The following is a 72089-nucleotide window of genomic DNA, read 5'->3' on the forward strand; positions in this document are numbered from 1 at the left end:
CAGTACCTGTACTAATAAACCTGGTAGTGCTTTAGTTTTATCCCCAAGTCCTGCTCCTGCAGTTCGGGCCTTTTCTTCTACTTCTAATACTGACCATTCTATCTTTTGGTCTCCTACCTCCCACTCTTTTTCCCTGAGTTTCTCATAAATGCCAGCAGGCATCAATACCTTTAATATTGTCATAATGTCGGGGTAGGTATACTCTCCCATGAGTAACATGTCTTTAATTTCTCGGTGAAAACCCGCTGGATCTTTGTCATGACTGGGTACCACTTTCTTCATTTCTAACAATTCTATTTTTGATATGGGCGTATATACAAATACGCGCTTAAACTCGTTGTCCTCGCCCTTTATTGGGTGCACTTCTCGTAAGGGATTCTGTCTATCCATGTAATACGTGGTTCTTTCCTTGATGGGCAATGAGACACGGTCTGAACATACAAAAAGAATATACTGCTTTCTTGATTCTAGAATTTCTTTAATTAATTTAGTACCTGAACCTCTCCATCTATTCATAAGCAATTCAGTCAATATATCAGGTAAGGGACCAGGGTCCGAATGCTGACTCTGATATAGTATAATGAGTTGCTGAATCATATAAATCCCAGCTAACCGCTGTTCATCTGGGGTGAGATTCAAAAATGCGCGTGCTACTGTATCATCACTATATTTTCCGGGACTGTCAACCCAATGGACAGCTGACCTGGCTAATTCTTGTTCATCCATAGAATCGAGAAAATGATAACCCCTTCGTTCTCGGAGTAGTTTGTCGGCGGCTTGGAACGAATGCTCGTTAGACCTGATGTTAATTATAGGTATTTGGAAATTCCTGTTATTATCTGGACATATCGGACGTATCGGGTCAATAGGACATCTATTATTATTACAAGATCTTCTTTTACCTACATAGGCTATGGTGTCTGACTGTCCTGCGGGCAGTCCTGACCCTTCTTCCTCGTTTTGTTCGAACTCGTCTACCGCTAATCTTTCTTCGTGTAGGCGTTCTATTTCTTTACGGATCTTTCGGCACATGGCTATTATACAATTTTGTTTATCATGTCTACCTTCTGATATATTCTGGCTCCATCTGGTAAGAATTTGCATTGCTTCCGGGTCTACCCCCGGTCGGTCTTCATTTCTGATCACACAATTTATGAGGAAACGTAACAGTTCCCCCTGTATCTCTACTTTCTGGTATTCCATAGCTCTGTTAATACATTCTGGATCTCGCCCTGTTTGGACAAAATGGTATATTTTATCTAGATGCGCAGTCATTCCTGGTAATTTCCCTAAATACACTGCGGCTCGTCTGATACGTAATGATGCTAGGGTCATTTCGTCCTCTTTGCCGGGCACAGGGTCATATCTACAATCTATAAGAAGTTCCTTAAGCGTACGGGCATTTATGAGTTTGGGTGTACGTGAATGTGCTGACTCTTGAAAAGTAAGTTTATTTATTCTGGGTGGCGTAGAAAAAATGTTGCTAGCACCTCCCGCAGCCCCATCTGGGGTGTCGGGCGTGAAAGGATTCGTTGAACGTGACACAGCAACTATAGGTGTGGACACAGCTATAGAAGCAGCTGTAGGAACAGATGTAGAAACAGATGTGCTTGCCGGAACTTGTGACACGATCTGTTGCTGTAGGGATACTGGTACTGGATCTTGGCGTTGAACCTCCCTGATAGGCGGTCTATGTGGGGCGGAATTAGCATACTCGGGAGCTGCGTCATCTAAATATGAGGAAAGAAAAACATCTTCTGCGGTTCTAGGATGCCCCTTAGGATGTACCTTTATTGGAAATAATGGGGGCGGCAAGTCTTTCGGTGTTTCTGGAGTAGCTTTAGGTAATCCTTCGGCTAGGAGGGGATACATACCATTCATAAGGGCATTTCTTTGTCTGTCTACTTGTTCTGATTTCACTTGGATACCTTCCTCAATTAATAGATTTTCTCGAACTTTATTGGAATTCTCTTTACTCTTCTCCTCCTGTCTACGTGCTTTTTCTGTTCGTCTATGTGATTCTTTACGCCATAACTCAATGGCGTCTTTCTGTGACTGTCTGACTTTCCTTTTCCATAACTCTTCTTCTACTTTCATGATGCACTCTGCATCCCAGGTTCCCGCTGTGGGCCACCTCTGACTTTCTGGTAATTCCTTGGTGTAGTCTACCCATAAATCAAGAAATAATATAGCGTCTAAGCCATGTTTATGATACATGAAGTACCCTGGAGTGTCCCTAGGAGGAATAGGAACGGCTTCTTCGAGTACCCCTTTTCTTGTAGTGATCTGTCTTAGTTTCGAAAAGAGCGGCATATTGAGAACTGATCTGATACTTGATTTTGAACACACTTAGTACAAAAGCACAATAATGAACAACCATTCATACCACAATATGCAGGACGTTTAACACATTAAACATTAAACATTAAACATTTTTTAACCTTTAAAATAACCAACAATGATGATCGTCTGCATAACTAATCACCAAGCATAATTCTTTGACAATAACTAGATACTTCGGAATACTTGATATACTGCTAAACAGTACATATACACTGCTAAAACAGTGCAGACCGGATTTGTGTACCCAAACCCGTCTTGACCGGCACAACCTATGTGCACGTCAGAAATGCCTCCCCAGTAATGGTACTCACCGGGTAGCTTCGGAAACGGAAGGCCTCGGAGACTGAACTTGGACCGGACTGGACTCGACTCGAACACTACGGAGACTGGACTCGACTTGTGACTTCGGAAACTGGTGGGCCTCTGTATACCTCGGATCTTGCTCTCTCAGCTAGGCTCTGGTCGGGATACTTCGCACTTCTCACCGCCTCGTCTGGGTGTTGATCGCAGCCTCAGTCGCCCCCGCTTGACCGGAGGGAGATACAGGAAATCCTGCTGGTACGCGTTATTGTCCGTCCAGCTGTGGCAGGAGACCGGGCCTGCAACTCACCGCCGGCGCGTGAGATGAGAAAGTGTCCCTGTTCGGGCGCCATTCATGTGGTAAATAAAATTCCTTACCGGGACTTAATTTGATACGGAAACATAATAAAATAGCTCAGTAAAATGAGAGGCAGAATCCGTGGTATCAAAGGTTCGGAATGGGCTTTATTCCAATGAACGATTATAATCGGTTGCTCCAAGTTCCATCACCACGGAGGTTCAGGAAGTGAAGTACATACTTTATTGACAGGAAATGACTTTTATAGTACATACATTACAATGAAGCGAATGCAGTAGGCGTAACAATTGATAAGGAAAATGACGATTCATATGCGTAACCGAAAATGGGTGTAATAAGGAGTAAAAAGGAACATAATTGGTTATGATGTCATATATAGGTGGATCTATAAGATAATACTTGGCATAGATGCGCGCGCAGCAGCATGACGTATGATTGACGTGCAACTAGGGGGTGAAGGGGACTTGACTTTTAGCTCTACATGTGGAGACGAAAAGTCTGGGGGGTCAAGTCAACCTAATCCCAAATCATATCTAACATCCTATGTTTAAAGAACTATGTTATCCACAAAAGAAGGACTCTCGGACAGAATCTATTCTATACTGACTGTGCGTGCGTGTACAAGCGTCTAAGTGTCTACACTAAATGCGAGGGGGTAGGAATATTCCATGGTAACAGGGCTATGAATTACTTGCATAAAGACAGAGAAGCCGGGCCTTTTGCTCGGTAGCTGGAAGAATGTTTACTTAAACTACTAGACAGGAATGCATTGGCTGAGGGGGAAGCAGATAACTCGAAGGTGAAATACAGTTCTTGGCAGAGAATAGGCTGATGTCAGGCTTCGTGAGCCGCGCAGAGAATGAGACAAAGTTCATGGTCACAGATGCAGGCTCAGACTGGTGTTTTCAGAGGCAGAAGGCAAGAAGAGTTTGATGACAGAATCAGGGCCTACTTGCCTGGACTGTAAAATGGCATAGGTAAACCATATAAAGCCGGTGGCTTTTCATACTTAGGAATGGAATATCCGGCCTATTCATGGCGGATCTGACAGAGGACATGTTGACGGTGGACGCACATGTGTTTGCGTCTTCATAACTGGAACTGGAGGAAACATACATGTACTTGTAACAAGCACATGAAACCGTTGGGGTCCAAGATAGGGGACATAACTGACCAGAAAAATCCATATTTCCACAGTACGCTCCATACATATGCGGCTGGGGGTACGGTCCGTACATCCACTGTTGGGGTGGGGGTACGCTCCATACATACACGGGTGGGGGTACGGGCCGTACGTACACGGGTGTATATACACGGGTGGGTGTACGGTCCGTACGTACGGGGGTGTACATGCACGGGTGGGGGTTCGGTGCGTACATACGAGGGCTGGGGGGGTGGTTCGGCGCGTACATACGGGGGCTGGGGGGTGTGTTCGGCACGTATGTGGGCACATGTCTCCATGGTTGCTATGGGAGTTCGGTGCGGACGGTGTTTTTTCCATACGGTTGTAACATCGGACGCACGGGATGGATCGTACTTGCGCGGTCGGACTTCACTTTCACATTTGTACGGTAAATCGTCCGGGGACGTGTCGGACACATTTTCCGACCCGAGGACGTGTGGGGGATTATTCCCAATGCGATTCGTATGGACTTTTTCCCCATGCGAATCGTACTTGGCAGTTTGTACGGCACTTGTACGATTCGTACGGTAAAAAGACCGGATACGAGTCGTACGGGGAAATTTTTTCCAGGATCCGAATCGGCACCTCTGTGTACTGGTGGGCAGTGTATCATAAAATCTGCGTTCAATTAGGAGTAGGAGGAAGTTGGTACACAACTTATTTTTGTCCATATCTTTGTTGAGCAAATACTTCGTCATTGAGTCGAAAATACAGGTGATATTACATTTCCACTAGTGCAAGTATTTGAATACTATTCATCTATTTAATATTTCCACAGATGGTAATCTTTACAGAAGTGACATCCTCTATAAACAAACAATTCCTGAACACAAACCACTCTTTTGGGAACATGTACATGCATTCAGTAATCTGCATGGAGAGAGAGAGACACATGTACAATCCATAGCAGAGTAATCAGTCTGCTTGTAAATGCAGTGCACAGCTGTCCTGTTCTGTTGCTCAGACACTGTCATAGTAACAGAGGTATGCCTGGCTGCTGGCTCTTTGCAGGACAGCTTACAGTGCTACTGGCTGCTGTGCAATTTTTCTGGCAGAGGAGAGACTGGTCCATGTGTGAGGAAAGCTTACAATGCTGCAGCTTGTTCTGTGTCTGAAGTAAAGTCAGTACTACTAACTGACTGACTGACTGGGTAGTGCTTATTTGCACCGCTGCCTGCCTGTTGCCCAGGGTCACAGCCACGACGTTGGGGTGACTGGCAGGGCCGGGCACTCCTTTAGAATGCGTGACCCCACCACAAGTGCAACTAGCAGCAGGCAGGGCGCACAGGCTGAGGACATTAAGATAGTTTTAAAAACAAAAGTTTCGCTTTAGATTGACACTTCCTTGGCTTCTGAATATGTTCGGCATACATTGTGAAATGATTGGAGCAGTGCACCACCAGATAGTCAATTATAGTCACACCAAGTGGTCAATTATGTTTGTAGAAAAAGTCTTTATTGCGGTTTTCCAACCATATAAATGAAGAGCGTCTCAGCCAACGCGTTTCGTTCAAAGAATTGAACTTCGTCAGGGCATACTCAAGAGTGTTTCTCAAGAGTGTTTCTCAATCCCACAGTAGGTCCACTACTTGTATAGTGGGTGGCCCGTCTCAAAATAAGGAGCCTATATCCTGAACATGAGGTTTCCAGTTGTACTCATAATATCTGGTGTGTCTCGTATGCAGGCGGATGCCTCCTTGATAAGGGCACCACAAAAGAATCGTGAGCCTGCGACCGTCCACGCTTCTTCCTCTACAATCCAACAGGTGTGTGATCACGCCCTGACAAAGTTTAATTCTTTGAACGAAACGCGTTGGCTGAGACGCTCTTCATTTATATGGTTGGAAAACCGCAATAAAGACTTTTTCTACGAACATAATTGACCACTTGGTGTGACTATAATTGACTATCTGGTGGTGCACTGCTCCAATCATTTCACAATTTTTCTATCTGCTTGGCAGTCTGTATCCATTAACGGCGGATGCAGGAGCATTTTTTTGATGCACACCTATCAGAAATACATTGTGACTTATAACATATGGGAACACAATAAAGAAGTGCGACACTTGGAGTCCGCCGTTAGCTCTTGTCATTTTTAGAAATGTTCGGCATACATGCTAAATTTAATAACCTGCACTTCATTGTGAAGCTAACCTCAATATCTTTCATTTATGTTAAGATGATAAATATAACGGCTCCTGTGAGGTAAAAAATATTAATACAAAAATGTGTACATTATGGGAGACAGTCATAATTCGACATGAATCGCTGTCATGTGCGCATTAGTGAAATGCTTGTTTTACTTGTCAACTCTTCCTGTTTAAGTGGGGTTCTCTCTCTCTTAAAGAAAAACATTATATTTCATACCTTTTCTCCGGTTATCCTTCTAAAAATACCCATCAACCGTGGTCCATTTTTTAGATCAGCAGATGGCTCCTATCCTCAGACCCTAGCGCTAATCCGCCCCTCTAAAGCTTCGAAGGGGGTTAAGTGTGGAATAAGTACTATATTAACAAGCAACGACACTGTGTGGGACCCTACAGCTGGTATACTGACAGGGAGAGAGCAGGCACACTGTTAATTGAATTATTTGAATGGAAGAAAACTCAGATTACAACACCCAAAACACATTAGGTGGTAACACAAAAAACCTGGACTGGAAACAGAATGCTGAAGTGGGATGTGGACTCTACATGTGAATGGCCTGTGCCTGTTTTTCTGTCTACCATGGTGTCTCTACAACAGTGCTTTTCAACCTTTTGGACTAACTACCCAATATTTAGGAAGACAAACGTTCGAGACCCACCTGGCTTTAATAGACATGAGGCAGGTGATTTTTAATGTAACTAAAGCAGTAAGTGGTAGCCCACTGTCATTTATAGACAGCACATATTTGACTGAAATGGCCACTGAATTTGCATGGAGATACTCTTTTACTGATAAAACTACATTTCACACAAATGTGTGGAAACCTGGTTTCAGTGAATATTTATCATTTGTTCATCAACAAGAAAAGTATCTTGATTTGTTTTGATCCTTTTAAACTCTTTTAGCTCCCATCACACTTCAGAATTACAAAAAATGTGCTTCATGTTTCCTTTTCTAACTGCTGAATGAGTACAGTTGAATTATAGGTATTACTATTTTGTTGTGTGTTACAAAAAAATGACATCCTATCAATCAATCAATCAATCAATCAATGTACTTGTAAAGCGCACTACTTACCCGTGAGGGTCTCAAGGCGCTGAGGGGTGGGGGGGAGAGGGGGGGCGCTACTGCCCGAAAAGCCAGGTCTTGAGGAGTCTTCTGAAGGCGAGTAGGTGTTGGGTCTGTCGTAGGTGGGTTGGGAGGGTGTTCCAGGTTTTGGCGGCGAGGTAAGAGAAGGATCTGCCGCCGCCGGTCGTACGTTGGATGCGGGGGACATCTGCGTGGGCGAGGCTCGCGGAGCGGAGCTGGCGGGTGGGGGTGTAGAAGCTGAGTCTGCTGTTCAGGTAGGCTGGTCCGACGTTGTGGAGTGCTTTGTGTGCATGGGTGAGGAGCTTGAAGGTGATCCTCTTGTTGATGGGGAACCAGTGCAGGTCTCTCAGGAGGGGGGTGATGTGACTGCGGCAGGGGGCATTGACGATCAGTCGGGCGGAGGCGTTTTGGATAAGTTGTAGCCGCCGTTGGTGTTTGGCTGGGAATCCTGCGTAGAGTGCATTGCCATAGTCCAGTCTGCTGCTGACGAGGGCCTGTGTCACTGTTCTTCTTGTTTCGGTCGGGATCCATTTGTAGATCCGGCGGAGCAAGCGTAGGGTGTTGTAGCAGGAGGAGGAGAAGACGGCGTTGACTTGCTTGGACATGGAGAGGGAGGAGTCGAGGATGAATCCTAGGTTGCGTGCGTGGTCGGTTGGTGTCGGTGCTGTCCCTAGAGCGGTCGGCCACCAGGAGTCGTCCCAGGCTGAGGGGGTGGGTCCGAGGATGAGGACCTCCGTCTTGTCAGAGTTCAGTTTCAGACGGCTGCTCCTCATCCAGTCGGCGATGGCCTTCATGCCCTCGTGAATGTTGGTTTTGGCGGTGTGGGGTCTTTGGTGAGGGAGAGGATGAGCTGGGTGTCGTCGGCGTAGGAGATGATGTTGAGGTTGTGGTGGCGGGCCACTTGTGCAAGGGGGGCCATGAAGATGTTGAACAGCGTCGGGTTGAGGGATGAGCCCTGGGGGACGCCGCAGATGATGTCGGTGGCTTCTGACCGGAAAGGTGGGAGGCGGACGCTCTGGGTTCTGCCAGAGAGGAAGGACGTGGTCCAGTCAAGGGCCTTCTCTTGGATTCCGGCTTCTTGGAGGCGTGTCTTTAGGGTGCGGTGGCAGACCGTGTCGAATGCGGCTGACAGGTCCAGGAGGATGAGGGCTGATGTTTCACCGTTGTCCAGTTGGCGTCTGATGTCGTCTGTGGCGGCGATGAGGGCTGTCTTGGTGCTGTGGTTTCGTCTGAATCCGGATTGGGACGGGTCCAGGATGTTGTTGTCTTCGAGGTGGCGGGTCAGTTGAATGTTGACAATTTTATCGATCCTACAGCCTTTCCTTTCGCACTCTCTGTATCATAGCAAGATTGTCACATAATTCACTTTAATTTTCTTTCTCCTACTGCTAAGTGAGAGGAGTTACTAAACACCAATGCCCTGTTAAAAAAATGCAAGCAGCAGTTTGTCAGAAGGCGATTCTGAACTTTGCCCTCTCTCCTTTAAGCAGCAAATTTGAAAGAGAAATACAGAATTTAAAGGCATTTTTAATTATTGATTGGACTTTCACAAACTATCAAAAGGGGCCCACAGTTTGGGAATCAGTGCTCTACTACAAAATGCATAAGAAACATTGATGGCATCCAAGTTTGTCAATGGTTGTATACTTAACCGTGTCAATAGTATTATATATTTGACCTGGTCTGTCACTGGCGCCAAATGGGGAGATCATGTAGCCATATGGCTAGAGCTGCTAGACCTTGGAGCTGCAGAACCATCAAGCCTCGGCATTGGCTCAAATCCTGTGATTCGGGGTTAATCACTTAATCTCCCGTCTACCAAAAATGAATGTGTCACTTTTCTGTTTTAAGGAGGAGAGTACCGGCACTTCTCAAGGGAAATGCAATACCATTAATTGAAGAGTACCGGCACTTCTCAGAAACAAGCAGGTACTCTGCTACAGAGTACCGGCACTTTTATTTTTCCATTTCAAGCACTGGTCCCTGTGTAACATAACTGGTGCACATGTAAAGCGCTCCAATACCTTCGAGTCGAGTTCGCGCTATATAAATCTGCAACAACAAAAAATGGGGCCCGTACCCCACCTAACTTTGTCATGGGTCCCACTAACAAAGCTGTTGAATGTCACCCCTGCCATGAGGCGACACAGAAACCAGACTCTGCAACTTGCCACACATTATAACGCACGCTACCTTTCACTGGAAAGCGATAATTGTTTGAGACAATAAGCGAGCAAGATCTTTATTTAAATCGTTAAATATAGCGTTGTACGTATGTAGCTTGATCTACATTTATATTTATACATAAAAACACAGTGTTATGGAAACATTTTAAACAGAATATATACACACACTTTCAGACAAGCATTCGCGTGCACACACTCCACGACTGATCTCGCCAGGTTGACACACCCGTTTTACCTATGTTTCACCCCTCCCCCCACTAACAATCCGTTCCAGATACCTCGCTGCCAGTGGTGCTCCTGTCACTACTGTGGGCACGGCTGGCCTGTCACCTCATGTGGCGGGCTTCCGAGGGCTCCTCTGCCAGTGGGCGTGTCCGGTCAGCGGTTGGGCGTGGTCGTTTCACCGATGGGCGTGGTCTGTCCCTGGATGAGGCCGGCCTTCCACGCCTTTGTGCTATATGTGGGCATTAATGGCGGGGCGGCCTGGCCGTGAGTGGGCGTGGCCTGTGTGGCTCCGCTCTCCCCGTCCACCCCTCACTCAGTCCCCACTCGGGAGCCCAGTGGACGGTGGTATTCGTACGGGCTCTTGGAATCAATGCGAACCAGGGGAGGGAGTAACGCCGGACCCTCAGCTTTAAATCTGGGTCTGCACTGATTATTTCTGAACCCGCAACGAAACCTGAACCTGCCGAGCTGTGTCACTTCACCTCCTTAGTTTGCCCTACTCCTCTAACCTGCGGTAGTAGCCGTTCACTAGGGCTCCCTGGGGCCACCCTCCAGCGGAGTCCGCCCCAGCCCTGACGGTGGCCGTCGCCCCAGCCATGGTGGGGCGTCTGAACCTGCAGGATGTCCCAGACCTGCTGGATATTAAGAAGCGGGGGGAGCGGGTGCTCGACAGCCCGGACTCCGGCCTGCCTCCGAGCCCCAGCCCGAGTAACTGGCACTTGTCCGGGGGCAACGGAGACAAGGGACCCGCCAGTGGGCACCAGGAGGCAGAGAGCCCTCCGAGACTGGAGAATGGGAGCCCAGGCCTGGGTGTACAAGGGGTGAGTAGAGCACCGAGCACGTACTGGGCAAGTGCAATGCCAATCATGAGGGGGCAAGTACGGGGATGAGCATAGATGGGTGGCGTAGAGTCAGTCACTGAGTACGTACAGTATAGGAATTCCAATGGGTGGCTCAGAACTGACTATGAAACCAGCGCGTGCATCACCGACTTTAATGACTCCTGTCTACAGAACTATAGAGCGCGTGTCGAGGTGGAATGTGAGCAACACCGACTATATAGGGCCCCCAATAGACACAGAAGTAGTACACCTGCACTTGGGGTTTGCCCGGGGTGAGTACATGGGCCACTGTGTTGGAGCGCCGGGATGCCTGGTGTACTGGGTGAAGCTGCGCGCAGAGCCAAAGGTATGTAGAAGCACACGGGGCGAAAACAGTGCCGTGCAAACGGAGAGAAGGCCCCAGCGCGGGCATCACTGTGTGATGACCCCAACTAAAAGTGTTCGGAGAGGATTGCTTCGGGCAGTTTGGGTGGTTCAAAGCCACACTAGCCGATTCATGCGTGGAGCACAAACATTATAAGTAACTTAACTATACAGCGCCCAGTGTACACGGATTAGTAAAGCGCTAGCGTACAGGACACCCTCACTAGGGCTTTTGTAAAGCAGACCGGAATGGACTTTGGTTGAGTAGCTGTGACACACCCGTTAAACAGGCGGCGCGCAACTGCTGCCACTGCAGAGGAGCGGCAGCCGCAGCGTCAAAGGCTGCGCCGAGATTCGCTGCTACCAGAAGGCCCTTGTTGGCTGCATGGAGGACGGCTTGCCAGTCTCCCAGCAAGGCAGGGAGGGGCTGTATTGGGGCAAATAGGATTGTGGGTGTCGAGATGCGCTCGGCGAAGAGTTGTGATTTACATATCGAACGTCATTAAGTAATGCTCAAAGTAACAGCTTTCTTTGCTGGTGTTCTGTTATGCAGATTTGTAGAACCCACTATCACCTGGGAGGTTACCCTGCCGCTGAGCAGGTGAGCACCGTGCCACACCTTGGGCCTGGTGGGACTACTCAAGAAGCCAGGTCTTCAGCTTCTTGCTGTATCCAAGAAGTGAGGAAGCAGCTCCTATGTGCAGCGGCAGGTCATTCCGCGCTTCAGGAACGATGTCGGAGAAGGCTCGACCTCCGCCTCTGGTTTTCCATATGTGTAGGATGGGTCTGGTGGCTTATTGAACTACTGCGTCCTCTGTAAGGGGCTGTGTTCGGCCTTATGGTCACAGGTTCAAATCCCAGTAGGCCCACTCAGCCTTTCATCCTTCTGAGGGTGATAAAATTGGTACAATTGAGTTGGTTAACGATAAACATCTGTTATTCAGTACACTGGCGTAACGAAAATTGAGGGGGCCTCCCTGCAAGGTACGTGGAGGGGCCCCTTCTGGACACAATCAGCAGCTCTCCGGCCAGAGTGCAGTGCTGAGGGGCCCCCTGGAGCTTGGGCCCCCCCACACCGCGGGGGATGCGGGGGCCTGTGTTACGCCCCTGATTCAGTGCCAAGATACCCCTTCTGGATGAACGTGCCCTATACAAATGCACATGTTAAGTTACTTGTAGTAGTTGGGACCAACGGAGGGGTCGGGAAGGTTTGTGAAAGCGGATGCACTTGTTGGGGTCAGTGTCATGTAGTGCCTTGAAAGTGTGGGTGAGGAGTTTGAATTGCGCTCGTTTGTGAATGGGGGTCCAGTGGAGCTCCTTCAGGCGTGGTGTGATGTGACTGTGAAGAGTTTTCGCTGGTAATTTTGTATGTCCAAATGGCTGCATTTGTTTTATAATTCTAGGGAGGATGACTTGATGTGGGCTCTAGCTCGGGTCCTACAAATAGTACATGTTTATATTCATGTTTACATTGCAGCAGCTCTTTCAATCTTTGGCAAAGCAAATAGGTCTGGCTTTGTGTATAGTGAGACGGTTAGGGCACAGTGAGCATAGAGATATGTGGTGATCTGTCTGCAAAATTTTGATGATAAAAGGCAGTTATTTGCAAAGAACATTGATGCATAGTTTTTTTGATAGAGGAGAATGTGTCCTGTTCTGCATAGACATATTCTGATGAAAACAGTGATTTTTAAAGAATGCTACAGCATTTGTAGATTAAAACCAAAGAGAACATAAGTAAGTTAGTCTACGGCAATGATCTTCAAATTTATTCACACTGAATCCCCTTCGAGTAGAATAATTTCTCTAAACTCCATAAATATTGTGAGCAAGCTAAAAAGCAGTGATGCTTGTGCTATTTTCTTAAAAAATTTAAACAATATAAAGAAAGACTCAATCAATCAATGTACTTGTAAAGCGCACTACTCACCCGTGAGGGTCTCAAGGCGCTGGGGGAGGAGGGGGAGCAGGTCCGTCTAAGTGCGGGGGTCATTGGAAGAGCCCGGTCTTGAGGGCCTTCCTGAACTGGGGCAGCGGGAGTGATAGTCTGAGGTGGAGGGGTAGGGTGTTCCATGTCTTGGCAGTTAGGAAGGAGAAGGACTTTTCTCCGGTTCTGGTCTTGCGGATCTGTGGGACGGTGGCCATGGCAAGCTGGGCGGAGCAGAGGTGTCTTTTGGGTGCGTGGAAGTAGAGACGGCTGTTCAGGCATGCTTGTCCGGCGTCGTGGATGGCCTTGGAAGCGTGGGTGAGGAGTTTGAAGGTTATACTTCTGTCTGCCGTGAGCCAGTGGAGTTCGTGGAGGGGTTGAGTGATGTGACTGTGCCGGGGGAGGTCGAGGACCAGTCTGGCTGTGGTGTTCCGGACATTCTGGAGCTTGCGGAGGTTTTCCTGGGTAACGCCGGTGAGGGTGCGTTGCTGTATTCGAGTCTGCTGCTGATGAGCGACACTCTTTCTGGATTTGGTGGGGATCCATCTGAGGGTCTTTCATAGTAGGCGGAGGGTATTAAAACAGACTGATATCCAGTAATGCTTTTCAATTTATTACAATAGTTATGGATCAGGTGTGCTAGATGTTTCAAATACAGTGACAGCTTTTCCACATAGACGTTTGGGCACTGCCCTACCAGGAACATTTCATGTCACTTAAAGAATCGGGAAGTGTGCGACGGGGTCCCATATTGGAATGCCAGCACAGTTCCACCCTTGGAGTGACGAGGAACAAATTTCAAACTCTGCATGTCAAACACACAAGAAGTTTGTGTTTTTGTTGGTGACCGGGTGCACTAGCGATTGAAAGCTGTGGCTTGACATTGCAGCCCTGGCTCTCCAGCAGGTTTCTATGAGCCCATGCTCCTAAGCCCAGTAGCAAGCCTTGCGCCCACCCTTGCGGTGTGATTGACTGTGGAGGGCCTGTCACACAGGCAGTTATCATTCAGCTTGGATGCGTGACAGGCCCTCCACTGTCGGCTACACTGCATGTGCGTTCAAGGCTAGCCATGCTACGAGCAGCAACAACTGGGAGGGAAGGAGCGAGCTACGGTGTAGAGTAGGGTGCAGGTTAGCAAAAAAAAGACTCAACTGATGCTGTGTGCACAAAAGTGAGTATGTGTGCGATTGTGAATATGCATGGAAGTGTCCCGCTGCAAACCTAGCCCCACAGTCACCCTTTACTTACAGTGCTTTCAAGTGCATATATGGGCCACACCAGGCACAATTCCTGGCATTTTATGGCCATGCATGGCAAGATGATACACACCCCTGGCATAGTGAGAGTAATTCTTGGCACATTATGGGCATTCATGATATCTTGATGCCCGCCCGTTATATTGTTTACCCTGGCACAGTAGTGCTTATTCCAAACATATTGGGATCACCCATCTCATGACAGTATAATGCTGGACTTAACACACTGGTGGTTGTTCTTGACAATACTATGTGAGTGTGACTTCTTGATGAAAATGAAAAGCCACTTCTGGCATAATGCTGACCCTAGCATTCTGGCGGTAAGTCATGACATATTGTGGGGATCATTGGCATGACATGTTGATAGACAGGCATAGACAGCAACATTTATGCATGTGCGGCAGTAATAAACCTGGGTGTGAATACTTAGTGAAAATAACATGTTGCTGTTTCGGTATGGCACTTATTTAAGAAAAGCTGGTATTTATGGGGAAAAAAGAGTTTCCCCTGAAAATGGCAAGCTTTCGTTTTGGGGAATTGGTCTATTCTTCTAAAATGAAACTTGTATTTGCAATCAAAATATGTGTTTTGTAGAGACTGGGAACCTGATGTTTGGATACAAAATTATTGTATTTCTAAATCTATATTTAAATCTGTTATTAGAGTGATAATCCCTACTACTGTTTGAAGTTGAGCGCCGTAGAAGATTGGTGTACCCTGCCTTCTGTCCGAATGTGTTGAGCTCTCCTTAACTCAGGTGATAGAACTGCTGTATAAGCTTGTACAGTGGATCTACCTCTTTTGAATTTGGTGTGGCATTGTAAGATTTTTTTAAAATTTTCCATCTTGCCCTTTTCAAGGAGATTAATAAAATCAGAATGGTAATCCTTTGGAAGAAGCCGGTTTGAAAAATGAAAGGAACTAAACATATAAGCGAAGAAAGACTGAATGACCCCTTGAGGGTGCATGTGCTGAAATGCAGCAGGCGTAGAAATTAACCAACTTACCAACATTTTACTCAAACGTTGCTTGGGGTGGATGAACCTCCTGACACCCAGGAGGATGGTTCAGCTTATGTTGGACACAATGACAAGCACTGGAATATTTCATTAAAAAATTGTTTTTGTAAAGCAAATTGTTGTGAAAATAAGCAGGGGAAGGTAGTAATTGAGCCTGTTTTTGAAATATTTGATACGAACACTCATCAAACTCACCATAGGGCGTTGGGCTAACTCAGTCTGTGCAATTCGAGACATGTACTTACCCCTCCTCTCTTCCAAAAATCTGTTCAGATGAGAAAAGACAGAGAATCTAGACACAAAAGCCACCAAACTATGTACTGGGTTAATTTGTTCCTTACACTAAGGGCAAGATGAACAATGTGATATTGCATGCGCTAAAAGGTCTGCGACCCGTTTGCGCTTGCAAAATCACTGTGGGCCATGTGCAAACACTATTTTGCGAGTCGCAAAAAATTGCTACTCGCAAAATAGAGATTAGTGACTTGCAATTAGGAAGGGGTGTTCCAAGGGTGTGCCTTCCTAATTGCAACTCACAGCCCTATGTGTGAATGTTTACCGCCCTCTTCAAGAGGGTGGCAATGCAGTCGCAAACGGGAAGGGACCCCTTCCGCTTTGCAAATGCAGGGGAATTTTTTTAATTTTTTTTAAATGAATGAAAAGGTCTTATTTAAAAAAAAAAATGCATCTCTTTTTCCTTTGAGGAACACAGGCTGCATTAAAAAAATACTGCTTTATTTAAATGCAGTCCCAGACATGGAGGTATGCTGAGCCCAGCAGGCCGCCATTCCTGGGAGGGCCAGCCATTTCCAATGGGGTCGCAAATTGCTAGTGCCTCATTAATATTCATGAGCCTAGCATTCTGTAACCCCATTGGGAATCGCAATCAGTGTCTCTGACACTGTTGTACATTGTAAATTGCGTTTCGCAATCAGGTCAAAATTGCGACTCGTAATTTACACTGGTCGTACATCTGGCCCTAAATGTAGTATTCAAAGTCTAAAATATATTGTAAACAAGGGAGCTGAAACGCCTAAAGGACTTTTGGGGAAGACCATGTATATCGTCCACTTATGAAAAATTACTGTAACAAATTCCTATACATTTTTTAAAAAGTTAGTAATAGCTTAATGGTTTGTTCTGTTTATAAAATCTTCTATCACATTCTGCGCTTCTCTTTTCTTTTGGACAAGTAGCCTAACTAACCAATTGATATGCCTGTGTTTCAATCTGTGGGGAGGTGGGACACGCTTTCAATGTCTCTGACCCTACAGCAAAAGCTGCTGCTATCACAGAGCTGACACTCCAGGTTATACATACGGCGCACCTTTCAAAAGGTGCGCCAGGCGCAAATGGGGACAGTACGTCGTATTACAAAGAATGCACTGTCCCCAGCCCGGAGGCAGATCCCCTTGCAGGCAAGTGCAGTGAGTTACTGAGGATGTCTGGGTGGGCCGTGGGATCCCCTTTTCCCCCTCCATAGGGCTGCCTTTAGCAGACACACTGAAAGTGTGCCACCGTTTTTGAGGCATGCTTTCAGTTCACCTCCTTAAAGCATGTTTGCCTCTGCGTTCGCATCCCTAATTCTGCCCAGGCACAGAGGCAAAGTGATTCCCTCATTTCCATGGGGCCACGCCCACATGCAAATGAGTGAACACCCTCTCCTGGTAGCGCTGGACCAACATGTGCGCCAGTGCGATCAGTATTACAGAAGGGGATGTACAAGCATCTGCTGCCACTTCTGTAATACTACTGTGCTCCAGGGGCACACAAAGCAGGCGCACATGACCCTTACGTCCCCCGGGGCACAATGTATTCTAAAGCCCGGGTCTCAGACCAAACTTCCGTGGACTTGTGAGAGAGGTTTTTGCCGAAAAAATGAAAGTGTTTAAATATGCTTCAGTCCTCTCTCTTGTCACAGATTTGTGCTTCCTGTGGGTATTCCTTTCACCCGGCCCCACAGTTTTAACATCCTTGGGGGCAGATTTTCAAAGACCACATAACGCAACATAGCAAGTGAAGTTCCTGGGTTGCCTAAACAGGAGAGCGCAGAACTACTCCATGGCCACGATTTTCAAAGAGTTTGCGTTATGTGTGCAAAGTCGTGTGCTATGATTTGCAATTCAATGGAAATGGCAATTTGCATTTCTTTGAAAAAAAAAAAGCTAACTGTGCATTGAGCTGCCTTGCGTTACTTTGCGTTGGGCATGAGTTCCAAGAGTGGTGCATGAGCATTCCAAAGCATCTGCTCATAGATTTTGACTCAAACCCATATCTACAAAGAGTTGTAGACATGGATTTTTGCTAAAACGGTGCACCTGCCTGAGGCTGGTGTAACCAGGAGAAATATCTTAATTTCTCTTCGTTACTTCCTCTTTCCATGTGTGCTGAGTGGAGCTCAAATGGAAAGAGATGAAAGCTTCCAAAGATAGCTTTTGTGCAGGAATGGGTGCCTTGCTGCACAAAAACTATCCTTAACATAGCACAGATGCTTTTGCACCATGGCACTGTTCTGCTGTCTCCTGTTCATGCAACACGGTGCAGCAACTTTTTTGCTGTGCTGCGTTGTGTTAAGTTTTGTAAAAACTACTTCCCATATCTTCAAAGAAATTGCATTTTGCATTGCTTTGTAAATCCCAACACAAGACTTTGTCAGGTTGCTTTAAAAAAGTAACACAAACCCAAAGCAAACTCTTGGAAAATGTGAGCCTCAGTGTGCAAAGGTGCAGGCATGTGGGCTTAGTCCATGAAGCTGTGTGATCTTGCTCCCATCAGCACTCGGTTGAACTGGTACAGGACAGTGCCGCGAGGGATGGGCTAGAAGGCCAATGTGAGCTGCTTCTGGGCCGAAAAGAGCTAGTTTTAATGCCAAGGCAAGCTGATTTCTTAGTGGCTGGTTCGATATTACAGTCAGAGCTGAAGCCTGCATATAACCAAGCAGGCTGGAGGCAAGTAGCACACACAAGCCAATAATCTTAAACTTCCACCCAGTTTTGAAGAGTGGCCTAGACTCACCTCCTTCATTGTGAACCTTCCAGCAGATATGCATGCGTAACTCTGTCAAAATCTATATTTAAAGACGCTACTCCAGACACCGTCACAACATTTCATTTTCTCTCTTTCCAAAGCACGGCTGATGCCTGGGAGTTAGCTGTCAATAGTGCTGCTAGGGCAGTGGCGCCGGAGCACAGTGCACCTTTATTAGCACTGTTTTAATGTCTATTTTAAACTGCTGTACTTTGAACAGTTTTCAATCACTCTTAATGGCTATAGGGGGGGGGCATTGTCATTGCTGGCTGGAGGGCACTTGCTTACTTGCTACGTCACGATTGCCTGCAGTACTTGTAAGTTCACTTTCTCTTTCAAAGCCTGCCTGCTAAATAACAATTTTGGTGACGTCAGAGACCATATACCACCTTGCACGTACAATGGATAGAAAATACTGCCAGTTTATTCAAAGTCCTGTTCTCACATGGAGAGAGCGAGAGAAAACAAACCCAGTTGCATTCTCCCAAACACTCACTTACACACAAAAGGGCAACTAGGCGAAAGGAAGAAAGGCGGAACTCTTAGAGGACACTACTTCATGATCCGACTACAGTATCCAAAGATAATGGAATAGACGCCTCCCTCACTGGATCATGGCATGCTTCCTCATTGGCGCCTATCCACATCCTGTTAGGGTGATACCACCAATTCGGGCTCAACCAAAAAGATGGGAGTTCTTATATAAAATTTTACTGGATAATGCAGGGATCCATATAGGGGGGAAATGGTTATAAATGCCTCACGGCATACCCAGAAGGAATACTCTTTATTTGTAGGGTACGTGAGTATAGATAAAAACGAATCTAGGGTCTTAGCTGAGCATTAGTTTCTTGACTGACCATGATTGTTTTTTTTATTGCCAACATGTTTCGGCCCACACCAAGCGCCCATCCGGGTATGGGGCCTTCGTTAGGGCTATGTGCGTTTCCCTGCCTACTTAAGCATGCATTCCATGCACATACATGAGGAGTAAGACTCTCCCCTAAGACCGTACTCACTGAGACGAGGAGACCCTATTGTTGGGTTGTTCAAGGGTCATGGGTTTCTTGCGCCCAATGCCATCCTGTAGTCAAATATGCATCAAGGTACTCCCATCTTTCTGGTTGAGTCCGCCCTGGTGGATGTGGATAGGCGCCAATGATGAAGCATGTCACGATTCAGTGAGTGAGGCATCTATTCCAATATCTTTGGATACTTTGGGGGGATCGTGAAGTGATGTCCTCTTAGAATTCTGCCTTTTAGTCAAAGTCCTCGCATTATTTTATTGATAAAATATTTTCAGTCTTCGAGACCATGGGAAGCCCACGCATGTTAGAACAGACTCTATCATTTTGCCCTCCACCCCTTGCACACAGGGTATTATGCCCTGCCCCGAGGTCCTCATTTTGCTCAGAAGTAGCGGTGTTGGAGTGCATAAGGGGCTATAAACTGAAGGCCCATGCTAGGCAACTTTGGATGGTGTGAGATCAAACTAGCTATGGCTTCCATTCAGCAATGATTGACAGTCTGTCTGCTTTTCTCGACCCATATCTTAGCAGTGCTCCATTGCTACCTGTCTACATTTGCCCTTTCATACACACAAGCTGTCATCCGCAATAGCCGCTATAAAGAACACCTAACCTGGTGGAAATACTTAAGTGGCAAATCTTGCAAAAGAGCCCCATAGATTATTATGGGTCTGGCAGTATGTTCCACTCTAGCAAGTACCTGTTTCCGGGCCAACGTCAGTACCGGCCCATCACCCTTACTCTGGAATCCTTTTTCTTGTTGGCGTGCCACAGCCAAATGTCAAACCTTGCTCAAGTGGAACACTTAGGTTAGCCACCTCAAAGTTTCTGTGTTTCAAAGCACATATTTCTATCTGTTCTTTTGGGTCCGTCTAGTCTCCAAGAACATCTAGATGGGCTTTTTATAGTTGCCAGAAGGTGGACATTGTGTTATAAGTATACAAGGACTGAGGGGTCACTAGAGCAAAACGGTGCATGTCAGTCTCGACCCACCACGCCATTTAGGGGGCCCTACTGGTTGTGTTACAAGCACGAAACACCTGGGAGGCCTTCCCATAGTTTTTAGGAGGGTCAACAAACTGTATTAAAAGCAGCGAACATTTGGAAGGACAGGCCACATCCCATACGAGGGGTGGGAATTTACAAAAGGAACACCAGGGGAGATGCAGCATGACTTCTAGAAGGGATGACAAATTGTATTTCAAGCCAAAAACATCTGGCATGTCACCTTAAAGCCTTTTAGGACCAAACTATGTGGCAGATCTGACTAAAGTATATGGTAAGGAAACACAAACTCTCATGCAAGGGAACACAAATGATGCTGCACGTTCTGTGGTATTTTGACCTGGCTAACTTAACAATTGTACACATGCTGAGACAAAAGGTATCCTTATTTTATACAAAAGCATAGGATTCTTATAGGTGAAGAACCATATGCATTCAGCAGATTGTTTTTGAAGTATTCCTTACCAATAATTAATAATTATGTCATACACTGAAGCTCAATGACGTTTGTTCTTTCTACCTTCCAAACTAAACTAGTTTGATTAAAACATGTAGAATGTCACACTGCCTAAAAAAATAGCCCTACATAGACAAAGTCTGTGTAACAAAAGGTGCGACTCTTTTATTCTACGCTCCCCAGCTTTCTTTTAAAGCCTTTTGCCAGTTATGAGTTTGGCCAGTGCTCCCCTCAGCGTCCCTGAAAGCACCTCTCACCTTTGAGCGCTACCTAGTGAACACGTTATGTTAACTGTCCAAGTGCCTCACCACAGCACTTCACGATTTAATGTTTCAGTTCAAAAAACATAAAAGGATGCTCTGTGTTTGGGAATCGTGTAAACTCCTTGAGTCCTCATAAAATTAGTGCCACTTTCAGAATTTGTGAACATGAATGTACGTTTATATAGCGCTTACGCCTCCTGATGAGGCGTGGATTTGTGTGAACAGGGAAACAAATCCTGTTCATGACAAGGAATCATTCTTTCAACCCTGTGTCAATCACACGTCTGTATTTAAGGTTTTTCTTTCCTTCTGCAGGCACCTGGCTCGGACCCGATCTAGTGACTGGGTGGAGCTACATATTGGCTTCTTATTTGTTGACCCTTTAAATGCCAGAATCCAGCAGCCAACCGCTGAAATGTGAGCAGTTAACTTTTGTGAAGGGTGGCGTTCTGTGCTCAGCATTTTAATGTCTTGCAGTCACTTTGAGCTACAGACATGTTTTTGGTACAGCTGCTATTGACGCAGCAGATGGTGGCAGATGCTGCAGGGGAGCCAAATCCAGATTTACGCTGAAGAAGTCAGGGCTATTGGGTCATAGGATTTCAGTAGGAGCAGCCACTGCCTTTCGGATGGTGAGCATTTCAGTGGCTGCTAGTGATTGATGCTTGGTGGCCCTCCTGTACACAGAGGCGCAACTAGAGCCAAATTTCATTTAAAGACCTGTGAAGTGCTCGGGCGCGGCTGTGTGTGTGCCCGGGAAGCTGTCTCATCCCGGGCTGCCACACACGAGGAGGGGCGGGGGGGGGGGGGGGGGGCTGAAGCCCTTTGAGTCCAATGGGTATTGCGCGCCTGCCTGTATACCTGTTTCGCACTTGGACGGACACTGTTGGTTTCATCTGTGTGCCACGGGCTGGGCCCTTCTCTGATCACACCTGCGTGCTCTGTTTGCCTTCCAGAGTTCCTCGCTCCCTCCCACGCCGGTGAGCGCCGCCTTCCCGCCCCGGCTCTGCCCGCTGTCTTTCGGAGAAGGTGTTGAGTTCGATCCATTGCCCCCCAAGGAAGTCAGGTAGGAACCACTGTTATTGGCATCTGTTGTCTGTCGATTCCTCTGTGCTTCCTGCAGGGGCCCTGAGTTTCTATTGCTGCCTTTGTATTTCCCTGTTCTTCTGTGAAGGGGACCACCAGGTCTCAGTGCTGGCAGCAGCGGGTGGGAGGGTGGGTTGGGGTGGGCCTGGGAATTGAGTCTGTCTGTTGCTCTCTGTAGAGTCCTCTGTGCCTTCTGTAAAGGACCTCTGTGTCGCTCTATTGCGCCTTGCCTGTAGAGGGGAAGGGGATATCGAGTTTCTGTTGCTCTCTGTAGATTCCTCTGTGCTTCTTGTAAAGCTTCCTGGTTAGACCTGCCATCCTTCATGTGGTATTTCCCTTTGCATTTCGCCTTCACCCTCCTTTTGCTGGATGCGCTTTTGTTGGTTCTTGGACTCTGTGTACTTTACCACTGCTAACCAGTGCAGAAGTGCATGTGCTCTCTCTTTCACACATGGCTAAATTGGCATACACCTGCTTGCCATATTTAATTTACTTGTGAGTCCCTGGTAAATGGTACTGCATGTACCCTGGGCCTGTAAGTTAAATGCCTCTAGTGGGCCTGTAGCACTCATTGTGCCACCCACTGAAGTAACACTTTAAAAACATGTCTCAAGCCTGCCACTGCAACCTGTAGTGCAATTCTAAACTGACATTTCAGCCTGGCAAAAAAAAACATTTGCCAGGCCTAAACCTTCCTTTTTATTTCTTGTAAGTTACCCCTGAGGTAGGCACTAAAGGCTCATAGGGCAGGGTGCATTTATTTAAAAAGCAGCAAAAGACACACAATTGATGGACAGAGTGCAGAACAAATCAAAACATTCACCCCCAGTCAAGAGATATGGGTTAAATCCATCATTCTTTTGCTCACCATGCCACCCCAGTTTAGACCTGGCCATATGCAAATCAGTCTTGACCCTGTGCCTCATGGGAACAGTCCAACCCGAACTGCCAAGCCAGGTCCTCCCTGGACCGGAAACAAGCATCCTAGGACCGGTTTCGGGGTTTCACCCCTCTTCAGCCATAGGACTGTTCCCATGAGGCACAGGATCAAGACTGATTTGCATATGGCTGGGTTCAAACTGGAATGGCATGGTGAGCAAAAAAACGATGGATTCAGGCCCAGAGCTCTGTACTGGGGTGAATGTATGACATTGTTCTGCATTCTGTCCATCAACTTTTTTTTTTTGTATTTAAAAAGCAGGGCACGTGCACTGGCAGCTAAAATCTTTGAAAGTTGTTTTTCACTGTTGTAAGGCCTATCTCTCTCTTTGTCTAACATTGGATTACCTTATTACATTTAGAGATAAGATAATTACGCTCAAATGAATTGTACTGTAAAATCCTCTTTAATGGTAAACCCAGATTTTGAGTTACAATTCTGAAATCAGCACTTTTAGAAAGTTGGCTTTTTCTTAGTCCCAAACCGTGATTTTTTTTTTACAGGTGTCCCGGGTCACATGACCATGAATGGCTCTGCTTTTGGAATGTGTGTATTACCTCCATACAGTGACACAAAGGGAGCTTGGATGAGGGCAGGATGGCTGGGGTGGGTCTGTACACAGCCCCACTTAAACTTCAAAGGGCTTCGCCTCCGGCACGCAAAGGACCAGATATGGGAAGAACTTTCCAGGAGCAGTTGTGGGCATAAGACAAGGAGTCCCCGCACACAAACGTAGGCACCAGGTATAAATATTTGCCCTCCAGAGCCACTCTTCAGAACATTTCTGGAACTGTGGAAAATTGAAAAGGACTACCCTGCTGCTTGAAGGACTGCCCTGCTGCTTGAAGGACTGCCCTGCTGCTTGAAGGACTGCCCTGCTGCTTGAAGGACTGCCCTGCTGCTTGAAGGACTGCCCTGCTGCTTGAAGGACTGCCTTTCTGTCTGAGAGGGAAGATTTGACCTGCTTGCCAGAATGACTCCAGGGATCAATAGACTGACCTCCTGTGTGAGCTTCAGGGACACAACAGGCATCAGAGGACTCCTGCAACTGCCCAGCTGACCTGCTGTAGCTGGACCTACCTGGACCTGCCTGAACCCTGCTGCTGGCCTCTGGTGCAGTGAATCCTGATCCCCAAGAGGTGCTATCCAGGTCCTGGACCCTTGGCTGGCATAAGAGAGAACTGCTCCCTGCCTAACTGAAGTGTCCATCAAATCTGATGCGAAGACCTGCAAAGTCTCGCCGCACAATTGAAAACTTCATTGGCTCCAATGCACAGCCCCTCTAAGCCTCACCATACAGCTGAAAGCTTCATCGGAACCGACGCCAAGCGAAACAAAGCATCTCAAAACCTCACCGAACAGACCTCGCATCAAGGACATAAGGTACAACTCCCAGCCGGCCGTACTCTGTTTTGTGCCCGGCTTGTGCTCCATCGCATTCGGCTTTAACTTGTGACTTTGTCCTGGTACAGTGCAACCATGTACCCTCAGTAGGCGCTTTACACCTTTTGGAGCTATTTCTATATAGAACTTTAAAATTCAATATCTCCCATTCTACTGACTGACTGACTTGATATTTCTAAAGCGCACTTCTGCAGAGGCGTCTTGGCGCTGAGATAAAGTGCAGGCTAGTGCAACGTGACCGGTTAGCATTGAGAGAAAAGCCATGTTTTTATTTGCTTCCTGAAAAGTGTCCTGCTTGGTTGAAGTCGGAGTGATATCGGAAGTGAATTCCACAATTTAGCTGCTAAGTGTGAAAAACGCTTTCCCCCTCACCTTACTCTCTTTATCTTGGGGCAAATCACCAATCCAGTATTTGAAGATCTGAGACAGCGTGATGGTTCGTAGCAAGGGAAGAGGGCTTGTAAGTCATGGGCCCCTCCTCCGTGGATGGCTTTGTGGACTATACACAAAGCCTTAAAGTCCACCCGTCATTTAACTGGAAGCCAGTGTAATTGTTTTACACCGGCAGATGTGGGATGGTGCTTTGGAAGATTAAGCAATACTCTTGCGGCCGCCTTTTGTAGAGATTGGAGTTTGGAAAGCTGGGCTACACCAGCTCCCAAATATAGAGCATTGCAATAGTTCAACCTCGATAGCACTAAGGCTCTGACCACTGTTTTCCCCAGTGAAAAAGGGATAAAGGGTAAGATCTTCCGGAGGACCTTCAATGTGAAAAAACAGGCTGAAGACACCTGGTTTATCTGTGGGGCAAGAGTGAAGTCTTTGTCTATCAAGACATCCAAGTTTCTAGGTTTGGGTGCCAGCATCGGGCAGATTCCAGCTTCAGGGGGCCACCATAGTTGGCTCCAAACGGATGCTTTTGTGCCAATCTCTATGACCTCGGCTTTACCCGTATTTAGTTTTTAAAAGTTGCGGTTCATCCAGGTAATCAAGTCAGTGATGCAGTTACGAAACCGTTCCGCCGTTGCGTCTACGCTATGTGTTATAGACACCACTAGCTGTGTGTCGTCATTCTACTGATTAGATTTTTGTTGTTCTGGTACAATTTTATTTTTAAAAATACACTCCGTGTTTCTAAATTGATTTGGGATTTTTCTTGTGTTGTGTTTGTGGTTCAACCTGACAAGATTGTGGTTGTTGCCTGAGTGGGACTTCCACCTCTCTCATTCAATAAACCAATTTCTTTCAATTCTTGTGTCTCTCTAGTGCTCTCTTGAGTCTCTTTGTTGCTCTCTGTAGATTCCTCTATGCTTCCTTGAAGAGATCCCCTCTGTTGCTCTCTTTGGATTCCTCTGCGCCTCCTGATGCACTGTTGAGTCCCTCTATTGCTCTCTTTGGGTTCCTTTGTGCTTCCTGTAAGGGCCCTGAGTCTCTATTGTTGCCTTTGGATCTCCCCATTCTCCTTGTAAAGGGGACTACAAAGTCTCTCTGTTGCTCTCTTTGGAGTCCTCTGTGCTGGCAGTAGAGGGGGTATACATTCAGTCTGTCTGTTGCTCTCTGTTGAGTCCTCTGTGCTTTCAGTAAAGGGCCCCTGTGTCTCTCTAGTGCTCTCTTTGGAGTCCTTGTTCCTTACTGTAAGGAACCCACGAGTCTCTGTGTTGTTCTTCAGAGATTCCTCTGTGCTTCCTTGAACGGACCCACTCTGTTGCTCTCTTTGGAAACCTCTGTGTTTCCTGTAAGGGACCCCTGGGTCTTTCTGTTGTTGCTTTGGAAGGGAGGCTCTCTGTAGATTCCTTCCTTTGTGTGACCCCGGAGTATCTCTGTAGATTCCTTTGTGCTACATGTAAGGGGAGATCTCTGAGTCTGGCTTTTGCTCTCTTTCTCTCTTTGAATGTCTTTGCTTCCTGTAAGGAATCCATGGATATCTCCATTACACTCGTTACATTCCTCTGTGCTTTCTCTAAGGGAGATGTCTTGAGTCTCTCGATTGCTTTTATTGGATGTCAATCTCTTCCTTTAAGAGAAGATCCACAAGTCTCTCTGCTATTATCTTTGGTTTTCACTGTGTTTTCTTCAAAGGAGGATCCTCCATTACAGGTACGGCTGTCTTAGGATACATCTTTCCAGCGTTCTAGTGTCTCGATTGCTGCTTTTGCCCCCTTCCCTTGTGTAGTGAAAGAGAATCATAATTGGAGTATAGGGTGTCCCTCACACTCCCTGTCCTCAGTGCCACTGCATATGCTGCATTAGTGATAGCAATACCCCCTGAATCCTTGTGAAGGTGAACCCTCAATTGTCAGTTCTCTCTGTTACTCTCTGTATTCCACTGTGTTGTACACGAGGACCCCTTAATGAGGACCCTCAATGTTTGCTTTTGAAGCCATCAGATTCTTATTTGCTACCTATAGGAGGGGGTCTTTGATTATTTCTGTTTGTCTTTTGGTTTATCCGTGCTTCCTGTAAGTGAGGACCCTTGGTTCCAGGGACTACTGTGTTGGATTTCTCTGTGCTTTCTTTAAGAAGAGACCTTTGCCCATCTCCCTTACTATCTTTGGATTCTTTGCACTCATGAAAGACAGGGCTCTTGCTTACCTGAATCTCTCATTCCCTTAATTGTCCAGTGATGAACTGTTTTGTATGGACATTTTCCTTTACTTTAAGATCTCTGAAAGGCCAGCATATTATTACCGTCAAATGATACTGTATGGACTCCATGCAAGGTTGGGGGTGCGAAGAGTGTGGGGATAACATGACAATATATATTTCGTAATGGTTGTGTAGAAGGGTTGGTAGTGGTTGTAAACAATTGGATTGAAATTTGGGGCGGGTGACTATCCACCTCACGGAATAATCAAAACACTTGTCAGGGTGAACCCTCAAAGCCACTACATTAACTGGAGCTAAACATCTTGGTAGCTATGGCACAGAGCAGGCAGGCTGAACCTAGAGCAACGTCTAGACTATTTATGCAGTACCAAAACAGTAATAAAGTCAAAATGCAGAAAATAAAAATCCCAAACCGAATTAGAAAAAAAGAGTAAATCTTATTAAACATCACACCAAAAACAACAAAAATTCAGTCAGTGGAACCAGAGACATAAGTTTGTAAATATTTAGGGGAAAATAGTGCTAAAAAGCACAAAGCGCCAAAAATAGTCTATGGTCGTGGAAGACTAGGACCATGGCACAATTTCAAGCTGAACGTGAAGGAGCATGGTTGGATACAGCAACCAGGTTCATCCCGGTCAAGGATTTTACCTTCTGATTTGGGGCCAAATTTATATTTATGTAGGCAGCCTGTTTCTCCACCAGTACGACTGATGGAGATGCTGCCCACCTAATTTAGAAATGGCCACAAAGCTGTTAGTCATTTCTAAAGCAATGGCAGGTACCGTGGTCTTGGCGGTTCTTGTCCATGCTTTTTGCAGTTTCGTGCCGGACTGCACCAACATGACAGAGTCCTGAACCAAAATTGTTTACTTAAAAAAATATCTAATTCCCTATGACAAGCCCTTACTCTCTGTTAATGTTCTCCTCACCCTCTATAGCTGCCACTGATGTCATACCTCCATCAAATTGTATTCACCTGTCTCAAAAATGGTACCCCTTTCTCCAGTACCACATAATTGTCGCCCAAATGCACCAACCACACCTCGGGGTACTTTAAACCTACTAACAATCTATTCAGACTGTTAGACCTGTCCGCCCTAGGGTGACCTTCCCTGTGTTTTTTCGCCCTTGCCTCATTTTTCCACCCTCTTTTTGGTTGGCTCTAGGTCTTCGGGCACCTTACCATTGCTGGTCAATGTTAAGGTGCAGGTGCTCTCTACCACTAAGATGGCTGCCACAGACCCCTGCTACTGCGGAGCGGTCTTTCAAGTAGCGCCCTAGTTGCCAGGAGCTGCCTAGAACCCTTAGGTATTGTGACATCACTAGCCTGGTTCCCCTGACCATCCCTAGAATGTAGAAGGCCCTGGAACCTTCCGGAATAGAGGGAGGTCACCTGACCTGGGAGTATAAATAGAAAGGGCGGGAAACTTTCTAGTGAGTTGATGAGGTACCACTGACCTGGGGGGGACCCTGTGCTGGAGTTTAGGCGGTAGGGGGAGGGGGCACCTATACCACTAGGGGTGACTAGGTCTAGGCCTTGCCCGCTAAGCTGCGTGAGGATACCTGACCAAACCCACTGACCTGGCCCAGTGTGAGGGAATCCCCTAGGGACCATCAGGAGAGGCCTAACTGGCAGCAGCCTCCTACTCAAACCCCCATCCCCCGAACTGACTAACTAACCCCTTGTCAGGAGAAAGGGCCGTGTACCATCAGCGCCATAAGGAATCATCAGCTATGAAGAACTGCTGAAGCGCTATGTCAGAAACCTCCTGAAGCGCTATGTCAGAAACCTCCTGAAGCGCTATGCCAGAAACCTCCTGAAGCGCTATGTCAGAAACCTCCTGAAGCGCTATGTCAGAAACCTCCTGAAGCGCTATGCCAGAAACCTCCTGAAGCGCTATACCTGAAGAGCGCCGTAACCCCCCTGAGGCGCTGACACCTGAGGCGCTAACTCTGAAGAGCGCCGTAACCTTCCTGAGGCGCTGAGCCCCGTCGAACTAACTCTTTGAAGCACCTACATCCCCCTAAGGCTGGGAAGCGCTAAGTGCCCCGATACACCGCCGCTGCCCGAGTCCTGCAGCACGAGAGCCAAGACGTAATCGGGTGCCCCAGACTCACCGCTGCTGCCCTAGGTGACTGCCACTGTCAGGAGGGCCGGCCGCCCCGCTCGAGGGCCCCGCGTCCGCTGAGGAGAAATAGGCGGTGTTATCCCCTGACGATCGCAGCCGTTCCCAGGAAACCCCCCTCTATCACGTGACGAGAGCGCCGGCCGCGTCTCAGGCCTCGCCCCCGCTCCCGCCCACGTCCAGCCTCCACAGAGCGCCGTAAGCACTCCCTGCGAGCGGCACTGCAACGGCGGGGGTGAAGCGACTCCGGGACTTCCCTGACATCGTAGAGGCCTGCGCAAGGGCCCCGGAGGGCCGAAGAGAACAGGTAACATCCCCGGGGAGGGGGGCGGAGATCCCAACAGCGCGGGAGGGCTGCCGAGAAGTCTCCAGTCTCACCGGAGGCAGCCCCCGCATCCGCCCCTCCCCGGGAAAGTCTAAGACTGGGCCGAGGGTGCTGAGGACACGCCGGGAGAAGTGGGACATCCCGGGCCTTAGCACATCGAGTGTATGAGGTGGGGAAAGAGCCACTAGGACAGCGCCAATGTGTCATCTGGAACCCCCCTTTTCCACTGAGGTGACTGTAAGCCATACCAGATCGTTCCTGTTACAAGGGGATAAGAACCCCAGTTATCGTGTCACTAGAAGAGCGGGTTGAAGAGCTAGTGGATTGATGAATTAATGTTGATTTACGGCATAAGTTGTTCACAGATATTAATGATTTCATGCTGATTTCCTCTATATGATATACCTAATGGATTAATGAATTCATGTTGTTTTACTGCATAAGTTGTTCACAGACAGTAATGAATCCATGCTAATCTATTGCTTATGCTATTCGAAGATAGTAATGAGTTTATGCTAATGAATTACATATGTTATCCGCAGATAGTAATGATTCCATGCTAATTTTCTGAATAGGAGTTATTTATAGATACAAATGAATTTATGCTAAATCACTTCCTGCTACGACCTACTACATAAAAGGTTTTGTTTTTAAACCCAAGTGGTGTGGTGTGTTATCATTGCGTGCGTAACTCTGCTTGGTTGGATGTGCGTGCTGTACGACTACGTTACACCAGAGGCCTTCGGGAGCCTTCCTGCCACGAGCCAGGCTACCTTTGTGAATTGGCAACCCCAGTTCCAACATAATTTGGTGCTCAGCGGTGGGATGACAAACCTGTAGTTGTGCAGCACCCTTCAGTGAAGCAGAGTACGCCGCAATTGGACACCTATTGTTTTAGCAAGCATAGCCAGGTGGCCCCTACTGTCTAACGGTGTGCCCAGAGGATTGCCCTAGTTGTTACCTACGTCCTGATATTCACTCATATTGTCTGGGTCCCCACCTGTCAGAATGGAGTTCCAGCTAGCCAACATAGAGGAATACTCGGTGGTTCAGCTGAGGAGTTTCTGTCAGGGGATGGGGGTGGCAGTTGGGAAGAGAGCCAAAGGAGAAGAGCTCCGTAAAGCCTTACAAGCATGGGTATTAGCCCACCCAGAGAGGAAAGGGGACGAGGAGCCAGAGGAGCAAGGGGCCTTAGGGGAGGCGGGCACGTCAGGAGAACTAGACCTGCTGCATGTTGATGTCAGTGAAACCTTGTCGCCAGGGAGACGTTCTGGGGCAGGTAGTAGTGTGTCTAGAAGGAGTGCCTCGCCGGAGGAATATGAGGACAGGAGAGAGGAGAGGTTACTAAGGTGGGAGCTTGCAAAGTTGGAAAAAGAAAAGGAAGATAAGAGGCTAGCAATGGAAGAAAGGAAGCTTGCGCATGAGCTCCAACTCAAAGAACTGGAGTTGAGAGCATTACAGATCAGTGCGCAAAGGAATGTAAATGGTGGCAGCGTACCAAGCGTACCAGAGGTTCCACGGGAGCCTAAATTCTACCTCCCAAAAGATGTGATTGCTAGTTACGGGGTGGGGGATGACATCAACCGGTGGTTGGAGGCGTACGAAGTATCCCTGAAGGTCCATGGGGTGCCCACAAGCTACTGGGGGGGTGGCCTGTACAGATATATACCTCCTGTAGTGAGGGACACCCTCCTGTATTTAGAGAAGGTAGACCAAACCAACTATCCGGTGATGAAGGAGGCCCTGCTTAAAAAGTTTGGCCTCACCCCTGAGAGATACCGTCAGAGATTCCGTAGCAGTCACAAGCTAACCACGCAGAACTGGGTGGATTTCTATGATTATGCCCGGAAGGCCTTAGATGGATGGGTGCGTGGCAGCGAGGTGCAGGATTTTGAGGGTCTGTACAATTTATTTCTGAGAGAGCACCTCTTGGATAAGTGTTTTCCGGAGCTGCGCCAACACTTGGTGGACCGCAAGTTGACCGACCCCCGGACACTTGCGGAAGAGGCGGACACTTGGGTTAGTACCCGAGTGACCTTTAAGGGTTCCGGGGCAGATGGCCCGAAGGGTGGACAGAGCACCCCCCAGAGGAAAGAGGGGGGAGATAAAAAGAAGGAGCTCTCCCGAGGCCCACCAAACAGGCAGTTTGGGAAAGGTGTAGGGACCCCCTCTCAGTCCAGTTTCCCAAAGTCCACTCACCCTGACAAGGGTCAACCACCCAGAATAGTCAAGTGCTATGAATGTGGGGAGGTGGGACACTATAAGGGGGATGCCCAGTGTCGCAAAAGAACTCCCGCCCCCACAGGAGGTAAGCCCCCTGGGGTGGCTAGTATAGCGCTTGGGGTGGAGTTGCCCCTAGATAGGGAGGGGGAGTGGACAGGCCTGACCCTTGTCTCACTGGGGGATAGGGAAGAGGTTCCAGTGATTTCCTTACCATCGAATACTGCCAAATACCGGCAGAGGGTGCAGGTGAACGGACAGGAGGTGGAGGCTTTGAGGGACACAGGTGCTAGCATGACCACCGTAGTAAGGCGGCTGGTGTCCCCGGAGCAGTTGATCCCTGACATGTTCCATCCGGCCGTATTGGCCGATGGCAGCCTGAGTCATTACCCGGTGGCTCAGGTTTCCTTTGAGTGGGAAGGAGTCATAGGCCCCTTAAAAGTTGCCGTGAGCCCTGCCCTGCCGGTGGACTGTCTGCTCGGGAACGACTTGGAGACCAATATCTGGAAGGAAGTGGAGCTACGAGCCCACACAGAAATGCTGGGGTTACCAGGATGGGCCTGTGTGGTCACAAGGTCCATAGCTGCCCGGCAGAGAGCTCACACCGAGTTGGAGCCCGAAAGTACAGCCCAACCCGAAGTTGGACCAGTAGAGGAGGTGGATACCCCCCGTGGGGTGGAAGAGGAGCCGGCGGTTGTGGCTCCAGAATCCGCGGAGGTGGATGTTGTTCCTGTGGGGGACCTGCCTATCCCGGCCGGTTGGTGCGTGGAAGGAGGGCCTACCCGGGAGGAATTTCGCCGGGGCCAGAGAGAATGCCCCACGCTTGAAGGCATGCGGCGACAGGCCACAGCTCAAGCGACTAATAAGGAATCTGGTAATTACCACGTTTACTGGGAGGATGGCCTCCTGTATAGCGAGCCGAAGGTTCCGGTGCATGGATCTTCAAGGGCCTTAGTCGTGCCCCAATGCTACCGGACCTTTTTGCTGGAGTTAGCCCATGAGATACCTCTAGCTGGACACCTGGGCCAGGACAAGACTTTCGCGCGGTTAGTTCCGCATTTTTATTGGCCCAGGATGAGAGTTGCCTCTGACACCTACTGCAAGACCTGCAAGACATGCCAGGCAAGTGGCAAAACAGGAACCAAGGTGAAGGTCCCCTTGGAACCGCTTCCGGTAGTCGGGACCCCTTTTGAGCGGGTCGGGATCGACATTGTGGGACCATTGGACCCTCCGACTTCTTCGGGACACCGGTTCATCCTGGTGTTAGTGGACCACGCCACCCGGTACCCGGAGGCCATTCCTCTGAGGACCATCACTGCACCCGTGGTGGCGCGGGCCCTAATGGGGATTTTTACCCGAGTGGGATTCCCCAAGGTCGTGGTGTCGGATAGGGGCACAAATTTCATGTCAGCCTATATGAAGGCCATGTGGAAGGAGTGCGGGGTGACCTATCGGTTCTCCACTCCTTATCACCCCCAGACTAACGGACTCGTAGAGCGTTTTAACAAGACCTTAAAGGGGATGATCCGGAGCCTGCCAGAGGACTTGAGGCGGAAATGGGACATCCTCCTCCCTTGCTTGCTATTTTCGTACCGCGAGGTGCCGCAGAAGGGAGTCGGGTTCAGCCCCTTTGAGCTGCTCTACGGCCATCCCGTTAGGGGGCCCCTCAGCCTTGTCAAAGAGGGATGGGAGAAGACTTCGATGAAGCTTCCCCGGGATGTTGTCAGCTATATGCTGGCATTCCGCAGCCAGATGGCCAAGCTGTGGAAGGAGGCCTCAACCAATCTAGAGGCCAGTCAAGCCGTCATGAAGGAGTGGTATGACCGCAACGCTCGGACGGTGGAGTTGGATGCTGGACAGAAGGTGTGGGTCATGGAGCCTGGGGAGCTTAGCGCCCTCCAGGACCGATGGACTGGTCCGTTCGAGATTGTGGAGCGGCGAGGCCAGACCACCTATGTAGTAGACTTGAAGACCCCCCGGCAACCCCATCGGGTGTTCCACGCCAACCGCCTGAAGCCGCACCATGAGAGATCGGAGATGACCCTCCTCATGGTGACGGATGGAAGCGAGGAGGAAGAGAGCGAACCTCTTCCTGACCTTCTGGCGGCCCACGAAAAGGATGGCACGGTAGAGGGAGTGGTCCTCTCCCCATCCTTGACCCCGGAGCAACGGAGGGACTGCCGCCAGGTACTGGAGCAGTACGCCTCGTTGTTCTCCCTCACGCCTGGAATCACACATCTGTGTACCCATGACGTGGACACAGGGGACAGCCCACCGGTTAAAGCCAAGTCTTATCGGCTGTCCGACAAAGTGAAGAATAGTATCCAGGGGGAGGTGACCAAGATGCTGGAGCTAGGAGTTATCGAGCCCTCCAGCAGCCCTTGGGCAAGTCCGGTAGTGTTGGTGCCGAAAGCGGCCCCACCGGGCACCACACCAGAACTTCGGTTCTGTGTGGATTATCGGGGTTTGAATTCCGTCACCAAGACGGACGCTCATCCGATCCCTCGGGCGGATGAGCTGATTGACCGGCTGGGAGCAGCCCGGTACCTTAGTACCATTGACCTGACGTCAGGGTACTGGCAGATTGCCATGGCGGACGGAGCACGGGAGAAAACGGCGTTCTCCACCCCCGAGGGCCACTTTCAATTTAAAGTGATGCCCTTTGGGCTCAAGAATGCTCCGGCCACGTTCCAGCGGTTGGTGAACCAGGTGCTATCTGGCATGGAGTCCTTCTCAGCGGCCTACCTGGACGACATAGCTGTCTTCAGTAGCGGCTGGGAGGACCATCTGCAGCATCTCCAGGAGGTGCTGCGGGCTCTGCAACGAGCTGGTCTAACCATCAAGGCCAGCAAGTGCCAGATCGGACAGGGATCTGTCGTTTACCTGGGACACCTGGTGGGCGGGGGTAAGGTGCAGCCCCTCCAGGCCAAGATTGAGGCCATATTGGCCTGGGAGCCCCCCAAGACCCAGACTGAGGTCCGAGCCTTTCTCGGACTCACTGGATATTACCGCCGGTTTGTCAGGGGGTATGGAACCATCGTTGCCCCCCTGACTGAATTGACATCTAAAAAGCAACCACGGAAAGTCAACTGGACAGCTGCTTGCCAGGAGGCATTTGACACCTTGAAGCAGGCAATGTGCACCGCCCCGGTGCTTAGGACTCCTGACTATACCAAGGAATTCATCGTGCAGACAGACGCCTCTGAGCATGGTATAGGCGCTGTGCTCTCGCAACTGAACCAGGATGGCCAAGATCAACCGGTGGCTTTTATATCTAGAAGGCTCCTTCCCAGGGAACAACGGTGGAGCACCATTGAACGTGAAGCCTTTGCGGTGGTCTGGGCGTTGAAGAAGTTGAGACCATACCTTTTTGGTTCTCACTTCCTCATACAGACCGACCACCGCCCCCTTCGCTGGCTCATGCAAATGAGAGGCGAGAACCCAAAGTTGCTAAGGTGGTCCATTTCCCTACAGGGGATGGACTTTCGGGTGGAACATCGGCCCGGAGTTGACCACGCCAATGCGGACGGTCTCTCCCGGTTTTTCCGCCTTAGCGAGGAGAGCTCCCTAGAGGTTGGGTAGGTCTCCCCACTTTCGGCTGGGGGGGGCGCCTGTTAGACCTGTCCGCCCTAGGGTGACCTTCCCTGTGTTTTTTCGCCCTTGCCTCATTTTTCCACCCTCTTTTTGGTTGGCTCTAGGTCTTCGGGCACCTTACCATTGCTGGTCAATGTTAAGGTGCAGGTGCTCTCTACCACTAAGATGGCTGCCACAGACCCCTGCTACTGCGGAGCGGTCTTTCAAGTAGCGCCCTAGTTGCCAGGAGCTGCCTAGAACCCTTAGGTATTGTGACATCACTAGCCTGGTTCCCCTGACCATCCCTAGAATGTAGAAGGCCCTGGAACCTTCCGGAATAGAGGGAGGTCACCTGACCTGGGAGTATAAATAGAAAGGGCGGGAAACTTTCTAGTGAGTTGATGAGGTACCACTGACCTGGGGGGGACCCTGTGCTGGAGTTTAGGCGGAAGGGGGAGGGGGCACCTATACCACTAGGGGTGACTAGGTCTAGGCCTTGCCCGCTAAGCTGCGTGAGGATACCTGACCAAACCCACTGACCTGGCCCAGTGTGAGGGAATCCCCTAGGGACCATCAGGAGAGGCCTAACTGGCAGCAGCCTCCTACTCAAACCCCCATCCCCCGAACTGACTAACTAACCCCTTGTCAGGAGAAAGGGCCGTGTACCATCAGCGCCATAAGGAATCATCAGCTATGAAGAACTGCTGAAGCGCTATGTCAGAAACCTCCTGAAGCGCTATGTCAGAAACCTCCTGAAGCGCTATGCCAGAAACCTCCTGAAGCGCTATGTCAGAAACCTCCTGAAGCGCTATGTCAGAAACCTCCTGAAGCGCTATGCCAGAAACCTCCTGAAGCGCTATACCTGAAGAGCGCCGTAACCCCCCTGAGGCGCTGACACCTGAGGCGCTAACTCTGAAGAGCGCCGTAACCTTCCTGAGGCGCTGAGCCCCGTCGAACTAACTCTTTGAAGCACCTACATCCCCCTAAGGCTGGGAAGCGCTAAGTGCCCCGATACACCGCCGCTGCCCGAGTCCTGCAGCACGAGAGCCAAGACGTAATCGGGTGCCCCAGACTCACCGCTGCTGCCCTAGGTGACTGCCACTGTCAGGAGGGCCGGCCGCCCCGCTCGAGGGCCCCGCGTCCGCTGAGGAGAAATAGGCGGTGTTATCCCCTGACGATCGCAGCCGTTCCCAGGAAACCCCCCTCTATCACGTGACGAGAGCGCCGGCCGCGTCTCAGGCCTCGCCCCCGCTCCCGCCCACGTCCAGCCTCCACAGAGCGCCGTAAGCACTCCCTGCGAGCGGCACTGCAACGGCGGGGGTGAAGCGACTCCGGGACTTCCCTGACATCGTAGAGGCCTGCGCAAGGGCCCCGGAGGGCCGAAGAGAACAGGTAACATCCCCGGGGAGGGGGGCGGAGATCCCAACAGCGCGGGAGGGCTGCCGAGAAGTCTCCAGTCTCACCGGAGGCAGCCCCCGCATCCGCCCCTCCCCGGGAAAGTCTAAGACTGGGCCGAGGGTGCTGAGGACACGCCGGGAGAAGTGGGACATCCCGGGCCTTAGCACATCGAGTGTATGAGGTGGGGAAAGAGCCACTAGGACAGCGCCAATGTGCCATCTGGAACCCCCCTTTTCCACTGAGGTGACTGTAAGCCATACCAGATCGTTCCTGTTACAAGGGGATAAGAACCCCAGTTATCGTGTCACTAGAAGAGCGGGTTGAAGAGCTAGTGGATTGATGAATTAATGTTGATTTACGGCATAAGTTGTTCACAGATATTAATGATTTCATGCTGATTTCCTCTATATGATATACCTAATGGATTAATGAATTCATGTTGTTTTACTGCATAAGTTGTTCACAGACAGTAATGAATCCATGCTAATCTATTGCTTATGCTATTCGAAGATAGTAATGAGTTTATGCTAATGAATTACATATGTTATCCGCAGATAGTAATGATTCCATGCTAATTTTCTGAATAGGAGTTATTTATAGATACAAATGAATTTATGCTAAATCACTTCCTGCTACGACCTACTACATAAAAGGTTTTGTTTTTAAACCCAAGTGGTGTGGTGTGTTATCATTGCGTGCGTAACTCTGCTTGGTTGGATGTGCGTGCTGTACGACTACGTTACACCAGAGGCCTTCGGGAGCCTTCCTGCCACGAGCCAGGCTACCTTTGTGAATTGGCAACCCCAGTTCCAACACAGACGGAGTAGCAGATCCATCTGTCGTGTGGCCCCTATGCCATGGCCTCGCATTTGGATCATGTCGAGTCGAGACTGAAATTTGTGCCGTGGCAGCTCTTCCTTGCCTGCTTACAGACACTTAACAAACAAGAGCCCTACTATCTAGATCGATAATCCACCGCACTCTGGGCCTGGAACCGAACCTGAAAATCAACAACCACAATTGAAAATTGGTGCTAATGCCACAATCCCCCTTCCTCCTAGCACATAACGTTGGGATCCATCAGAGATCTATCTACCCCACCCATAAAGTCTTCCTTACTCCAACCCTTTCCACCCGCTTCTGTTGCTGTCCGTAAGAATAACAAGTGTGTACCATAACTCTTTGCATCCATTACCACATGAATCCGCCCGTTTCCAAATACAGCCCATATCTAACGACCGACACTGCCTTGCCACCTCCATGTTGCGACACACTACCAACCCTGACTGAAGACTTCGCCCGCGGAGAGGCGCCACATTTCATTGTGCAGAAACTGGCCACTGTGTACCTACGCAGCAGAACAAATCTACCCAATACCTCTGAATTGTGTTTTACTTATGCCACCAAACTAGAAGACCTGCTTCACACGTGCGTAGATCTTCCCAACAGACCCCCAACTGCCTATACTCACTCCATGAGCTCAAACACCCGAAATGCCACAAAAACATCCAAGTCATCAATGCTGTGAACAAAACCGTTTCATCCTAGTTTATGTGAATCCCAGGTGGGCTCGTGATCACCTCCCCAAATCGACTCCAAGTCACGGGACTTCAGTTTGGCCCTACTCCAGCAGCCTCGTTGGCCCACAACTCCAATATCCTTTTTCTCAGCTCCCTTGCTGAGTGGTGTAGCCCCAAGAAAGTGTCACATAAATGCAATTCCCGCTAGGTTGCGCACTTTCTTTCCTCTGGACTGCCCCTTCTTCATCAACATCTACAAGAAACGAACTACACCCTCAGTCCCGGCATAAGCATCCTTCCTCCTCTGCGCCCCACTACCTAAGAGCACTAACCCAGCCTGACTATATGCCCCTCTCGCTGACTCATCCAACCATACCACCAGCTGAAGCATCCCTCATCTTTTTCTGATCAAAGCTCCTATAGCAGCCTAGTCCTGGTCACTGTCCGTACTAGGGGAAAACATTCTAGGGAAAGCTATACTCCGGCCACCGCGTGTCCATCTATGTGGCCATTACTCATCACACCATTTCTGTTCTTCTCAAGGACCACTTTTTTAAAACGTACCTGACCATTAAAACCTAGAAACTCGAACCCTTAACCTTCAGAATGAGAGTCTATGACCTTAACCAGTAAGCCCCACAAAACTAAAAAAAAAAACGCTGTAAAACGCTACAGGCCTAGTAACAGCCAAAGTGTCCCCAATACAAAATGGTGGCTGGTAATATGTCCTTATTCATATCCTTGGGTTACCTTGTAGCCTAGAATGAGCCCAAACCACAGCAGTCGCTGGACTGCTCCATTTCCCAAATTCTCCCAGGGAGCAGACCTCCCTGTGCTCGGCTGTCCCCAAAACCCAATTTTCAGTAAGAAACACTCCAAGTGAGAATAAGTAAATCGGACACATTCAGTGTATTCGAGACATTTGACACAGAGAAATGTGTAAATGTATTTCAGCACAGGGCCAATCTCGTAGGAAGTGTAATAAGTTAGGTTTTTGTGACAACGTCTGCGAGTCACCAGTGATCATAATTAAAGCGATCGAAGCGTCATGCTAAGAACATTTAGAAGAGTTTGTCTTTATGCAAACTGACGCCTTGCTCTGTTATCGCAGCATCAGGCGAAAGATTCTAGATCTGTTCGTATACCCTGGAATACCATAGTCAAATGTCCTGATTGGATTTTGCAACTTTGTGTTAAAAATACATGTGAAAACCCCTTACTGGGAGAGAGGGGTTGTTAGAGGCGAGTGCAAAATAGTAGCAATGATAGTTACAGAAAAGATGTGTGTCTCTGTTGTGGCCGTTCTAATGTGCCCGAGTAGTGAATGTGTGAATGCACAAACACTTCTCCAACAATATGCAAGCGAGTTCATTTATACTCTCGGTTATGCAGCAATATCACACACAAGAAAAGAGCCAACTTAGGTTTTCGTAGAAAGAGTAAGACATTGGGCGGTTTCTCGTGGATCATGGAAGCTTTAGCATTGCAGCGAGAGAAATTCTGTAGGAACTGATTGAATCTAGCAAAAGTATTCTCCCATTGCTTTCAGTAAGAAAGATACTGTAACAAGGTTTGCAAAGTCATTAAGTCGAACCTATTGGAACCTATTGGCTTTGTCAGTGTTGGTTACTGATGCTGTGCAGCATTAGTCAAAATAAAAAAATAAGAGGATGCGATGAAGCGGCTGCTGGCTGCATCATTTCATAGATATTCCATCGACCATCATGCGAGCACATGCATGCATCACCATACAAGCATGCTTCTACAAAATGAAGCATGTGCCATTTTTTTTAACTGATCCAAGATGGAGCAGTAAATTAGCAAAATGTTATTTCACTAGCACAATAGCGCTTCGTTTTTAAGGCAGAGGGGCCCCAGCTATTTACTCGCATAACAGCAAAAAAAAAACACAGGATGGCAGGGTTGAGGTAGCAATGGAGGTGTGGGTAGGGAAGCTGATGGAAGGAAGCAGTAGGCTTAGGGAGAGAGAAACATAGGGAATGGGGGAGAATCACTCAAGGGATAACAATCCGATGCACCATGGTATGGAAGAGAGGCACCCTAGACAAACAAGCATTGGTAAACGCATTAGGTTTCGCCTGTGTGATTAATAATAAGCAGTTTTTTGTTGTAAATTGTAGCTTGCGGAGTAGTTTTACAATATAAGATAAAGTGTTATGACTTGGTTATGTACAAAAAGGCAATATATTGTGCTATTACTAGTGATATAGTTCGGGTAAGTAATAGCAAAATTTTGAAAAATGAAAGCGGGAAATGACAGAATGAATTGATGTAATAGCAATATTGTGTGTTAAGAGAAGTTCTGACAACTTTTGGGCCTGTTGCCGCTGCACCTGCTGCGCAATTGAAATCATGTCCCTAGTGTCTGCAAGGTAACTGCACTTGTGACTGCTTATTTAGTAGTTAAATATAGCAGTATTTGGTGTTTAGTGGGGTCCCTAGAGCTTTTGGCCCTGGTGCCACTGCACCTGCTGCCCCATTCAGATCAAGCCCCTTTTAACTGCAAGACAACTGCAATTGTCTGCCTCATAGTAGTAAAATATAGCAATATTAGGTATTTAGAAGAGTTCTGGCAACGTTTGGGCCAGGTGCCACTGCATCTGGTGCACCATCCAAATAATTACCCTGTTGTCTGCAAGGTAAGTGCACTTGCGACCCCTGTTTAGTAGTAAAATATAGCAATGTTAGGTGTTTAGTGGGATGCCAAGAACCTTTGGTCCTGGTTCTCTTGCACCTGCTGCACCATTCAAATCATGGCCCTATTGCCTGCTAAATAAATGCACTTATGATGGTCTTATTTAGTAGTAAAATTTCTGAATAATCTGGGTTTACTGGTGTCCCTAGAGCTTTTGGCATCGGTGCCACTGCACCTGCTGCACCATTCAAATCCAGTCCCTTTTAACTGCAAGGTAACTGCAATTGTAACTGCCAGTTTAGTAGTCAAATATGGCACTATTTTGTGTTTAGAGGAATTCTGCAAACTTTTGGGCCCGGTGCTACTGCACCTGCTGCACCATTCAAATCATGACCAATGTGCCTGCAAGATAACTGCACTTGTGACAGCCTGTTTAGCAGTAAAATATAGCAATATTTAGTGTTTATTTGAGTAATGACAACTTTTGGGTCCGGTGCCACTGCACCTGCTGAACACTTAAAATCAGGGACCCTAGTGCCTAGAAGATAACTGCATTTATGACTGCTTGTTTATAAGTAAAATATAGCAATATTTGGTGTTTAGTGGAGTTATGACAACTTTTAGCCACTGCGCCATTTAAATCAAGCCCCTTTCAACTGCAGGGTAACTGCAATTGTGACTGCCTGTTTAGTTGTAAAATATAGCAATAATCCGTGTTTAATGGGGTGCCTGAAACTTTTGGTCCCGTGCCACTGCACCTGCTGCACCATTGAAATCATGACCCTAGCGCTTTTTGGATAACTGCACTTGTGACTGCCTGTTTAGATTCAAATTTTGGCAATATTCTGGGTTTAGTAGGGTCCCAAGAGCTTTTGGGCCTGGTCCCACTGCACATGCTGCAACATTCAACTCATGACCCTGTTATCTGTGAGGTAACTGTACTTGTGGCTGCCTGTTTAGTGGTAAAATATAGCATAGCTCTTGTATATTAACTTTATTTTTAACGTGCAATGTGTATTACAACATTTCGAATTTGATCATAGTGATCAAATAGATTACGCTGAAAAAATCCATCCAATAATGCCTACAAAGAGCAAAGAAAAGTAGTGCGGCATGAATAGGAAATGTCACAAACTTTCTAAGGCTAACGCATCTGCTTTACACAACTAAGTATTAAAAAGCCGGCATTCCAGCATACTATTCAAAGCTGTCTGCCTTTTCCGTGGGAAGAGATTTTATCTTGACAGTGAATGGGGCTTAAACAGTGTGAACAGCTTTTGTGCAAGTATCGTAAATGCTTTAGGAAACCACAGAAGACTCATTATTTTCAAAGGCAAACGGAGTTGGGAGCATTTGACCGGTCAGGTACTTGGGAGCTGGCGACATTAAAAAAAGTGTTGTGGCCCAAATAAGAGCCGACTAGAGTCCGGGAGGCAGCAATTGGGATCTCTTTTTGAGCTATTCTGCAAACTGGGTTTACCAGTCTGCCTGGAAGAATTACTTTTAAGGGGTTTCATGAAAAAGAATGATCATTACCACTGGGGAAGAAGGGGTGATTGGCATTTGTTTGCTCATCATCATCATCTATATAGAGCGCACCGCAGACTGAATTGACTCTTGGAGCTTAAAGACTGAGCAGCAAATGTACTGAAATGTAGCGCAAAGAAGCACAGCAACCAATGCTGCTGCAAGGCATTGCACCAGGGAGAGTGAGCAGCGCAGAGCCATATTTACTAACTCTGGCCTACTGCTGCTCTCTTTCTCTGCCCCGGCACACAACCAGGCCTCCTAGCAGCATGCACAACCTTTGCACCATGGTGCAAAGTTGTTTGCGCCATCTCTAGCCTAGGTGTTGTAATGGAAGTATACCTTCCCAGTTCAAAATCCTATGCCTAGACACATTTGAATATATGTCAGATATTGCTGTGCAGCTCGGCACACATGCAATGTGTAAACTGGAGAAATAAATGGATTTCTCAAACTTTGTACTCGCCTCAAGACAGTATCATTTTTTAACACAAAAGCCGGTATGACAATTTTAGTAGATAGAGCTTTTCGTTAAAAAGAAATGGACGGTGCAGCTGGAACGTCAAGCACCGCCCATGTGACCACCCCCCCCCCCCCCACCTCCCTCATTGATCCAAAGTGAGACAAAGGCAAACAAAGCACTATTAGCACTGAAAAAGGGCACTTTTCTGGCACAAAACTGTGTGCAGTGGCCAGTGAATACCCTTTCAAGAGTTAGAGGCAGATTTACAAAGGCTTGCTTTATACTTGCATGAAACATGTCTTTAACTGGGATTTACTAAGCCATGCAGAGCCATTTTGGGCAGCTTTGGGTGATTTAGTAAATACAAAGTAATGCAATGTAGAGCATAGCACTGCCTTGCGGTCATTTGCGTTGGATAGGTATTACATGGGTGAAGCACTGGCGTTCCCATGCATCCACCCATATATGTTGACACAAACCCAGAGTTACAAAGACTTGTAAACCTGAGCTTGCACTAAAATGAAGCGCCTACCTGACAGAGGTGTAACGAGGAGAAATATCTTTATTTCCCAATGTTAATTAGTCTTTCCACGTGTGCTGCATTCTGCACATTGAAAGAGGAACATACCTCTAAGGACTGTTTTTGTGCAGGAAGGTGTACCTTTCTGCACAAAAACTATCCTGCCCGTAACGTATAAAAGGTGCCTACATTGGCGCTAGGCAGCACACAGTGCGCCAGTGCAAGGAGGGAGCAGAAATGCTTCATATGTTTGTAAATATGGAGCATGTCTGCTTTCTCCCTTTCACGCAACGTGGGGCAGTAGTTCCCTTGCTGCATTGCATGAAAAAATGGTACATCTGCCCCTTAGCGTCACTTTGCATGGCTGCGGCAGCGCAGAGTCAGGATTATGCTGCCCCTCAGTGTTCCCCGCACAAATGATGCTATCTCACTGGTTATGAGAGGGCCTCTCTTTTATTCGAGCCTGTGGCTTGCGGCCTTCACAGAAGTCTCTGCAGTGGGTGCTAATTAAGAAAGAAATGCCAGGAGAGTTCCGATCCCGCAGGGTACTTTTGCATCAGTGGCGTGACATATTGCAGAAATTAACTCTCTAACCGGTGTCAGCTGAGAATACTTTAGAACCTCTCTCTCTGGGGCTGAAGGGATTTCTGTGAATAGCGGAACATAAGCTGGTCTCATCCGTGTTGGCCACGCGGGGGTCAAGTGAGGCGACGCTGCCTGTTACAAGGTGGGCCTCTCAGCTGTTACGGTTCGGTTTCAAGATGGAGCTCTTGGCTGCAGCTGCCAATGGTTTATCCAGACTTCCTGTCAGACGGCATATTCCTGACAAAAAGGCACCGATGATGGAGTTTTAGAAGCTCGTGTTTCCTGGTCGCATAAAAAACGGGTGAAACTGAAGTGATGCTTGTACCAGAGAGGCAAGGGTCGTGCAGAAAGACTGCCGTGGAGCGCACTGTCAGGAAACATTTGAATGTGGATGTCGGGTGGCCAGAATTGCTCTTCGAGAACCTTTCATCGCTCGGTTGCAGGAACGGCGGATTTGTGCACGAGCCTGCTGGAATACACCCGGGCGGGCGTCTGATACATGTATAGGCGGTTGGACTGTGGTTTAGTTGAGTGTATGGATGGGGTGCAGCTAATGACAGGCTCTCAGCAGGCAGCCCTGGCTCTGGACCCTTTGAGGGTTAGCCATCCTAAGACTCGGTGGTTACCGCCAGGCGCGCAACACCCATTGGACTCACAGGGCTTCAGCCCCCCCCCCGTCGTGTGTGGCAGCCCGGGATGAGACACCTTCCCGGGCAAAAAAGCAGCCGCACCCGAGCGAGCACTTCACAGGTCTTTAAAAGACCATTTGCATGTTAATGAGGCCTCGCTGTTGTTTCACCCCTTCTAAGAGCCCCTGCAGCTCCACTCTGCCTATTGCTTAAAGTTCAGCCCCCCCCCGAAATTTTTGCTCAGCCCCCCCCGAAATTTGGCTCTAGTTGCGCCTCTGGTTACCGCTGTTACCTGCACGGACCGCGGCTTGTAGATTCACGGGGACACACCTCTGGGCGTAACCATGCACTTTATTGAGGCCTTTAATGAGGCTATTATTATTATTATTACTTCATATAGTATGTGGTGAGGTTAATCACCTCCCATTCCAGGGGGCCCATGCTGTTTTTTATTAGCTGGGGCAGCATCTAGGCCATTTTCTATTTGTGTGCGGAGTTCGCTGTGCGAGAATGGATCAGTTGAATGTAGTTGCCAGAGTTGATGATAAAGTACCACTTGCTTCTTCATCAGTGTTTTTCAGTTTGTACTAGAAACATACTCCACTTCTTGAGTGCCTTGGGAATGCGTGGGGCGTCCAGCTCTCCTTTCAAGAGCTTCCCCGCAGGAGCCGCTGTCTCCATTAGCTGCCTATGCTGTTTACAGCGCTGCCGGGCCGTGCCCTAGGATGGAATTGGGTTTGTGCACTAGTCCGACAGCTGAAAAGTCCAAAGTGTCAAATACAGGTGCTTCGTTAAGAAACAAGCATTGACAAAGGCAAGGGGTCTGGCCTTGGAAGCGTGACATTTTTGTATTTGTTTTTTCAAGCGTATGCAACAGAAATTAAGCGTTTCTTACTAAAAAAGCTGACACTGAAAGGTGTCGGGCATATGTTTACAAATAAACATAAAGATTGCACTCTTTTTTCAGGTGGCTGTGAACACGTGACAGGTAAAATGCCAATCCACACAGCGCAAGACATCCAACGGATGGCATGGGTGGACCTACTGCCCCCTGCTGTGTGCTGTGGTGGGTGGAAGCAAAAGGTGGATGACCCCTGGACAGACCAAGGGCCAAATGAAAGTCCCTATATCTGTGTGTATAAATGTGCATTTTTATCATGAAAAACCTGGGACTAAGACAGCTCTATGTGACTTTAAGCCAGACCTAAAAATGTGCTGGCCTTTTGCAGAATAATAAGGATTCCAAGAACAAATAATGGGCTGAGACCAGCAATGGGAGATCTTTATTGTAGAGAAAGAAGAGTGACAGAGCTAGGGTGAAGCAGCTGCTTTGGGGGGCTTCTGTATTGTAGAGAAAGAAGAGTGACAGAGCTAGGGTGAAGCAGCTCTGTTTTTGGGGGTTCACGTAGAGCTGTGGTTTTGAGCGCGATCACGCTAGGTACGCATGTCTATTTTAGCACACTCCAGGCAGCTTGTAAAAGCAGAGTGACAAAATGTAACTAGGACACAGGAGGGGTTGGAGGTGCTTTCATGAATTGGTGTTTAAACTGTGAACCTTGAATGAGTGCTCGCTTGCAGGAAACTTGAGCATCTTGTCCTTATTCACACATATTTCATTTTATTTCCACACAGATACACCTCTTCCGTGAAGTATGACTCAGAAAAACACTATATTGACAACGTCCTGCTGCCTGTGGGTTTGGGGGTGTCTGGCTGCAGCCAGACGGTCATCTGCATCCCAGACTGCACCTGGCGAAGCTACCGCGCCGAGGTCCACTTCGAGCCACAGAACAAGCCCCAGCGGTACCTCAGCACCACCATCGTGTACCCCAAGCACACCACCACCGTCTACACCACCACCCTGGATTACAACTGCCGGAAGTCCATGCGCCGCTTCGTGTCCAGCGTGGAGCTGGAGAACGCGGAGTGCCTTAGCAACGACGGCTTCCTAGAAGAGTCCTGATCCTCCACCGGGGCGCGGCTGCGGGCCCTCCCTCTTCAATCTCCCTTTCTACCTTCAGAGATCTGCTACGTCACACGTGACCCTAAGGTAAACCAGGTCTTCTGCTGTGCACAGGATTCTCCCCCGGTGGTGATTTTGCTCTTTGTAAGGCGCTCTTTCTACTTCCGGTGCACAGACGCTTCTCTGCGACAGCTGTGGAGGAACAGGTTCAAGGGCAGAGAGAGAAGACCCTTATTTTACATAATCCGATTTGTGTCTTCTTGAAGCGTGTATGGCCCACTCAGAGAAACTTGCCTTACCCTGCAGCTGTGACGAAACTGCAGCCCGCTTTCTGTGGTTAGCAACATTCCAACAGAAATCTGACACCTGAGAGCGAGTCCTAAAAACATATGTGAAAGTGGTATTTTGTAATAACCAGCACTTTTAACAAGTACAGTGTGCCGCTCCTACATATGCAACATGCGTCTGTGTTGCATTGTAGTAGACATACAGCTTACTGTGTGCCCCGATACATGTCCTGAAAGCCTCAAAGTGTATGGATATTGTGATGCTTGTGACCGGCTTCTACCAAAGAAGACTCTGTTGGTGCCTTCGCTGAGCTAGGCCCGCACTATTGACGTGACGTCCGCGTCACCAACCTCCCAGTTCTTAAACATTCTTAGTGTACACTACCACAACCAGCAAAGCCTCCAGTGGGCCTGGCCTTGATTATCCGGAAGTGTTAAAAACCCTGGCACGAAGAGTCCCAAACTCCTGAAACCGTATTTGTTTCAAAATGTCCTTCTTTCCTTAGTTTAGGCCATGTGGAAGTTTGACACCTACAGATGGATCACTCGGTAGAGGGCCTATTCATTCATTCATACTCACTCACTGAACTGTACTAAAGTTTTGACATCATCAGTTATAGTGACAGGAAGAGGCGCTCCCCAATTCTGAGAAATGTGCTTCCAGTTTAGAAGGCTTTACTGACCTTAGAAACCTGATGGTGGTTTCAGATGAATGGCTTCGAAGCGCTATGTTTACAACTTAAAGGGGCCGCCTGTCGAATGATGCCACTATAAATCTCAAAACCCAAGCAAAGTTCCTCACACAATGCAACATTCTGGTGTGCCCATTAACCGTGGTTGCCCGGTGATGTAGGACTGTGTACGGAGAATTTGTTCTGTGTTTTTTACTCAACAGTGCATGGCCCCTATAACAGTACAGTAACCCTGGAAGTGTTTTCTGTGAGGATACAGTTACTTACCTGGGAAGTGTTGAGACACAGGGCTGCATGGCTCTTGGGATTAAATACGGATTTATCATTTAGTTGAGTGGTCTACTGCAATTTGCCATTCATCAAATGTTCTGAAGTAATATAAGAAAGCCGAAATAAAGAAATCCATACAGTATGCTGTATCATATGTTTATAAACTGTTTACGTTACATTTCCAGCGTGTAAAAGCTGCTGTGATGCCATTGCTAAAATCTGATTTCCTGTCGGCCGGTCCTTGGGGATATGGTATGGTGGGTCATAGGAACCTACTTTACAGTTTTGATTGCTCACACTTCACACCCTTGTTTTCTTTGTACATGCGTCACCAAGGACATGCTGGTAGCAAAAGCTGCCCTGGATGTCTCAGGGCTGCTGATTGTAAATTGCCACACTCACAAAGAGCCTGAGATATCCAAAGAGGGTACAGGGCTGGTTCTCACCAGTACATCTGAGCAGAGAACGATTGAGCACTTTGTTAGGCCGACCATTAGATCTTGAAATCGCACAGACGGCAATTGACAAACAGTGACTGTCTTCAGAAGAAGAGATCTGTGTCCTTGAAACCTAATGGGTTGAACCTACCTTGCATCATATTTTCAGTTATTCCAATGAAAGGTCCTCAAACCTGCAAATATTTTAATACATTTGTGATCTACAGTGCAGAGGTGAATCATACACGGTCTTGAATAATATCTCGGGGATTGTAACCACTGTTCAGCGTTACGTTGGGTAATTAAGATTTTTTCAAATGCATTGGTCAAAACAGGATTGGTTGTAGAGATAATGCTCCAGAATTTTAACTGGCTAAGATTCTAACCTGAAATTACATAACTATTTATTTAAAAATAGAAATGCAGTCAACAGAGATTCTCATAATCAGGTTAATTGTCAACAAATTTTGTGAATAGTGTAACTGCAAATAGATAGGAAGAGGGGTCAGTGGAGACCAAATTCAGAAATTTGAAAAGTATCTGTCAGCAGGGAAACATATACCCTCCCTTTAAGTAAGTCTATCTGAAAGTTCATATCACTACAGCATTAGCTCACGCCTGTAGCAGTGTCCTGCAAAGAGATTCGCTTAATAAGTTGATGCCTACACAGTACCCTCCTCCCTTCAACAGTTTTATGGAGCTATGGGTTAGATGACCTAAGAGATAGGCACCTACAGACTACAGTTCAAATAAATTGAAAGAATGGCCAGTTATTAGTAAGAGTATTAGTGATGAGCAATTGCAGAAATATATCTTTTTGGGGAGCTGTAGACATTAACTGTGCGCTATCCGTTTGTACTCTGAACCAACTTTTTAAAACTGCTTGTACTTATTGCAGTCCCCTCACGATGGGTGTGCCTTTAAAGCCCTGGCCCCTCCACAGAGCATGTCCCTGGTCCCCATGCGCTTCCACAGCAGGGGCCAGTGCTCTGACACTCGCAACCATCTTCACAGACGTGGTCTTCTGCCCTGCCTCTGATCCACAAACTCATCAAGAGGGAGATTCGGGCCCCCCCTTACAGCTCCAGTCCCTTTATATAGCATTCCATGCACTTCACCCTCCCTGCCCAAACCCTCCTATGCTTCCAGACTTCCTCAAAGTAAGTACCTAAAAGTAAGTGGTATCCATTGATGTGCTTCTAACCTATCCAGAGGTATTTACGAAACGACCCTCCAAACTTCTCCTCAGAGTTTGCGTACCCCCATATACTTCAACATACGGAAACAGTATGATGACCCCATCCCACCTGTAGAGGTGTTCAGCAGTCTACACGCACTCCAAGCACTTCTAATTGGGGCCCAGCTCCTATTTGTGAAAGCTAACAGCCAGCACAAATGTTTCTTTCGCCAGATCTCACTTGGATTGCTTGCGATACGCAAGTCCAGCTGGAATCTGATAATCTTCAGGGAAAGCGCATCTTTTTTGATGCACGCACCATTCAAGGAAGTTGACTTTTGGTTGATTATATTCAGCATGACTCCCCATGCGGATATACGGAAAGATTTCTTCATATTGTGAATCCCAGGTCTGTGTGAGTGAGCCTAGCAGATTCTGGGACAAACCTGCCGACTGTCATAAGCGAGGACCATCAGCATGACAGCTTTAAATAGAGGTGTAACCTTTTCTTAGCTGCTCGGGAACCGGATGAATGGAACTAATTTGTTATATGCATAATGGCGTCAATTGCCTGAATCCTTTTTCAGTGGATAGAAAATACATTTGTTAAATATCATTTTTAAAAGGTGTGAATCTGTTGCAGATGTGACCTAGGATCCCTTGGGTGGTTGCACATCTGGAGCTCAGTGGCTATCTCATTCCATGTGAAATGATTTGTGTCAGTTTTGGATAGCCTCAGGCGAACTTCTCAACGAGCTAGCATACTAAGTATGAGCGGGGACCTGGCTAGTGGTTTAGGCAAGCACTACCGTAATTGCAGCTTTCTGACGAATGGTCTACCAACATATCGCTGACAGGACATGCGGACATGTCATCTTCTCTCCAACTCCCATCTTGGACTGCCCCGAATTTCCTCTCTGGGAACCAGTTCTAGCCAGCCTGAATATTCTACAGTGACATCACAGGGACACTGGCCAATGAGGCTGAGTCCCATGATCAGCTCACAGAAGCAACACATCTCTAGCACATCCTTACTGTACACACATTTACAAAACCTACTTCCATTATTGAAATAAAAATGGAAGCTACAGACGAGCTTTAATTCACTCCTGGCATCCCACCTGGGTATAAATGCCCAGTTATATGTGAACCCTCAGGTTTGTGAGATTTAACTAGCAGCATGCATCGTTCAACAAATACTGGGAAAAAAATCATAAATCCTGCTAGACAGCAGACTTTTTCAGAATATGTGCGCAGACAGAATACAAGGCGGCTCTTTTTTGCATTTTAATTTAACCACTGCTGTTTTCAGCTCCCACCGCACACGCAGTATTCAACCAATAAGGAAGATTACCTTGAAATTCGACACGTGGAAAAGAAAAGTAACTTTATAATGCAGATTTTTCCCCTCTTTTTTAAAGACCAATTTCTGATTTTTTTGGCAGCCTTTACAACTTTAGGTTATATATCTGCTACTGATTCGGGGCTGGCTATAACATGTTTCAAATATATATATTTCCTACTAAAAGACGGCAAACTTGAAATTGAGACCTCCTCGAGATCTGTATCTCAGATGCCGTTTTCTGCACACAAATGGGTTTTTTTTTTGTTTAAATATCTTTATTGGTATTTTCTGATTTTAACATGACTGTCATCACGATATTATACAAAATATCCAGATGTTTATACCATAAATACAGGACACATATATAGAATAGCATGGCCCATTGCAACAGCATGTGATTGTTACCAGCGTAATATTCTCAATTACGGATACTTGCATCTTATGTGGGTATGTGTTCTGGGGTCCCTGTGTGCCATTGCTCAGTTTTGCTACATCATGGTTTATAATTGCAATCATTTCATTCCATATCATACTTATGACACATCCGACCTGAACTGTTATGACAGGATCTTATTTATAGATGTCATGAACATACGAAGCCTGCCATCCAGGCCTGACCATCAGTTTACTGCGGGAGAAAAGGAATTATATGATGATAAAATGTAAAAAAAAAAAATCACTGAATAATACCAATAAGACTTGTTTCCTAAAACATTCAAACTAAACTTAAACTTATAATATAAAAAGAAAATCTTCCATCCATGGAATACAAACAAAATCAATCCTACATGATCGGGTACGAAGGTGTATTATCGATTCATCTCCACATAGTACTGTACACAAATTGTTTATGAGGGGTGTTTTTACCTATTTTCAGGGTTTTGGCAAAATATATATATATATTTTGTTGCAAAAGCAATACCTTATGCGAAAAATAATTTTGTATACAATTATTTATGGATGGTTACCGAAAGTGAATGAGTGTAGCAGGACGTCGTGGACAAAAGAAATGGTTTTGGGGTGATGGAAAAAAGGAATGTTGGCACACTTGGAGATTTTATTCTATTCTACTGAAATAATTCTACAAGAGTTCATGTTGGTGGAAGTAACCAGGATTGGATATAGTTCAGTATGTGTTCTCGCAGGCCTTGCAAGGTAATTACAATTATTATAGAGTGCTAATATGCTATCCTTCGCCGGTTTTAGCGCGTTCAGAGGTGCTGCAAACCTACAGAAAACCAGAAGGAATTCAGAAAGTTGAAGTAAACAGAGTGAGCCTTGTGTATGGGGCAGTAAATAAGGTGCAGTGTCGAGGGCTAGTAGCATGGTTTTGAGAGTGACATGAAGTGGTGGTAAAAGCAGACCAAAAAAGCTCACTTCCTTGGCCTTGGTTTTACTCCCTCAGCCCCTCAATTTATACTGCCTTTTGGGAATTGATAGTTGTTTTAAAATCTGTTTCCTGGCTGAGCCCCACTTAACATATAGAGCATTTCAGTGTTTCTTTTTTCTACTGACCATTGCTAGCGGGCAGGCACATGCGACCAGGGATTTGAATGAGGATTTCAAGGGCCCAATGGGAAGAGATATATTGGGGGCCCTCTGTCCGTAAAAACTTTTAATTTTATTACCCATTGCTAATTCAAGCCTACGAAAGGCCAAACAATATTGAATGATGGTTCAACTTTCAGAAACAGCTTAGTTAAAATATGCCTTGCCCAGAGACTAAAAATCATTAAAATAACTCTGCGTAGAGATAGAAAAAGGGTAGAGAGAGGAAGCATGGTTGAGATAAAGAAATAGAGGTGAGATAAAAAGAGAGAAAGATCCTGGGCCCTTGGAAGATGGGGACTTGGGTAATGCACACTTTGCCCATTAAAATGTCTCTGAGTTTAATTGTTCCTAAATGTAGAAAAGCCCCTTCCCCATCAAACCATCACTAGGTTACTGTCGCGCCTCCTAAAAACACTAGAACGCTGCTTGCTGAGAAACGTGAAGGAGTCAGAGTTGTGGGGAAAATATTTCCACTCTGAATTTTCTGGTCTGTTTTTTAACATGTGAGCCAGGTTTAGTCATTTATCAGTGTGCCCACCCAGATGAATAGCAAGAAACCGTAGGCCTTAATACAAGGAGTGTAAATGGGCCCCTGTCCTGGGAGGGTAGTAGAAGAAACTCTTAATAGGATGAAAAGAGCCCCTCCCCACTCTGGGTCCCCATGCTGCAGCACCATCAGTAGCCACGCCCTTGGGCCCAGCCGTAGGTCCTATGACCAGCCTCATTGAGGCTAGATGCTGAGATTAGCTCTTCTCCAGAACTTGGATAAACTACTCACTTATTTATTACTTTTGTAATGGCAACCAACCAGCGGTGGAACCCAGAAAGCAGGAAACAAATCCTTAAAGTCTGTGGAGAACTAATTAGTGTTTGGCAATAATGTTACTTCATAAGAAAGGCTGTTGCACAGAGAAATAGGACAACATGGAAATGTAAGATTACAGCACATGTATTCTTTCCACAAACCAACTACTCAGAGTGGCAGCATTTGCTGACAAAGGGGGACTGGCGGTTTGTATATCGGTTGGTACATTTAAAAAGTGTTCGTTTTTCAACAAGAAAAGTAATTGTTCAGAGTTTAAAGGGGAAATGCTTCGGTGGTACGCCTCTGATGGGGGTAAAATGGCTGGCAGTTGTGGCCTTACAGCTGCTGCAGGAAGTGGCCAAAGAAATGAAATTGTTTGGCCCTGCAAGGGCCTTCTGATAGGTCTGTGCAGAAGGTGCTGGTGCATTGCTGTTATTAGCATATGGCTGTTACATGGTAAATGTACATGTAATGGTATTCTTTTTGCTTTTAATACGGAGGTCTGCATTTTCTATTGTGGCACATAAAGGATACAGAGATAACGTAATTTGCTCAGGATTACACAGTGTGGTCAACTGGGGAACGTGGGAACAGAACTTGTGTTGCCTAGTAACACATCTGAAATCTCATCCATTGGCCAGTTCTTTTTTTTTTTCTTTATTTCACTGAGTTTTTATTTTTTATTGAGGTTTTTAAGTACATCACAGACCAAAGATCACTGAACGATATATACGTGTATGTGGCACATAAAAATAAAACTACGCATGAGGAGAAGGTAATTACATCCTTCACATATAATACAGGAGTGGCAGGAAACCGACAGAGGGTTGTACATTGGTAGATTAGGGATATATATTCTGTGGTAAATTAAAACAAAATCCAGCAATATGAGCTGGAGAAACACAAGTGCCTTTGAAAAGCAGAGTAGTGGAGCGAGATGTCAAGGAGTGTGAGTGATGCACAAAGTCTTTATAAAGAGAGCAAAACTAAAGGGGGAAGTGTAAAAGCAAAAAAGACAAGTAAGGGGGTAGGAGACACAAGAACCTAGAAGTGGTGAGTCTCCAGGGTAGTGGCGGAGGGGGAGTGAGACGATCAGTCGGGCCAGTCGAAGCAGGTGCAGGTAGAATCGCTTGATAAAACAAATCTAAAGTGTTCCAACTTTTTGGAAGAAGATGGGGTGGCCTGTGGATTTATATTGGGATATGTGGATACTACGAAAATGCATCCCAAGCCCACCAGGAGTGAAAAGAGCCAAGACTGGACGCTTTCCAGTCAAGCAGTATGACTTTTATAGTGATTGTCAACAGTAAGTCAAGGCGTGCAAAATCAGTTTCTGAGAGGTCCCAATATTATAGTAGGGAAATCGAGGTATAAATGTATTTTAAGTATGCAGTTAAGTTGGTTTGTGATTTGCTCCTAGAATGGGGTGAGAAATTTGTATTTTAAAAACGCGTTCAAGACCCCACAAATTTCATTGCAGGACCAACATTGGTTGGCGTTCATTAGATCTAACATATATGGGGGGGCATATTGTCAAGACAGGCGATAAAATTATCGCCGCTTTGGCGGCAGAAAACTGCCGCTAAAACGGCGATAATGGGCTTGATAATATGCTCTATGGAATTCCAATTGAAGCCCAAGTTAGATGTGAAGGACATCTAAAGCGGCGATAATTTTATCGCCTGTCTTGATAATATGCCCCATAATTTGTCTGGTGACCAGTGTAGCAGGTGGATTGCAAAACAGTTGGTCTGATAGAGAGGGAACATGTGTATGTGCGAGGGTAAAGGGTGTGCAAAAGCCTCGTTCAATTAGACGCCAGGAAGGGCACGATAGAGTATGGTTTGGCTGCCATTTTGCCCCTTGTGAGGCAAGATAAGATGTTTAATAGTTGTACCAGATAGGGAAATTGCAGCTACCATCACAAATGCTTCGTCGTAATTGTTTAGGAGATTCTTGCTCTGTCCATTGGACAGTTCCTCAACAGCATACACCACTTGCATGTAGAGGAGCCGCGAGTAAGATAGTTTTGCAGCACTTGGTTTAAAGGGTGACAATAAACTCAGAAAGATATTTTTAATCACATTATCTTTATCCTCTCAACAGAAAAAACGGATTAAAAAAAAAACTACATGACTGGTGCTTCAAAAACAAAAGTTGAAACATTATTGGCAGTAACCCTAAGAAGAAGGATTATGCAAAGCATAAGAGGCTCGTAGGTTCCTGAGCCCTACGCAGCAGTGAGTTCAGAGTAGTAAAAAGTATCTGCTGCTGTAAGGTCCTATGCCAGCAACCTGTTGAATAGCTGCTTTTGGCTTTCGAACTGCAAGGTGCAAAAAGGTTACCTTATTGTACGTCACCAGCATCACAACATTGGTAGTGGTGAGGCAAAGAGGGGAACAAATGTGGCAACTGAATTGCTCAAGGTGGTTTGCGCTCAGTCACATGTGACACGACATTTATATATTACCATGCGGCAGGCTAATATCAAAACATGAGCCTACAGGGTAGATCTTTCGCAAACCCTCCTGATTGTCTTCTATGGAAATTTGGTATGCTGAGCTCTGTTGGTTAAAGCCTATTTCCAGGTAAAACGAGTTTCTAAATATAGGCACGTTTATTTCATATGGATTACAAGCAAAGGAAAATAACTAGGAAAAAAAGAGCATCAGGGTAAAACATCATAGTCCTCACCCAATACAACCCCATTAGCACAGATGGCATTATAACAAATGCACCACAGAACAACAGCGGGTTGGTGTAGGTTGTGGCTAAAGAAATGTGTTTTTTTTTTTTTTTTTTTTTTTAAAGAGTTTTATATAGCGCAAACTAGACCCGAGAAATCGGGTATCGGAGCGCTTTACATGAGTACCAGTTTCGTTACAGATGAACACGTTCATTTTTTGTATTCACGGGGAGATTAAGTGATTTGCCCAGAATCATAGGACGCTGAGCGTCATTGCAAAGACTTTTTTTTGATCCTACTATTTTCTTTCAAAAGAAAATAGTGCCTGGAAATGCCAGCGGCTGATGTGATTGCTTTGATCCAGGTGCAAATTAAAAGTCTACATTTTTTTTAATCATTAATTTTATATATATGACTGATTTCAGTTTGCATTCAATTATTTCATTTGAGACACAAATGCCCTTTTAAAATATTTGTATGTTATGTCATTGATTTCTTTGCCAGGTGATCAGCAATAAATTCATTGAAAATGTTGTTTCTACTTTTTTGTCTTCCCTTACATGAAGGAGGTATGTCCAATTTCACACGGTGAATGTGCTCAGTAAGCAAATTGTGCTCTAGGAGTTACTAACGTTCAAGAGCATAACTTTATTGACTTTTATGTGACATAGATTGCAAACTGAATTTTCTCAAGGTCCTATGTGATATTATTGTCCAACTCAACATTGCGCATTGTCTTGAACTCAGAAGGAAGATGGGATGAAATGTTAAATGTATACTCGATGGCAACCAGCAAAAAGGTAAGTCACGTAAAAAGTGTAATGTCACATAAATTATACATTGGTAATATTCTTCTTGCCTTTTTTGCACCGGCTTTCATAGGACATTATGATATGATGGAAAGCCACGTCACACACAAACTTAGTACGTCTTGCTTTGCATAAAATGCAAGGAGTTTGCCTGCAGTCGCTGTCCCGTTACACGCCAATTGCGCCTGTTAACAGCGTCTGGGCGCTCTACAACATAAGCGTGTTTGGAGCTGCGCTTGCGCCAACTTTCAGCACTAAAAAACCTTAGCACGAGAAAGCTGATCAGCGCCCTCCTTTGCAGCACTTTGCATTGCATGCTAAAAGTGCTGCTTAGCATTGTGTAAATGCCCGTGCAAACGAGTAGGAGAGCCGGCCTTAGTCCGAGGATCCACACATTACAGGGAGGAGGTGGCAGAGCAAAGTGGGTGGAGTCATTAAAGACAGGGGCATCAGGATTATAGTCAGTGATGGTCTGTTAGTAGAGATGCATTATTTAATAAACTCTACCCTCAAAACATTGACAAGAAGGAACATGGAACAGTGAAGCAGGTCTGGTGTACGCTATCGACATCAAACAGACGGCACTTTACGCCCACAAAGTAATCATGTATTTTGAAACTCAGGTTTCTTTAAAGAGAGAACATAAGAAATATCCTGATAGTGAAAGGGTTTCCAAATGCATGGATTGTAATCGCATTGCAGTAGTAGGAAGAGCAAGGATGGAAGAAGGCTGCTGCATTAAAATGAACTAACAGCTGCAGTGGACGAGCCAATTGAGTTTGGGTTGATTAAGTGGAGGAGACCACAACAAGAATGGGATTTAAATATTGTCAAAGGAACAGTTTAAATAATAAGACATTTTACGATGCCTGTACCGCCTAAGTGAGGCAGTGAACTGTTACTAGCTGTGATTTTAGCTTGGACTGGTCTAGTAAAAGGCGGTGTGCACTGTCAACACCCGAGAACAAGGATTAAAGCATTACATAGAGTAACTCTGAAAGACACAGATGTGTGAAACAAAGGACTAAAGCCCTCCTCACCACTGGACCACACATTGTGAGTCTAGCGCGGCAACTGCAGTTACCAGGCCCAACTGAATTGTAAGTTTTGGTTTTTCACAATAAAAACAGCTGAAATGTCCCTGTGGAAGACCGGGGGACACATGCAGAAATCAGCACGGATGCACCGATTTACGCATGTTATTCCACAAAAATGTGTAATTCATATTTTTGTGAACCCAGAATTACCGGGACCCCTGCTGACAGTTATCCGGGGTGAAGAAAGAACGGGAATTTTTCAAGGGGTATTCATAATCGGGCCTAATTGGATTTCTAGTGAAGTGGCCACCTCCATATGCAAAGGAAAAGTCCGCGACAGGAAAGGACATTTTTTAACCACTTTTCATGATGGCGATCATCCAGACAGTATGATGACACGATTCGCCTTACAAGGAGGCATAGTCCTAGAGGGAAAGCACAAAGGAGAGGGTGCCCTGGGATTTAGGGAGGAGATGTAGAAAGTTATTTTGGCAACATTTATTTTTCTTAAACTAAAAACGAATTTAAATGTGTGAGTCAAGTGTTTCCTTTTGTATGGCAGGCTTGTCTTGTTCAGCAGGGCAAGTGAATGTTTAGTTTCAATAGCTGAACTTATAAAGTTTCTATAAATTGGGCTTCATTTTAACTCTACGGCCTTTTCCCCACACCTTTCTCACTTCTTTAGTGCAATCACGTCCAAATGCACTTCATTTATGGCAAAAGTCTTGTTTTTTCCATCTTGTTTTCTTGCTTTTGGCAAAGCTGCTTGCTTCAACATCTCGCTTTGATTTTTTTTTTACATTTTTAGACTTGTTTTATAAATGTCGCTCAATTATTTTATTCCATTGTCTGCAGCCTAGTCATTGCATATAAACCAGATGAGTTTCTCTTTTTGTTCTGTAGTCAAATAGGGTTCAATTTCTCAAATTCGTTTTGCACCCTTTTGTAATTTAGGTGCAAAGAGAACACATTTGTAGTGATAGGTTACACGGAATGATGGTAAGAGGAATTTTAGAATCGCAAAATGCAACAATAATGGTAGAGAGTCCATAAATATGACAGATTTTCATCATATATATGTGTCGGGTTGAAACTGGAAAAGAGGCAATTCAGATTGGGTTGGGATGTTAAAAGCACTCCAGATTCAGTTTGTGTTTATTACCAAATTCCTTGCATGGCCATATCCACGCTGAAAACGTGTAAACGTGCCTATAAAAATGTTCAGTTAAGTAGGTTTTGAGAATGTTAGGTGTTGGGATCAACCCCGAATTTCGTGGTGATGTAGTAATCCGTTTTCCTGCTGGAAAAACGAAAATAAATCATTTGTAAATGCACATTTTCGCATTACTGCCTCATGCGGATGTACCAATTTTTTTAAAACACTTTTTATTGGGGTTTCTGATGAAACGTGTAATATTAATCACATTTCCATTGCAATTTCACTAACACTCTCACTCCATGACCATTCAGCAATTTCTCTATTCTATTCAACAGTTGGAAGGTCAGTGTATTTCTAGCAGTAGTACATTTCCCCCTTGCCTATCCTAACCCCCATCTGCCCCCTCTTCGCAGATAGCCATCAGCCAGACTTTATAGAACATATAGTAATGTCTAGCTGCCCCACCCGTGTTCCCAGCACTCTATCCCTTCCTTGCCGACCTGAGTGTGAGGAGTCCTTGCCACCTCAAGTATGTCCTATATCCTCTCCTCCCCTAACTCGGTGTTCCTGGCTTCTCTGTGGGGACCCCCCCCTTCTGGGGATGTCTCCCCCGAAGTCAACTCTGGTTCCTTTGGACTATTGACTCGAGCTTCCCAAGCCCTAGCTCGATCCAGCGCGCCAATACCTCTTTTGGCATTTCTGAGGAGTACTCTACCTTCACAGGCCCCCCATTTCTCTAACTCAGCCTTCCACGTGGTGACTTTGGGCCCTACAGGGGATTTCCAGTGTCTGGTGATCTCACGCTTAGCTAAAATCAAGGCTAGGTCTTGAAACCCCATAGTGACCCACAGCTTGGCGTTGTGTGGAAACAATCCCAGAAGACAATGTGCAGGGATGCTTGGGATTGAGCTTTCTATTACCTCCCATATGGTGGCAGTTATTGCTGTCCAGTAATTCTGCAGTTCAGGGTATGCCCACAACATATGTAGTAGTTCCACCCCCACCGTTCCGCATCTCAGGCATTTCTCATTGTCTCTTTGGAAACATCTATTGATCTGTCCCGGAGTGAGGTATGTCCAGTGCAATATGAAAAAATGAATGAGTCGGAATCTGGCATTTTTCGAGGACTTGGGGATACCGATCAATAAATTCTCAGACGGTTTGTCTTCCAGGAGGATATTCAGAACCTCCGCCCAGCTATCTCGTAGCTTGGTCAGTGGTTGTATCGTGTCCTTGCACAGGGCTCCTTATGGACATGTGACTGCCTTAATTATGTCTCCCCCTGTGCCCATGTAGCTGCAGGTTGCATGTTGTGGGTGTTCAGCTGGTCCCAATCCCCAGTGCGCCCTGATCGCCGCTACAATCACTGCATGTAGTAGGAAGTGCCTCTGGGGCAGGTGATACCCCTCTCTAAAGTTTTCGAATGGCATGAGTTCCCCCCCCATTGTATAAGTCTCCTAGTGTTGTCGCCCCTGCCACCTCTCAAGGCCCAACCAAACGGTTCCACAATGGAGCACCCTGAGTATAGTTATGGGTAAATCAGGTGAATATGGGAATCTGGTATGTGTCTTTCAGAGAACTCGTGTCCAACAGCGCCTAGCGAATAACACCACATCAGAATCCTCAGCAGTAGCCCTGTCTACACCCAATAACATCTTCCACAATGTTTCCCAGCTTGGTGTACACGGGTCTACCTCCCGTATCTGGACTGAAGGTCTCCCACCCATCTGGCCACCCACTGCAATTGATCGGCTAGGTAGACTCGCTCGAAGTAGGGGACCGCTAGTCCACTCCTGAGTTGGGCGCTGCATTGTTCTCAGAGCTATCTGCCTACAACCCGCGCCCCACAGAAGGGACATCATTATAGAGTGCAAGTATGTGTGCCAATTCGGGGGAATCCATACTGGAAGTACCATGAAGAAATACAATAGTAGTAGTAACACCACCATCTTTAGGATGGCCACTCTATACGCCAGAGATAGCGGGAGGCCCCTCCAAAATTCCATATTGGTCTTTAAGGGCCTCAGGGCCGTACCTAAGTTACCCTCGAATATGTCTGCTCGAGAATGATATATTTTTATCCCTAAGTATTCTAGGCAGTGGGGCTCCCATTTCAGAGTACTCAACTCCGCCTCAGGTGCCCAGTTGAGTGTCAATGGAAACAGTTTGGATTTCTGCCAATTAATTTTCTATCAGGACAGCTCTCCAAACTCCTCCATCAGTGCCTTCGCCCCTGGTAAATCCTCCTCTCTAAGTTCCCAAGGAAGAGCAGGAGATCATCTGCATAGAGGATAATGTAATGTGTATTACTCCTTAGATGAATCCCTTGGTATCTTACTCCTGTGCGGGCTAGGGAGGCCAGAGTTTCCATGGTAATAGCAAACAGGAGTGGTGGGAGGGGGCATGCATGTAAGAACTCCCATTCAAGGCAGTCAAAAGCCATTTCCATATCCACCGTAAAGACCACCTCTACGCCCATCCGTTCGTCCCCTCTTGTCATAAGTCGTCTGATGTTAAGAGCTGTATTGTGCCCCAGGATGAATCCCGCCTGAGCCTGGTGTATGAGGCCTGTCATTAACGGTTGGAGCCTCGAGGCCAATAGCTTACTTAATATTTTAAAATCCAGATTTAACATTGATAGTGGTCTGTAAGGTTCGCATTCAGTGGGGGTCTTGCCAGGCTTGATTAGGGAGACAATCAGTGCTTTCCGGTTGGAGCTTGGGAGTTGGCCCTCTTCTAGAGCTGGCTCATATAATTCCACTAATGTAGGAGCCAATCCTTCAACATAGGCTGCGTAAAGCTCTGTAGGCATCCCACCTGTTCCAGGTGTTTTACCTCTAGCCAGTACCTGAATTGCTGCTCTTATATCCTATACATCTATGGTGGCCCCTAATGCAGCAGCCTTATCAGCCTCCAGGGTGGTGAGCCGGATAGCAGTCAGGTACTCTCTGATTGTGTTGTTTATGTAGTTTTATATAGCGCAAACTTGACCTGAAGGTATTGGGTATCAGAGCGTTTTCCATAGCACCAGTTGCATTACATGAGGACACATTAATTTTTGTTGGGCACGGGGAGATGAAGTGATTTTCCCAGAATCACAGGATGTTCAGCGTCATTGCCGAGGCTCGAACCCAGTTCCCCAGATTAGAGGTCGACCGCCCTAGCCGTTAGGCCAACTCCTCTCCCTTGTCTCGACCGGGAGCTATATAAGGTAGTGTAAAACTCCAGGAATCTCCTATTTATGTTCACTTGCCGATATAATATATGCCTGTCAGGGTCCCCAATAGCTAGGATCGGGGAGCTTCTCCAGGCCGGGTTGGCTAACCAAGCCAGCAGTGATCCGGTTCTGTCCCTCTCTGCATGTGTGCTTTCCATGTACCGCTTATAATCATAGCTATGCAGCATCTCCATTTGTTTGGCCAGTTCCTCCTTGACATCCAGTAGAGCATATCCCAACTCCGGATGCCCTGGTCGTTGTATCTCTAGTGCACGCAATGCCCTATCCGCAGACTCCAGGTCAGCTTCAAAGGAGCACCTTACTCCTACAGAGGTCGTCATGCATTTGCCCCTGAGCACTACCTTAAATGCGTCCCATTCTGTCAGTCGGGAGTTAGTCGTGTTTGTATTTGTATTAAAATAATTCACAATGCACTCTCTAACTTCCTCAAGGAACACCTGGTCCTCTAGTGCCTCAGGCTTGAGGCGCCATGTTAGTATTTTTTACAAAAACAAAAAATACCTCTGACACCACAGATTAACTTTTCTTTGTACCTCAGTGAGCTTTTTTAATTAGCCCTGGTTGGTAATCATATACATATTACGTTTTTCACTTGATTATCAAAAACAGATTCCTGTCACGAAACAAGCTAGAAAAAGGTATTCTCATATTGCTTTTAAACATCAAAATTGTGAAAATTATAAGCAGAAGTGTGTACAGCATTAGCAAGACATACAAATGTGTAAATAATGAACACAAGACATATTGTGCAAAAATATGAAATTCAACAAGCATGGAATAGTCCTACTGTTGTACAGGGACTTTTTTTCATTTGTCCTCAATGTACACTAGTATATTAGCCTAAGAGAGGTCAAACCAATGTTGAGAACTCGATTAAAGAAACCTGCAAGTTGGGCTCTATTATGTCCATTTATGGGACCAAGCGTGTGGTCGGTGCTCTATAGAGCCTCTCAATAATTAGAACCAACGCGTTTCGACCTTCTAAGAGGCACATTTTCATACGAAGGTCTTCATCAGGGTGTGGCTTTTTTCAGATAGGACTTGTAATTCTGTATTTATATTCACATATTTCAAGGAGGTATGTCCTCTCGATGTGGCGGAAAAGGAATAATCCTTTATAGGCGTACTGTGGGATTTGTTTGCTTATGTCTTCATATCTTTATATCTTTTTCGGCTTGTAGATGGCCCCAGGCAGCCCGTGCTTACAAAGCGTACTTGACGTTTGGAAAACTTCCTTATTTTTCACAGTTTCTACGAGGAGCCAGAAAGTTCCCACCGCGTCGAAGTTTCTTCAGCGTGCTCGGCAATTCAACTACTGCTAGCTTCTTCGTTACTCCAATTGAGTGTGTCACTCCTCTTCTTTTACACTGTGGGGAACACAGCATTAGTCAGTCCGTGCATAAAGGTAGCTCGATAAAAGGCTTCCGTTCTCCAAATGTTAGTATTTTTTGGCGCAGCTGTCCCCACCTCAAGTGTAGGAGGGTTGGGTTGTGATTGGACGGGGTGCGTTTTAAATATTCCACTGTCTGGATCTGGGTATGTATATCGGGGGAACACAAGAACATATCTAACCGAACATGTAGGTCATGTACCAGGGAGTAAAAAGAATAATCCCTGCCCTCTGGGTTCAGGCAACTCCAGGAGTCCATTAGGGCCCACCAGTCCTGCCAATCTGTAAATGTCTTCGCTACTCTATTTATTGGAGCGTCCCTCAGAGGTGGGTGCTAGTGATCCTTTCAGGGGTCAGCTATACAATTAAAGTCTCCTCCAATGATGACATGTGGGAGATAGGCCCCTAGAGTACCCATGATCTTAGTCAAGAATGTTCCCTGATCTACATTAGGGCCATATATACTCACAATTGCTATATCACGACCATCCAGCCGGCCCCTCGCTGCCACATACCTGCCATCTGGGTCTTTCATCTCCCCAGTACACTGAAACGGGACCCCCGCCCTAACCCAAATCAACACCACCCCACCCCCCCCCTTCCCTAGCAAAAGCGGAGTAGGATGTTTGATGTAATTGACCTCGCCATCAACACCGAAGGGCCTTCCCCCTCCTTTGCAGACAGGTGGGACTCCTGTAATAGAGCAATAGGGACTCACCGTTTATTTAGGAAGGATAAACATTTTTACCGCTTGGACATATTGTGAATCCCTCTAATTTTCCATGAAATTATCTTGTATGATTGGGGACCAGCTATTAGTGTACATCATGTCTATTTGCCCACTGGCTTTGATGGCCCCCAGTCCCCGCGCTTGAGGGTGGGGGCGCAAAGCAGGCCCCTGCTTTTTCTGTGTCTGGTCTGCGAGATCTGCAACCCCCTTAACCACAAACTTGTAACATCCCCAACTCCCTTTCCCCAGGACAATGGAGCAAACCCTCCTCATCCAAACATTCAATAACAATGACCAGCTGTGGAACATATAGGGTGGAGTTGGCCCTCCTCGCATCTGGTGGATCTGACGTTGTTGCCCAGGCATCCTCCTACCCATCCAATGCACAGTTCAGTCCGTACATTTTACCCAGCCAGATTGTATCTCTCTCCCCCCTTTTCAGATGCAAAGGTTTGTCCATGGGAGCCTTTCCACCTCTTCCCCCCCATCCATTGTTAATACTTGCGGCTTTTAGGACAGTCAAATAATATCGTCCGCTGTAGAAGGGGTGACAACGGGCAATTCTTGACCGTCTCCTTCCATCGTACTGGTGCTATGATCAGAGCCAGAGTCTCTTGGATCGTCCCTTACAGGAGAAGAAGCACCACTGGAACTAGGCGCGCTCAGGGAGGCCACTGCCACCATGGCCTGTTCCCGCTCCTGCTGCTTCTCAGCTTTGGAAGGGGAAGCTGTAGATTTGCTACGATCTCCTCTAGGTTGGCTGCCGTCCCTTTTCCGCTGCTTCAGAGGTGCTCGTCCGGTTGCTTGTTGATCAATCCAGTCCCAGGTCGCCTGCAGTGAACTAAAAAAGATGGGGCCACGAAATACATTGCATAACGGACCTCCATCTGCCGCAGCTTCTTCTTGACCGTCAAGAAGGATGATCTTTATCTTTGAACCTCTCTGGAAAAATCAGGGAAGAATCTGACTGTGCTGTTGTCCACCACCAGTGGTTCCTTCTTACGGGCCTGTGCGAGTATATGGTCTCTGTCCTTGTAAAATAGGCGGGCCACCACTGGCCATGGTGGTCCTCTGTGTGCTCTCCCCAGTGCTAAGTACGGGGATTGACCTGTCACCACCTCCTCCCTGAACCATTTATCCAGGAAGGCCACCATGTCCCTTACCTCACTTTTCTATGGTAGACCAGTAAGACGCACATTGTTGCAGCATGTTTCCAGCTTCCTCGGCCCTCATTGTCAGTATCTTTACTTGGACCTCCACCGCTTTCAGCCTGCCTACAGCCGTGTTTACGACTGTTTTCAGGTCCTCGATATCCGTTTCCGTAGTGGTCACACTCTCAGCGGTGGTCGGCTCATAGAAGGCCCATTTCCTCTCTCAGAGTGTATTTTATTCTGCACAGCCAGTCTCGAGGTTGTTACAGCTTGCAAAATGTTTTGGAGCGTTGGTGCTTTGTCTTGCGATGCGTTGGAAGGGGCTGGCGCTGAGTTGTCCTCCGTGTCTGTCAGATTTTTAGTTGGGAGATCTTCCTCAGTCCTTCTGCTCGTTTTCCCCCTCTTTTCTCCTGGGGTATCGGGCGGGTGCCCCAGTGGTCTCAGTCTGGGCGGTCTACTTTGTTTCAGTACCCAGGGGATCTCGTTGGAAGGAGACATGCTAGTCCACTTGATGTCCTCTTCCCCGGTATTTCGCGCCACTCGCAATGTAGATCATCTTATCTCCTTCTCCTTCTAATGAGGTGGGTATTTGGGGCTCACAATTATTTCTTTCTATAGTGCCGTCACTTCAGTCTGTGTCTTGAACCCTGTGTGGGGTGAGCTGTCTCCCAGCCGCTCTATTTCGGGGGTAGCATTGCTCTCTGAATTTGTGCTTAAATTATAGATCGTAAGCAGGGTAACAGTCCGCAGCCCAGTGTGAGGGCCCTTCTAGGATCCACTTGATGGGCCCTTTTTGGCCACTTCAATCTCCTTACTGCAGTTGATTATAGCAGCCTCCCCCGTTATGTATCCTCAGCCTTCTTGTATCGTGCTGCAGGGTCTTTATTTATAGTCCGTTTCTCCCCTTCACTATGTTCGGTTCCACTGCTGTCCGTCAGGTTGCGCACACTGCCTCCTCCACTATTTGCAGGGATGCTAGACCCCCGGAGCCCCCCAGCCCCCTGCCTTTATCTTTGGGGGGGAGGGGGGGGTCTGACTGTCCGGGACCATGCCAGATTTCGCCTGCCTCATTCTTCTGCCTGCTGGTCTTCTGGAACCGCTGGGCCTTCTAGTCACTCGCCTCCTCCTCTGCCACGAACATGGGTCCAGGATGTTGTGGCGGTCTGCAAGAGCAGCCGGGTACCCCCTCCCCGCTCTCCGCCTTCAGGACTTCTCCTCCGCTGGACGTCTCATGGGTCCACCGCAAGCGTAGCTGTCTTTTCTGTGGAGACCAGGGTACACAGGTTTCCGTCTAAGCCGCAGGGCGCTTCCACACCTTCCTCAGCTCCGACAGCCAACCACGCCGATTTCTACCCTGAGGTCGTCCGCTGGAGCCCCACTGGGGCCTGTCCGTAACCCCGCTGTCCCATCCAATAGGATGATGAAAGCAATCCACCTTTGCATGGTCGCGCGGCCGCACCGCTTCCTTCTTTCACCAGTCAAATTTTCTCCGGAGCCCGTCACTCCAGGGTCGGAGCCATTTTGGGTTCGGAATCGGACCGCGAGATTCTTGCGCCTGCAATTTTTGAGCTTCTCTGCATGCAAAATGTCAGGCGTTTCAGGCTCCCAGTGTTCTGAGGAAGACCCACCAGCATCTCTATCTGCATGATGGCACTGAACAGGGATCAGGAAGGCTCCTACTGCATCGGCTGCTGGCCATGCCCCATGCGGATTTTCCACATAGTCGGAAATCTATATGAGTAAGTATTGTCGAAACCTACTCCAGGAAATCTGAGGCTGTCCTACAATTTCAAGGCTGTGCTTGTTGACTCCCCCACACAATCAGTTTCTTCAATGTACTGTGACCACTCTGGGTGGATCGTTGTATGGGGGTGCAGAAGAGGCACTGCTGTTTTTGAGGGCCTTCTCGGTCTTACAAGCATGCTGGAGATCGGGATCCTGGTGCAAGTCTCTGCCATACTGGTTATAGCATCTTCCCCAGCCCAGGAGCATGCAGATGAATTACACTAAATGGAGCTGCTGTCAATCATTACTTTTATTCTTCAGCATTCACTCACACATTGCGCAGGTTATTATACTTCTCATTAAGCACACCCTAACATCTCCCTGCATATTACGTATTTCTTGTTCAGAGTCCGTCCGGGACCAAGTGCGCATAACATCAATATGCTACACTGAAGAGGTACCATCCCCGCAAGCCCATGCATCAGTCAACCAATTGGCACCAAGGCACCTTGCCACTGCCCACTTCTTTGGATCCGCTTTCTCCCCCTTGCATCAGACTGCCCTGCGGTTTTGGTAACTCTTGGTGGCCTCCTCCTGTCCATTCATGATCGCAATATATAAATGATAATACAGTACAAAATAAAAATAGAAACTACAAGTCCAAAACTCATTGAGGTAACAGCGGCGTGAGGTCAGAGCCAATGGAATTATGTTTTCATTAATGTTTACTGTTTGAGTAGGTTCTACCTTTATACACTTTTTTTTGGCAGTGCATTTTTTGTTTAAATCTCAGTGTCCTTTAATCTCGTTAACTTTAGCCACGCAGCACCACATCGGGGATGCATTGCAGCATGGCTAAAAAACACTAAGGAAGCTACTAGATCAAAAAGGCAAGACCTATTGGCTTTGCTAATGCCAGCAGAACACAGCAAAGATGTTGGTGAGTCCATTATGAAAGGACGCTCTGTAATTGGTTCGACAAAATCCAAGTATGATTTTGCTATTTCTTCAGTATCCCCTGAAATCAAATTAATTCGATCTAACATTGCAGCCTTCAACACCTACCTACACAGCACCCCTAATTATGACCAGCAAATATCGCTGCTTAAGTCACTGATTTAGAAAACAACTCTAGACTTGACAATGCCCAGTTTATTGCATCCCACAAAAAATGAAGATATGCTGGGATTCTTAACTGGGTTAATCCCTCTCCTGCTTGGGATTCAATTTGCTAAACCGTTTTAGAGGGTTCACCGCATCAGACCTAGGCAATAGACGAGCAATATCTGTCCGTTTACTGCGACATCAACAAGCCTGGTTGGTGTTTTAGTCAGTAAAAGTAACAATAAAATTAAATAACAGCCCTTTTTTCTACAACGGACAATTGTTATTTTTATCCAACGATTTTTCTTCTGAAAGCACCTTGAAGAGGAACAACGTCCTGGCACCGTGTATTAGACTACATTAATGGGACATTAACTATGGGCTCTTTGAACCTCAAAATCCATGGTCATGCCACCAAGTATACTAACCCTCCTTCACAAACAGGAGCTTTAGAGGGAATAGACGCAGGTTGGCTTCCACTCACAACTTTATTCCACAAAACACCTGCTCTATATTTTTGGGATAAAACATCATGAACATACCCCGCACCCCTTATTGGTGAGTATACTTGAAGTACTGACTACATTTTGCTGTACTATCAGGGTGTTCCTATCCCCTTCCTTAAAAAAAAAAAAAAGTCTATCTATTTCCTCCTGAGAATATCCATTTAAAAAACAAGACCTACTGTCGTGCTTCGTCATGTTCATATATGAAAATGACGAAGCACAACAGCAGGTCTTGTTTTTAATATGAGCAAACACACAGCAGCAAATAAAGTTGGAAATAGCGCCAGTGATGGTTTAGCTCGTTTTTAGAGGGTAAGAGCTAGAAAATTGGTTTTGACTGCTCTTAATTGTGGGGGGGGGCGGGGGGGGGGGGGGTTGTCAGGTTTTTCACTAATTTAGGTTGCAATTTAGTTGGGCACACTTTTTCACATTCTCTCACATTTATTTCAGTGGGGAGGCTACCGATGATGATAAGTGGAGCACACTGCCAAGTACCTATCAGTAGCTCCCTGGCGGTTGTTTCCGTGAGGTGCCTCCGCACTCTCCACACACGTTTTTGGTGGTTGGTAGGGAGGAACTGTGGAAAGTGAGAAATATACACTGGATATTCTCAGGAAGAACTAGATACGGACTGATGTGTTTGTTTAAAGGAAGGGGATAGGCACACCCTGATAGTACAGCAAAGTGTAGTCAGTACTTCAAGTAAACTCACCAATAAGGGGTGTGGGGTATGTTCATGATGTTTTATCCCAAAAATATAGAGCAGGTTTTTTGTGGAATAAAACCAAGTATACTGAGCCTGATGCACTGGAAGATTTTCTGGAGACCAGGGAGTCCTCCTCTATGGGAGTGTTTAGGCTCACTCAGCCTTCCTCCCCCAGACAACAGCATCATGGTTCCCTCAACAGTTACTAGAGATTGGATGCCATCAAAATCGTGCAGAAGATCAGACAGCGATAGACTGAAACAAATGTAGAATGTTTGGTTACCAAAGGGACAAATTAAAGTCCACACTGATTCTGGATCTTGGACCTCAAAATGCTAGCGTGAGACCCTCTGACTAATGCTTGCTAATTTCTTTGACTGTAGGCCCCATATGAGACAATCAACATCGATCTAATTTCTGTCATATTGCCATGACCTTGATCGACCTAGGGAAGGGTTCCCTCATGTTGGCACATCTTTGTTTTTCTTATGACACATGGGTATTCCCCTGGGAACCACCTAGTATCCCTAGTGTGGAATCTTTCCTGCCTTCACACTACTCTTGCCCCACTAAGTGCGCTACACACCTAACATGGCCATTTTCTTTGCCTGCAGCTTGCTGATCACCATGATACATCTGCTTCTATGCAAACTCCCCTTTCCACAACATCGTTTTCACCAGCATTTGGCTCACACCATGACGCCGGTTTGCCCTGACGTATGGCTGTCTTACCAATATATGGGCACCAATCGGACACACATTTGCGGTTTCTTTGTATGCTCCATGTCTACAACCATTTTCACTTAAGTCTGGGCAGGCAAAGCCTCATGTTAAAAGAGTACAGATTCAAGAATGGGGACTATAATATACACTGAGGGGTAGATTTACTAAGATTTTGTGGCAGGGTTATGCCACTTTTGTGGCGCTGTTCCGACGCAAAATCATTTTTATTTACTAAACCAGGCATAGCCATTCTAAGTGGATTTGCCTGGTTTAGTGAATACATAGTAACTCAAGGCAGCTTAAACCGCTTCCTTGCAATAACTTGCATCGGGGTGGCTTTTCATGGTTGAAGTATGGGCATTCCCATGCATCCACCCATGGATATTGTTGCATTTCTAGATTTACAAAGACTTCTAAACCTGTGAATGCGTCAAAATGCTATGCCTTCCCCAGTGAGGCAGAACAAGGAGAAGTATCTTTATTTCTCCTTGTCATTTCCACTTTCCAAGTGTGTTTCATTTGGCAGCACACCGAGGAAAGAGGAATACACTGTTAAGGATTGTTTTTGTGCAGGAAGGTGTCCCTTGGTGCAAGGATGCCTGTGCAAGCACTAGGAGACAGCAGAAATGCACCATATCGTAGTTGGTATGGCCCATTTCTGCTGTTTCCCTTTCAAGCAAAGCAGCACAGCAAGTTGCACTGCTTTAAATGTACGTAAATTTGCCCACTAGTTCGCAGAAGCACGTCTTCTTTTCTATGCTACCATGACTGTTTATGGAATTTGAGTCCTCTAAGATATTGGTGACTGGAACCTTGCCATCTGACCTAATGCTTGACAAGCCATGGGCCATTAAAAAGACATAACTGTAAGGACAGGCAATGCTGAGACCTGATTTCAGCTTACTTGACGAGTGGCGCTTGTTACATCCGAATGAACATGACTACATAGTCCTGTCCTGTGTGCATGGCATGTCCTCCTGCTAGACTACTTCCTACTTGGAAGTACAGTTCTTTCTGATGTCTCCCCTTTCAACATCCTGGAGTAGTGGGGTATCACAGCACACTCGCTTATACCACTGGGTCTGAGTCTAGACCTAGGGCGCGTTTTACACCTCAAGGCACATGCAAGCCAATCAGTAAAATACTCCCCCACTCCCACCCTCCCCAAGAGAAAAACTCCCCTTAGGTTGCACATAAGAGAAAGCAGGGAGATTATGGAGAGTTCTGTCACCTTAACGCAGGTATTGTGGGCACCGGCAAAGCAGCCTGGAGGGGCATGCGGATGTGCAACTCTGCTACTGCCAGAAGGACTCCATTAGAGTCCATCAGACTAGAATCGATAGTTACAGATCCAACAATGCAAATAATGCAGAACCTTATCCTGAGGTGAAGCGTCAACTGGGTCAGCAAAAATCTCCCTCCCCTCCTTCTATACACAGAAAGCAGAATGAGCCTCCTTTAAAATTAAATGAAGGCAGGATGACCAATTACTAGTGCGTTCTTTAGACATAACAGAGACCTTCACCACCTGTTACGATGCCCTTTATAGGTCTAGCCCTCCAGGCTTGGCTGCAGCAAAGAAGGAATTTCTGAGATCCTTAAAACTGCCTACTTTGTCACCTAAAAGTAGAATGCTTCTAGATGGAAAGATCGTCCTAGACTTGGGTATGGCAGCAATCTGAGCTCCCTGCTGCTGAAGACAGTTTAACATTGGAATTTTACAAATCTGGGAAAGCTCATCTGGTACTTTTATAGAAGCAAAGTCCTCTGGCTGACCAGAAAAAGATTTACAACAAATGTGTGATACCTCTGATCCCTAACAACGGGAAGAACTTGCTAGATTGCTAAAACTATCAATGTATTTCTCTCATCAGCATTAAGATCCTGCAAATAGACTGAAAAGCCACATGATTCACCTAACAAAATAAGTTTTGTTCTGGGTAACTTCTCAGGGAATTACCCGCGAACTCTTACTCTGGCAAACAAAATACTTTGAAACAGAAGCAGTGGCTCTTTTGTGGGAGAAGGCTTTTGAT

At 46.8% G+C, this 72089-nt stretch overlaps 1 protein-coding gene across 1 annotated transcript; it reads left to right on the forward strand.

The window, feature by feature from the left end:
• Positions 1 to 10053: 10053 nt before the first annotated feature.
• RFLNB (refilin B) lies at positions 10054 to 47916 on the forward strand. The gene is made up of 3 exons (XM_085649358.1): positions 10054 to 10614; positions 21937 to 22046; positions 46195 to 47916. The coding sequence occupies exons 1-3, from the start codon at positions 10390 to 10392 to the stop codon at positions 46523 to 46525; spliced, it is 666 nt and encodes a 221-aa protein (XP_085505484.1). The 5' UTR covers positions 10054 to 10389; the 3' UTR covers positions 46526 to 47916.
• Positions 47917 to 72089: the final 24173 nt, after the last annotated feature.

This window comes from Triturus cristatus, chromosome 3_2 (assembly GCF_964204655.1).
Source record: "Triturus cristatus chromosome 3_2, aTriCri1.1, whole genome shotgun sequence".
Lineage (NCBI taxonomy): Eukaryota > Metazoa > Chordata > Amphibia > Caudata > Salamandridae > Triturus > Triturus cristatus.

Bases quoted from the DNA above. Each gene is read 5' to 3' on its own strand.
- RFLNB (XM_085649358.1), top strand. From the start codon at position 10,390: ATGGTGGGGCGTCTGAACCTGCAGGATGTCCCAGACCTGCTGGATATT. The intron at 10,615-21,936 runs GTGAGTAGAGCA...TTTGCCTTCCAG, and splicing joins CAGGCCTGGGTGTACAAGGG to AGTTCCTCGCTCCCTCCCAC. The intron at 22,047-46,194 runs GTAGGAACCACT...ATTTCCACACAG, and splicing joins TTGCCCCCCAAGGAAGTCAG to ATACACCTCTTCCGTGAAGT.